This window comes from Frieseomelitta varia, unplaced genomic scaffold (assembly GCF_011392965.1).
Source record: "Frieseomelitta varia isolate USP_RPSP 00005682 unplaced genomic scaffold, Fvar_1.2 scaffold_968, whole genome shotgun sequence".
Classification (NCBI taxonomy): Eukaryota; Metazoa; Arthropoda; class Insecta; order Hymenoptera; family Apidae; genus Frieseomelitta; species Frieseomelitta varia.
The window spans coordinates 3086-75174 of NW_025110776.1; the positions used below are offsets into that span (position 1 = coordinate 3086).

At 32.5% G+C, this 72089-nt stretch overlaps 3 protein-coding genes, 1 long non-coding RNA gene and 2 pseudogenes across 5 annotated transcripts; 2 read left to right on the plus strand and 4 right to left on the minus strand.

Moving 5' to 3' along the window:
* Nucleotides 1-3318: 3318 nt before the first annotated feature.
* Nucleotides 3319-6528, minus strand: LOC122538170 (annotated as a pseudogene).
* A 5415-nt stretch (nucleotides 6529-11943) lies between these two features.
* Nucleotides 11944-29800, plus strand: LOC122538173. The gene is made up of 3 exons (XR_006308802.1): nucleotides 11944-12006; nucleotides 17820-17825; nucleotides 29584-29800. It is a non-coding gene; the product is annotated as an uncharacterized LOC122538173 (long non-coding RNA).
* On the minus strand, nucleotides 23968-26940 carry LOC122538172. 2 transcript variants are annotated; one of them, XM_043672015.1, is made up of 3 exons: nucleotides 25729-26940; nucleotides 25144-25210; nucleotides 23968-25044 (listed from the first exon to the last, which is right to left on the minus strand). In XM_043672015.1, exons 1-3 carry the CDS (start codon nucleotides 25991-25993, stop codon nucleotides 24747-24749), a joined length of 630 nt encoding a protein of 209 aa, XP_043527950.1. In that variant the 5' UTR covers nucleotides 25994-26940; the 3' UTR covers nucleotides 23968-24746. The 2 variants fall into 2 exon arrangements, with proteins under 2 accessions (XP_043527950.1, XP_043527949.1); XM_043672014.1 differs by having other exon boundaries at nucleotides 23968-25210.
* Nucleotides 29801-32776: 2976 nt separating the features above from the next.
* LOC122538174 (fatty acyl-CoA reductase wat-like) lies at nucleotides 32777-34772 on the minus strand. Its single transcript, XM_043672017.1, has 2 exons — nucleotides 34616-34772; nucleotides 32777-32974 (listed from the first exon to the last, which is right to left on the minus strand). The coding sequence occupies exons 1-2, from the start codon at nucleotides 34634-34636 to the stop codon at nucleotides 32777-32779; spliced, it is 219 nt and encodes a 72-aa protein (XP_043527952.1). The 5' UTR covers nucleotides 34637-34772.
* Nucleotides 34773-43793: 9021 nt separating this feature from the next.
* On the minus strand, nucleotides 43794-44813 carry LOC122538175 (annotated as a pseudogene).
* Nucleotides 44814-58166: 13353 nt separating this feature from the next.
* Nucleotides 58167-61126, plus strand: LOC122538176. The gene is made up of 4 exons (XM_043672018.1): nucleotides 58167-58303; nucleotides 59899-60318; nucleotides 60563-60669; nucleotides 60720-61126. The coding sequence occupies exons 1-4, from the start codon at nucleotides 58167-58169 to the stop codon at nucleotides 61124-61126; spliced, it is 1071 nt and encodes a 356-aa protein (XP_043527953.1).
* The last annotated feature ends 10963 nt before the right edge of the window (nucleotides 61127-72089 follow it).

The following is a 72089-nucleotide window of genomic DNA, read 5'->3' on the forward strand; positions in this document are numbered from 1 at the left end:
CTAAATGCACCGTGGGATTGAAATCACTCTTAAAGTTCGTTGTATAATTCTTTTTCACGGAATTGATGAAATATTGATGATTTTTCATGTTTTGGTGGAGATATTTTATGATTTAGGCGCAGTTGTACGTTTTGAATTTCCTTAAAAAATAAAATTAAAATAAGATTTGAACTTTCTAGAAAAATAAGATTAAGAGAAAAATATTTCTTTCATGGTTGATCTTTTCCAAATGTAGTATTTTGCAAGTCCACATTTAATTGAGCTATTGACCGAGATATCCTAGTGATATCCAAGTTCTTGTGAGTACATGTAGGTATTACACATACAAGTAAATATGAAAAAATTAAGTATCGCGATTCTATCAGAATTTTGTAATTGTTAATTTCTATGTGCATATTTGAACAAGAATTAAATTGCTGTCATAGAAATAAAATAAATAAGAGATGAAAGATACATAAAATATCTGCAGTTCAATCATAATCGATTAATCATTTAATTTAAATTCATCAGTTTCTACCGTTTAGAAGTGAATACGATAAAGTGCGTTATTTTTAATTTATATTTTGCATTTTATTCGATAAGGACAGTTGTTCATTTCTACTGAGTAAGATGCAAAGCACAAAGTAAGCTAATTATGTATTATACCTTACAGTTTCATCCTCAAACGTTTTTTTTATAAGGTGACTATTTTAAGGTAACTGTTTATTTAAAGTAACTATTGAGGTACTATTCCAGCTAAGAAATCGAACAAAATTAAAATCAAATACAATAGAATTCAACAGCTTACTTTAATTTATATTTGCTATTGTAATTCCAATCATATTAACTGACAGTTAATTAAAATCACAACTATACATACAATGCCAAAAAGTCCATGATCTTCATTTTTCTGTTGTTATTTCCACACAATGTCTTTTAACAAAAGAAAAACAAAGAAGTAAGATGCAATTTCAAGACAACAGGTTCTTTACTGTAATATATTTCTTCGAATACTGAAGTGTTACCTAATACTGTGCCTTGACGTATTTACATGCTTTAACATCATTTCACTATGACTATTAAGGATAATCCACACTATACATTTTTTCCTTCCAACTGCTTTAATTGTTAGCCAAAAATCGAAAGTCAGGATTCTTAACGTCATTAGAAATGCATTTTTTTTTTAAATAAAAATTGTTTATATTTTCTGTATCCTTCTGGGGATTTTTCTTTTAATAACCTAATATAGCATTCAATAGAAAACTGTATCCATTAAAATAAATAAAATTCGACAAGGTCATTTATATAATTACTTAAAATTAAGACTGAATGTATGAGAATTCAAGAACTAATTTTAAGCTATTGTAGCTTCAATCACTAGAGAGTTAATTGAAGACACAACTAAACATACAATGCACAGAAATCCACAATCTTCACTTACTCGTAATTATTTTCAGACAATGTCCAAAGAATGATTCTTAGTAGTGTGTTCTATAGTTTATTTCTTTAAGAACTGAAGTAATATTACCTATAGTATACTGCATCTTGAAGCATTTATATGCTTTATGACATCGTCTCACCATCGCTACTAAAGATTATCTAATCATCTATGCTAGTAATAAATATAATGAATTATATAATGAATTATTATCAAATGCATATTTTCTACAAGTATACAAGTAATATCAGTTTTTAATGATTTATCTATGCGATAATTTTATCGACAAAATATTTCATTTTTCTTGTATGTAAATGCATAGATTTGAAAGTGAAAAAATTAAATTGGTTTATCAAGATGTTACAATTGTGTCATGTTTTGGCATTAGACGTTAGATATCTCTAACTATAGCTATAGTTAAAGGAATAATATGGATTAATAATAGTTAGTAGAGAATTGATTGAATTTTGTTTTTTTTTTTTTTTTTAGATAAAAGTACTAATTTATATATTATGACTTGACATATATTTACATATTGTTGTAAGTCAATAAATTAATTATCTCTAGACTAAAGCTATTTCTGGACTGACTATTTCTTCTCTTCATGAAGCTTCGTTTCTTCTCCTAGACATTTTCAATTGGCTATGTCGTTTCTGGATCTTAGACAGTTCAGTTGTCCCAAAATTGCATGGCCTACTCCTCGCTTTCGTAACGCACTTTTTGAAGAGCGGATTTTTCACGGAAGTAGTTTCGTTTGAGAAAACATCCTCTTAATTGTTGGTGACGCAGGGTTTCTTCCGGGCCTCACTCTTATACTTTCAAGTATTGTCTCATACCTCTCGACCTACTTATAATATATAATTACCTTATAATAGGGTTATTATATATAACCTTTATAACCTTACTTTATAAATAAATACTATTCTAGCCTTTTACTAAAATTCAAGTGTGGACAATATAACAGCAGAACATGGACTTCTCAATGGAATAACGTCATCGATGCGTAACTCCTAATTTTTTCGCCCTAGAAAAATAATTTTCGAACATGTGCCAGCCACTACAATATTGTGACATTGGTACATATGATAAACGTTTCTGTCCTTTAACGTCGACAGATAGGTTACATTTCTCACGAGAAATGTTATAATTTTCAAGTGGTGCTGAAACGCTGCAATTTTCATCGAATCAGGATCATTATAATCTTCAACGAAGAAGAATCTCTGTAATTTTAACGAGCAATCAATAGATAAATAGTAAAAATTTGTACTGTTGTTAACAGTCACATTTACAAGTTAATTTTTACTTTCGGTTGGATAATTCACAGTCCAGCGCTGTAAGATTACACGCAAAAGCCAAATTCAACAGTATGGCCGGTACAACCACAAATAAGTGCAATGTTATCATATTCCATAACATCGGGTTTCAATCTTCCAGGCCATCATTCCAGATGTTTCGAGAAAATTGACATGGCTACATATTTGCCAAAATTTGTTTAACGCGTTAGAATCAAAATCTTCACATATGGGAGATACTGATCAGTATCTTGCGTTTTAATATTTGGCCATAAAAATGTGTCTGGATTCCTAATCGAAAAGACAAATTATTGAAAGTGTCGAAGATTTAGGATTTTTGGGTAGAAACTATGGAAGTAGACAAACTCTCTGTGTATGAGAAGGTTTGTCTACCGGGTAGACTCGAGCTTGGTGGTTGTGTCGTGAATTGAACTCTGCTCGTAGATCCATTCAGTATGGCTTCCTAGCCAACCTATCCCTCGCCTTGTTTTTCCTCACATATAAATGGCACGTTTCTTATGTATTTCGTATTATAAATACATAAAGGTTTGCTGCCGACTTGTAAAATTTTATTTACTTTAGTTTTAATTTTAGCAAGGAAGATATTTTTCAGGCAGTCAGTATACAACATATAACATGATCGCTAAAAGGAGAGCTACACCAAACACCCGAGTTATCTGATGTATCCAATACAAACTGAAATAGACAAAAAGTCACTAGTCAAATACTTGAGTGCCAGAAAAATATTGTAATTATATTTTTATAGTTATTTAGATTACGGAAGGCTGACTTTAATATGTTGTAGAAGTCAATATTTTAAATAACATTTGAATTCTTTTGCCGATAGATAAAATTTTGAAGAGATGAATTAGGGAAGACAAAAAACCTCGAATATAAAGTTTCAGCAATGTTCACTTTTATTTTTTTATCGAATAATGCATAAAAATAAAAAAAAGTGGTATTCGAAAACGAAGTTTAATCTGGGGCCAATACTGCCATTGTGTTTTCGAATACTTGACACACGGTGACCGCGATTGATGAACGAAATATCTACTGAATCTAATGAAAACAATTAATATAGTAACCTCTGCACAGGCAGAATTTAATTTACCATGCACCAAAAATTTCTCATCGATATCTCGGACACTAATAAAATTTCAGAAATTAAGATTTTATTTTCAGTGTCCAGTTCACATCCCGTCCATCAATTCCCTTACAACTTCGTGTCGATCAAGTCGAACTGGTGATCTCGGGAATAATAGCCCAATTTCTCTTTATATTATATGTATTACACCAGACTCTCTTAGTTTCCGAGATATTTGCAAAAATCTATCAGTAATAATAAATAAATTCTCCTCATGTAAACTGAAGAAATTGTCCAAATTGTCAACATTCTTAACATATTTAAAATTTATCGAAGTCGGTGAAAAAATCGGTGGTTGATCTAAAGATTCAACAAAATTTGTTCAAAATGTTGAATTTTACATATCAAAAAAAATCATCGAAATCGAAGTAATGCAAGTAATTACTATACTTCTTTCTATACGAATATACATTTTGACGTACAATAATAATCGTTTTTGGGCTGCCTCGATAGATTTAGAATCCTCTCTTAGAATAAATTTTTCAATTCTCACCATATAAGTTATCATGTATGTATTTCTTCCAGTTCTTATCCCATATATCCAGTTTAACGATATCTCTGTCTTTCAGTAGATTCACTTTCTTTATCATATCGGTGACATAGTCCTGGTGGAAAATCTATTCGGGCTGGTCAAAGAATTTTACAGCTCTAACATGATTGAACAACCTATTAGTTTTCATTATCCTGGAACGTGTGCTTTAATAAATAATAACTATTACATATTTATCTTTTTTAACTATATTAAATGTATTAGACTGGATTAAAATATGTTATTAATTATTTATAATTGTATTTGTAAATACAAAGGTATTGTTCACCCAACCAGGACATGGTTCCTTTAATGAAACACCAATTACACTTGATCGTACTATCGCAACTGGCAAACTAACGGTATTGTTGGATGTAACTTGCTAGATTTTTGCTGAACGTATACGTGTTGGAATAAATTCTTAGAATTTCGTCTTCCAATAGATCGATTTTTGGTCTCCTGTTTCATATATATTGATCACTGTAGAAGGTTTGAAACTCGTGCTACAAAATCATTAATGACAAGTGAACGTAATTGATGCACAGTAATGGATTTTTATACATCATTGAAGAAGTAATGGATTTTTATACATCATTATATTCTTACGTGTAAACTTTTTCCTCGATCTCAAGTATATTAGCATTACGGTAAGCTATACTAATGTAGACGACGTTAATTGAATGCTTCAGTTCCATGCATAATTCCATAATACGAGCAATACCTTTTGTATTTGTGTTAACAGCAACATTTAAACAATTGTTGAATCTCACCGTGGCCGCAACATGGAATACTATATTCACATTTTCAACATAATTCTGTTTTATTGGGAAAGACCTAAATCTAGCAGGCTAACGTCATCCTGTATAGGATGAATCCTGCTTAAATCCGAAAGATTTACTTTGATGCTGTCATAAATCTGAAAATGAGAACATATAAAATCAATTCTCTGACAGTGTATTGTTTGTAATGTTCTATGTTCCACAAGTTGTTTTTATTTCTCTAACGTTTCATATTCACATTTTATATATGGTATACAATAAAAAATTGTATTGAATTCATTTCCTCTTATTCATTTTTTTATTTCATTCATATTCACTTCATTTACACATATTTCATTTATTTTATTTATATTCACTTCATTTCCTCGAAATGAACTTCTCGAAATATTCCTATTTCCAAATATTTCTTTCCACATTGGTATGAGAATGATTGGATAAATAATATTTTAACATCTGCAATATGAAACAAAATTATAATTTTGGCATCACAAGATTAGTTGATAATCTTAGTGGAGATTGTATTTTGAAACTATCATCTTGCGAAAAATCTTTATTTAATAAAATGAAAACGGAATAATTGAGCGAGTCGTTAAAAGTTAAATTGAACAGTGGTGAAGCTGATGTTGTCCTAAGCACTTTTAAATTTAACATAAACTTAATTATTAATCTACTTCATATAGAACTGTTTCACGACTAGGAACAAGTGGAGTGCGGAATACGTTCGTCCAAGAGATATGTACATTTTAATATTAATTTACTTTTTTACGTTTTTAACATGTATTTAATATCTAGGAAAAATGTGTCTTAAAGAAAAGAAAAAAATCGAAAGAAAGAAATAGTATTGCAACTATGATTCGCATTAATTAATAATTGTATTACGTTTAGTATGTATTTGATGTCTGCTGAGTTTAATCGATGCTCGTAACAAAAGCGTTAATCATTATTCTGTGGTAAATATCCTTATGGAAATACGATTGTTTCTTGAAATTTCATTAGTAAATATATTGTATATAACCTATGTGATGAAAGTAAAAAAAGAAGTAATGACACGAAAAATAAAATTCATCAATTTGACTGCTGAAAGGCTAAGATGTCAAAAGCAGTTACAATATTATTTACATACTGGATTATCAATGAGCTCCTTAAATCGTTGTTTTATCGTTTGGTCCTTCTTCGAACGAATGAGGATATAAATGGCTGTGATGCTTGGACATACACGCATTAGTTTCTCCAAGATGCCTTTCCCTACAAAACCTACCGCCAAGATCGCAGTATCATCATAGAATGCTTCGATAGAATTCGCTTTATTCAGTTTTACACTAATATTATTTTCTTTAACTTTTATTTTCATTCTATCCATGTTGCAGGCACTTCAGTTGCAATATTGCGAATATTTGCAACTGATCAATGAAAAAAATGAACAATACGACAATAAGAGACTTGTCACTTTGATTAGATCTCTGTATAGAGTAAACAATGTAACTTTAATCACTTTTATCGAAGTCGGCGAAGTTTGGAAAGTTGAGAAAAAAAATTATGTAATACAAAAGGGCTACAATGTAACAGCAATAATTTTTTTTGTAGAGTTCATGAATAGTGGAGCGCATAACAACATTTATGACACAGTGGATGTTCATAGTTGTGCACTACATCACAATTCTGCTTAACACGTTGAATGCCATGGGGGCCACCGGTGACCGGCGAATCGAAGATTAGTAAAAACATGTGAGTAAATGTTAATACTGGTCAATTTTTCAATATTAGCTTCGTTTCTACAATAGTATGCAGAAATTAATGCAGTACAAAGTATACAAAAATTATTTTATTTATATGTATGCGTAAATATTATTCGCGCATATTGTATTATATACCGCAAACGAAGAAATACAAATCAATACAGTTTTCACAATATAACGACTTGATTGGTACAATTTTTCGCTTTTGTTCTACTTCTAATTATTTTGAATTTTTTTCATAACATTTTCTACAATATCGTCACACAATCGATCGCGGTGACTGAGTGATTCGTTAAAACGATTACCACTAGAAAACGATTAACGTCACTATCTGCCTCTCCGGCCATCAGCAAAATCGACAGTAGAGGAGGTATGGATATCTTAAATCAGGCCATACAAATTATGAACAGATATATCATTTTGCTGAATGTCTTATTAACGTACAAGAGTCCCCAAAGTACTAAGATATTTTTACACAAACGTAAACGTCGAAATTAATCCAAATCCTTCTGCCAAAAAAACTCTAAAATACCAAACTTTCTCCAACGTAAATTCATGGAAAAATAAATCATCTTAAACTCTTTGATTCATTCGAATCCAAATATCAGAATACCGTCCAAGCCAAATTCACTTCCGACAAACTCAAAATGATATTGCAAACCTTAGAATCTTTGCTGAGTTCAGGCCGTCTGTATTAAGGATAATATCGAATTTCACACTTACACGGTAACCTGGAAAAAAGTTTCAGTGCGCAAACGATCCTGATTTGAGTTCCAGAATTCTGAATATGCAAAAGCCAGTATTTCAATCCCATACATTTCGATGAAATTCCGGCACTAAGTATTCTACATACAGAGTCACTTTTGCGTTCGAAACCATACTTGCCCAACTCAATCACATTAGATTCGTTGAGAACATCAAGATATGTTGGGAAAAATATGAATCACGTAAACCAACCAGTTTTTCCGTTATCAAACGCACGATCACGCGTTACACAATTGTAGAAAGCAATGTGCTTCAAATGCACAGAACAGCATGATATACCAGTTACTGCAGCAAAACCCCAGAAACTCTCTCAACTATAAAGGCGCCCACCCGGTCAGCTTGTCCCTGCTTTGCTAGCTTTTTTGACCAAAACGATCGCCAATAAAGAAAGAGCACGGTAACTTTTCCCATACACACCTCTAAGCCCAACACGCTTTCCGCACCTTATTCTTAACGAAATCCCCACTACCTACCCCTTCACTCAGACAAATCACAGAATAAAACAAATTAAACACCCGATCAACACTAATCATTTCGACCAAATAGAGAATATTGAATTAGCAGATTTGGACCAGTTCCTAAGTGTCATAGCGCTCGTGCAAAAACATTACACGAAATGCACCAATAACCCAGAAAGAGTCCGAGCAACTATTTTAATAGTGAAAGAACTAGACAATGAACAGCCACAGAAACCTCATTAATGTTATTTTATAGAACGCCACCAGCATAAAATGTTGATCAAGTCATAACGTTGAACTTTACAAGTTTCTAGTACACCACAGCACAGACATTGCAATCATCATCGAATCCTGATTTATTGATAAAAGACATCTTCAAAATTCCTAACTACAAAATATACAGACAAGACGGAACACGAACCATCAGCAATAAACCAAGAGACGAGTACTAGTAGAAGTTCCTACAAAAGATACACTACAATCTGCAACCTGCAACATAGAAATACTGTAGTCCCCTAAATGTGGTAGTGTTTCTTGAATTGGCATCGAAAGAACGAATAGGTGCAAGTGTCAACTATTACAGGATACCAGACACGTGCGGCGAATACCAGTACATTACTCGATTAAAGAGAAATTTAACATTTCAACATTTTCTTTAAAATTAAATACGTTTAAACTATTTTAAACTTAATACGTACATAAACTAAATAAAACAATAAATTATAATGAAGCAATAATTATCATATAATTGTAGTTAATCTGAACTTCTCGAAAATTTATTGAAATTTCTATAAAAATAAAAATACATTACATTTTTAAAGTCTGCCTTAAACTTTTCTATTTTCCCACGGCGTGGAAAACCGCGAAGGTAATTCCAGTCCTTAAGCAAGGGACATCCGCAGCAGCCGTCAATTGCTATAGAGTCAGCCTCCTAAGTACCATCAATAAATTATTTGAAAAAATTATCCTCATCCACATATAAACCCATGTTAATAACAGTAACATAATCATCTCGCAGCAGTTTGGTTATAAATCATTCATGCATTCAGCAGCTAGAACATATCACCTTACAGATAAACAAAAACAGGTTAACTCATTTTATCCTCCTAGACCTAGAAAAAGCCTTCAATTCAGTTTGGCACAATGCCCTCATTGTTAAAGTGCAAAGAATAACTACTCTACGCCCGCTGCTCGGATTGATAGCCAGTTACCTGTAAAATAGGATTTTGTACGTTTCAGTAAACGGCACTCCCTCAACTGCCAAAAGCGTCACTGCTAGAGTACTGCGAGGTTCCTCACCCCGCTGCGCTTCATTATTTATATACAGAAACGACATTCCCAACACCCTAAAATTCTCACTTAGTTGTATACAGAGACGACACCGCCGTTTTCGCCTCAACATGGAGTCACAGAAACGCAACAACGTATATTCGAGCACACCTTGACGAACTCCAAGACTTCTCAAACTGAAAACTTAAAAACTAAATTACTCTATTGTAGCTCATCTAAAATTGGTGAAATAAATCATCGATTAAACGATCGATGCCAACCGTTTTCTAGAGGACAATAAATATGACAAACAGGCGACTCTCTTAACCTACGCGATGCTTCTGATCTCTGATCTGATAAACATTCAAAAAAATGTCCAACAGAAATATAAACTAGGCCATGATTCAGAGCTCAATATTCTTACGCTAACATTCATGTGTATATTTGCTTATATAAAGCACATATATATGTAAGTTTATCACCTAAAAGATAGAGGAACCATTAACATAGCAGTACGCATATATTTTCCCTATCCTTGATAAGTTCCAGAAAATTATAAAGAAAATATTACAAAAATCGATGACATTTGATATTTTTGACAGATAAATCGGTACTCTCTTATTGAGAATACACAGATGAATCAGTGAATTCGAAATTATGTAATATAATTAGAAAGATCAAATTCAAATCTTTACTATTTAGAAAAGTATCACCAACATCGCATAATACGCCCTCTGTATTAAAAAATTTGTATTAAAATCCTAATTTTTTTCCATTTTAAGAAATATTTCCATTTCGAAAATGATACATCCTGTATGTACTCTGGTATTATTCTTATACTAAAAAACAACGAATTAAATAACAATCAATTATCGTTTACCAGGACAATAATGGATTAAAAATATACAAAATATGGCTGCTTTAAGTCTACACGTTATTAATTCTGTAAGTATGAAAAATACGAAAGATTTTAATTCACAATTGTTTGACTTTGACGAGTTCTTAATGAAGGTCTAGTTTATATTTTGAAATAATATCTTTTTTATCACGTCAAGACGTATTTTTCATGTCAAATTCATTTTATTAAATTATTAAATCTAAAAGTCAATATCATACTTAATGTACATTACCAATATTTCTTACTTGATTGAATTTTGTACAATATCGTGACTCTGAAGTGAACCAACTTTGAACATACGTGTGTGTATTTCAAATTAATGTAACAGAAAGTGATTATCCTTTTACACATCATCTAGCATCGTGAACGTTCTGTAATGGAAATCATTCGTTTTTGCTGCTTTATTCATTCCAGGTTATATAATTATTTGTAATTAATATTCTTTGACGTCACTAATGACTGATGTCTGTTGAAGTTCTACATCGTATAGAATATGATGCAAGGATAAAAAGTTGGACATCGATATTCGTGATCTAAGTCATTTTTGTTTCATGGTAGTATCAGAATGTAAGAGGTGTGACGTATTTTCTTTTCATACATACAGAACTTGCACATAGAAGTATACACACATACGTCCTTGACTTGAACTTGCACGCATGGAAATATAGTATAAAAATCTATAATACGTTAATACTGCAGTACTATAAATACCAGCATATTTACTTATGTGACATACGTCATTGCCCATTTATACTTCCATGACTTTGAATCACATGCACATCTTTCATTTTTCTTGTGACTGTAATCAGTCAAAACAAATGCTCCATCCTATTCCATATGCATAAGAAATCGCAAGAAGTCTTCATTAATAAAATTTAAAATACGAACGTTGTGGAAACTTGGAAAATTAAAAATTTTAGATCTAAAATGCTATTTAGAATGAAGGGTTTGAAAGTGAGTTGATGCGAGGATGAAGGAATGCGAAAGTATGAGTGAAGGTAATGCAGGAAGTGAGGAAGGTAAGGAAAGGTGGTGCGCGCGTTTCGTCTCTGAGTCGCTGCTTAGACTCATCAGTGGGGCTGATGGCAGCGACCTTTACCTCAAACGTTTGTTGTTGTTATAACTACTCGCTAGGCTGGACGGGCCACCCATCCTAGCGGGTTGTTCCGCACTCTGTTTGCTTAACATCGAATATCGCTAAACTTCAGCGCTAGACGCACAGCCACTTGGGGCTTGTACAAGTCGGTGTTCGAAACTCGTACTCGAGGGACTCTAGGCCACTACAAGAATTTCAGTTTATCTACCTGTATCGCATGAAGTAGCCGGAAAAATGTGCACTCTAACTACTTTCGAGAGACTTTGAGAACCACGGTATAAGTTTAATCACACTCCATCTTCGGGCTTATATCTTTGTTCTTCATTCCAGAATACATGACATCCTTAACACCATCAAACGCGACACTAAACTCTGTTTTCGCAACAGTCTAACACCTGCCGCATTAGTTTCCAAATTGATTACTTGCATGTTAAAGTCAGATATGAATTGAATGAAATAAATTCAAGTAGGCCAGAAGAAGCTATTACCTATTCAAATTGTTTCCAATTATCGAAAAAACGATGTACTCGATGTAGCAGTAACTAGGATGAAAATGGTAACAATGACACATTGACATAGTTAATATTGGTCTATATATCACAATATATATGTCATTTTATGGGGTATGAATTAATTTTGAAACTTGCCTAAATAAATCCTGCGACGAATAATTTTTGATCTGTTTCATTTCATCAGAACTGTCCGTATTTGCAATTTTGTAGTTTACATACATAAATATGCTGATTTCACTTTGGTAATGTCAGTAGTAGCGGTGTTAATTATACCGGTTATGGTAATGATAGTGAGAACGTGCAGTCAATATGAATGTGCAAAGGAGTAGCGTAGAGAACATGGTTTTATAATTCAGAGGAAACACGTTGCACTTACCGCCCATAACATTTCCGAAGCATATCTATTATTTTTCTTCGTTCTTTGGATACACTGGAAATAATCTTCAAAAATTTTATTAAAAATGATGCTTATTTAATGAACGTGTTTTGAAATGTTATATGTTTTTTTTTGCTTTAATTCTCTCGAAAGTGTCCAGAATTGGAGAAAGATAGAAAGAAAACAAATCCGTACGTTAAATATTAACTATCATTTAGGTAGATTCACGTTTTTTACGGACACAACAGATATTAAGCAAAGATTCCTTCCACCTGCTACATGCTGTAAAATTTAATTTACTTCAATATTTTTCTTGCAAATTATCTTTCGGAAGTGCGCAGTTTATAACATGTTACTGGCTGAATGATAATGTTTCGTTGAGTGGTACGGACTAAGATTGTAAGAAACTAAAATAACTAAGAAACTACAATTCTAAATAATATATTTATATTACTGACTTTAAAATTTTTTAATTCTTAATTCTTCTTAATTCTTAAAATTCTTTAATTCTTTTATGTGTTCTGAAAGAAACGTAATATTCGCCTTGAGCAGTTACGATCACAAGAAAAACAAAAAATTGTGAATACGATCAAAAATCAGGAAAATATAAATATGCAATGAAGTATGTTTTAATTGTATATATGCTTGTATATATTTATTGTTATCCTTGAATCTGTATTGGGTGTGCAAGTGAAACTGCAATGTCATACACATACACATTACTATGTCGAAGTATAGAGTGTATAATAAAAAAAGAAGTGTCATGACTATCATAGCGTAATCCCACATCTTTGAATCAGTGGAGATTTGCTAAAAGAAATGATCTTGATCATGAATTTGAAGAACAAATTTTTTTCCTGCAGTTCTGTATTCTATTCGTCAGGTGGAATGAAAATCTCACAGAAACCATGATTCAAAAATTAATCATTCTCTGACAAAATGGTATTAATTTTCCAACAATTTGTGAAGTTATTTTATTCATAACATTCTCTTTTATTATACGTCTCATTTAGTTGTCGTTATCAACTGTCGTTGTCGATTTAGAATTTAGTGCTGTTCATGGATAGTTCACACAACTGATTAGGTTGTCATCTTGTTAAGTCGTTGATACCTACTACATACAAATCAAACATCTGCTGTTGTATTATATAATGTTTACTTTCTGAAGTTAATTTTCACGTTTAAATTTTATTTTCCGTGAACAAATATGAATACTATTACATGAACAACTGAATTTAGATTATTGTCTAAAATTTTACCAGTTACACTCGGCGCGGTATGTTTCAAACAATGTATTTTCATTATTCTATCATTAACCACGATCCAACAATAAGACATTTTACTTCATTTATTTGATCTTGTTAATTATTTAGTTTAAAATGGATGTGCAGTGATGAACACTCATTAACGGTTAACTGAAGTATAAAATTATATTCTCGGAATGTACTTACAATTAGTATTTTTTTGAACTTTGCACGACACAGAAATAGTTTGCAAAAAATAATATGTATTATAAGATTTTATGAAATCTTATAGGTATTTTTATATATTTGCCAAGTTAAATAAGCGACTGTGCAAAATTCGTTTACAAAAATATAACTTAATTTAATTTATTATATTTTTTGTATTATTACTGGATTTCCTATTTCATTTTTCCTTCAGCGACACGTGCAAACAAATTCAAATTATTAATTATTTATTAATAAAATTTATTAATAAAAATTGATTTGAATGTGACGACGAGCATACTAAATGTCTTCGGAACAGAATTTATTTTTAAGATCAACTGCTTTTTTTAACAAAAAAATAAGAAGAAAATGGATTCTATTAACTTTCGAAAAGTATCTGTTTATTCTTTACTCTATCTTCTATTAACAATGATCTTCACATATTTAATTAATCAGTTACGACCTTATATTCGCGTTCAGTTATATTTATAGTGTTTCTTTTTCGTATGCGAAATATAACTTGGGAGATAGGTATTGTATAGCAATTCACTCGTCTGCTATTCATTCGACGAAAGATTATCGAATAAATGAGATCTGTGTGTACAGAGGCTAATACGAATAGTTATTCTACTTCATCAGAATTAACTAAATTCTACGCGAATGTTATTAAATTCGAGTTTTACTCTAGCAAAGTTATAATTTTGCTTGCAGTAGATGATATGACTGTCAAAAACTATCGATTTGCAGCATAAAACATAGTAATACCTAAAGCAATGGGATATACTTTTAGAATTCTAAATACAAATCAATAACATTTAACAATGTTTAAGTAGATGGAAAATTCATGTCTGCTAACTTAAAATATCGTCTTTCAATACCTCTCCAAGAATTCCGAATATAACGAAGATATAATTAAAGGAAGTGACGTGTGACTTTGGTCCAAAGTATCATTTCTGAAAACTGCAATTCTCAACAGTCTCATATTTTAGAAAGCTATGTATTAGGAAGACAACAAAGAATATCTGAGTCATTTGCTATTAGTTTTAAAGTCTTTATCATCGCAGTCAAGAAGGATCATATTGCTGCGCACCAACACTTACTCCCAAATTACTCCTAAATATGTGAAAGTGATACAACAGAAGACTACGCCATTACAGTCATTAATGAAAAATTAATGTTTCGCACACGTCAGCATGAAAATGCGTTTTAGATGTAACATCAATTATAATTCAGGTGACAATCATTTGGAGATCAACGTTAAGACAGCGAAAAGATAAAAATCTTGAAAATGTAGTGTACTATGGCATGACATTATTCAAATGTTAATTAATCGATTTTATTATTTTTCCCTCTCATCTTGCCGACCAAAATACGAGAGATCGATTTCAGTACAAAGAAATTTGTTGGATGACCAACCCGGACAGTATTGAATCTATGCAAATACTGACAATAAGCTAGCAACATTCCACATAAAAGTGGACTGTGAATAGTTAGTCATAAGGGCAAGATCCAATAGTTGGTCATCTATGCTCCTTCCCCATCCACTTCACGATGATAACTAAATATATATAAGGACATGCTTTAAAGACATTCCTACTCATAAAACATTCTAAATCATCATAGAGACATTCTATATCGCTAACAACATTAAACATTCTAAATCATTATAGAGAAATTCTATGTCGTTAAAAGCATTAGACATTCATCATATTCTAAGACATTCTAAATCATTGTATATCATTCTATTTCATACACGACCACGACTGTAAGGGAATAAACTTTTCTAAATTGTAAGCGTGTTGAGTCCATTACACGGAATCCAACAAATTCTTCTTCAAAGATATTTAGTGGTCTCTGATCTGTTCATCGTTTAAAAAACGAAATAGGTGTACAATGCGTTCTTATATCTTTGAAAAAAAGCGTTTAACTTCGATGAAAATAAATCAGTAGCTATAGGAATTGCCTGCCAAGTGAAAAAGTAGACTCGACTCAACTGTCTAACAGACAACAGCATGAATATTCTTTTACGTAAAAATGTTTTCAGATTTCTTCATATGTGTATTTTGTGTGAATGTTTCTTATATGTATTATCATAATGAAATAATTAATTTTCTATTTGCATTTATGAGGAAAAAGGAAAAGGAATATTCGGTCGTTCAGACCGTACACTGCACTGTAATATAAACAGCAGAGATTTTACCTGCCAAGCGATTTTTCTAATTATTGAGGTATCTTGTCATCAGACAAGGCAGTCTTCTTCTAAAGCAACAAGAATATACTATATATTTTAGTTTAAAAAGTTATAAAAATAAATTACTCTGTCAATGTCTTTCGATTGATTTCGCATTTTATTGAAGCGTTTAAGACAAAAATTGTATCATGAAACTAGACAAAATTCGAAAAAGTATTTAAAAAGTATATTAGTATCCAAGTACAAATTGTAATAAATTTATAAAATCTTTCACGAAGTGTTACTACTTGGAATGAGTACGAAACAGAGCATTTTAAATCACTATGTCCAAACGAGTATCCAACGAGTATCCAACTATTGATTCGGATTTAAGATTACGTTGAATGTTTGGATCGACGTACAAATATGAAAATTTTTTTTAAATAATGGACAGCATAAAATTGAAATATAGATCAAAACTGATGGAAAGTTTATTGCCTTTGCTGCTCAGAGTAACAAAGAGTGAATGTGCTATCACTGATTGACAAAATACTTTTAAAGATAATGTTTATACTAGCGATATGGACCGTTGCAGATGCTGGAAACCAGTCACTCATGATGAGGAAATCGATTGATTGAAAAGCTAATATGGCTCTCCTCCACGACGGAGGAAAAATTTATCAGCGGGATATAATTTTCTTATTTAGGATATACTTCTCGGACTAACATTAGATGACATGGGACATTTTATTTCTTTTCCCTTGTTTCTCTTTTAGTCTAACTTATATCTTTTAGTCTAACAGCTAAACAATCACAGTTATTCAAATTGTGAGCGAACGTTAACCAGGCGTGGGAACACTTCCTCGCCTATTTCGTAGAAGAGGCCACCCGAAGTTAAGGACCATGGGCCGATTCCGATGTCTGATGTTTATAACCGATGCATATAAACCGAGCTAGGGTATCCGGACGAGGGTTGGACCGAGAAGAGTTCTCGAACTAGAGCATGAAGCTAGGTGGCATTCCTTCTGCAGAACATCGCCGATATCGCACGTCCGAGCCAGTCGTCAATTTAACAATAAAATATACGTTGTCGAATTATCGGGAATTACCTTGTAAAATTATTGCCTACAAAATTTAATTCCTTCGAAGTACATTGAACTGCTCTTAGGAATCTCTGAAAGCGGAGATCTTTACTATGAATTATGATTAATATTACATCTGTTTCGGTATCATTTTTCTATTTACTTATTCTGTGTCCTGAGGATGTATGCAAAACGTTAATGTTTAATTAGTCATAGCAGCAGCATCGCCTGCTAATACGTTACTGTCATTTATTTCGAAGTTACGTGAGCATTTCTAAGTTCTGTGACCTCTCTTCCTTACTTAGGGAGCAGTTCAATTTGGTTCAAGCTGTTCAAGCGGTTCAACTGCTTAACAATAATAAACAGTAACAATAATAAATGAGTCAGATAGTCGATGTTATCTTTTAAACTGTATTTACATTTAAAGCTTAAAATATGAACCTCTATCGTTCGAGGATTTGACATAATAGTTATTCTCAATTTTTTTTTGTTCTATTCGAAATTGTTGGAGAGAGATGAGAAAGGATGATGCATTTAGTTTGCAAAATCATGAGCCTTGTATCTGTTTCACCATTATTATCGTTACCAATTTTTATTCTAAATTCTAGAAATGTATTTTTTTGTCTCAGATCTTACTATTTTTTTACGGCACAAGCATATACTTTAGCAGTGATATCGTTTACTGCAAACATGATTATGTCTTGATCTTTAACTAGATAAAATTCGGCTTTAATAGCATCCACGTAGGATTTAGTTTATTCAATTGTAGTCTCCGTCACAAACTGAGACAAAACACTTTAAACATAATTAAGCACCTTGACGTAACGGCACGAATTAATCGTGTAAAGATCAATGTTACAAGCGAGATAGAGGAGAGGAAAAAGCAGACACGTGTCAAATGTCATTAGAATTCATTTTTTCCTTATATTCTCTTTAGAAAATGCCGTTTCCATGCAAATATAATTCCGTTTCGAGATGATATTCCGAAATTTTTAATTTGCTCATCGTTACTTTCAAATTAATAATGTTACGACGTGATCTGCGTGAATTCAATGTTGCTTTCCACTCAGTCCGTTCAGTTCCTTACGAATATATATGAGAGTAAGGATAGTAGGTTGAATTTCGCATTTAAACTGGATTTCGACGATGCTATTGTGATCGAGTGATATATTTGGATGATAGTGGCGACAGTTGACGGATTGCGAGATTGAAAGGAATGCTGTGTTACGACGATTGATTGTCGGCGAGATTGTAGAAAAAGAACTGGCTTGGGCTACGTCGATCGGTTACTTGTTATAATGGTTGAAGCTGATTGGTAATTCTGAACAATGAATTCGTATCGATAAACTCTCATTTTTCGGTCATTTGTAGACCGAAAAATTTACCCAGGTAAATACGTCAACATGATCTTCGCAAGATCCCGAGACATTCGTAGAGATCCGAGAGATTCTTGACCTTCAATCGTAACCGTAATAAAATTCATGAAGTACGGTAATCATTTCTGACGGGTGTTAAGTGTCGATATTGTTTCTGTTTGAGACGTCTTCTGTACAAAGAAACCAAAAATTTTAATTGTTAGTGAAGATTGTCCGTCAAGGACTTCATAAGTTTATTATACTATTACGGCTTATTTAGTTAGAACTTCTTAGAAGTTGGGAAAAACGTTCCTGACGAAGATAAAGAAATTCCATTTTATTTCACGGGTGGGAAAACTTTTCCAAAGATTCCTTACAACGGAATATTTTACAGGGGCAACTTTTATACCGCGTAACAAATTAATCTGTTTATTTGTGAACAAATTATTTGAATTTGTTTACATACAAACAAATAAATAAATAATACAAATTTTCTTATTTTAAAATTGCTTCTCTCCGATTTTGATTGTTCATCAAGTATTTGAAGACAGTCTTTTATTAATTAAAAAGTAACTCACTTTCCACCATTGATAAAGCAAAATTTTCGTGAATTATAACTAATTTTTCTGAAATTAGAATTCTAGTAACCAACTTGGTATTCTATTCTGCTGCCACTATGGAAAGAAAAAGGTAATATAAAAAACATAACTCTGCTTGAAATTTCACATCTGACAGTTATTTTTCTGAATTTTTCGTATAAATGAGAAATGTCTACATTTCGGAAAATAAGAGTTTTCGCATCTACGTGACTATATGATCTTTTTTTTTCCCCCTTTAAAAGTAGTAGAATACGGAATTAAATTTTTACCACAGACAAATTCTACTTACTTATTATTTTCACTTGTTATTTTCATTCCGAACAATGAAGAATGAAATAAGATGTGATCATACGAAAGCAATTCTCATAAAGCACTTTCTTCACTAGTAAATTCTCTATACGGATGCTATGAATATGCATCGATTTGGTTGCATTACCCGACTTGCATTATCGCTACCACTACCACTTGAAATTCAAGATCAAGGTCAATTTTGCGACAGGTTCTTTACATGTTTTTCCATCAAAACGGAAATATAGAATTCATCTGATGGACAAATTTTTCTTTCCATCTTGTATATTACTTGTTCTAGCACTTGCATTTGTACGTTACAAATCCAGGCATAGTAATGAACATCGTAGCATATTTACTTACGTAACATATTTCATTAGATATTTATAATTCCGCTGTCTCAAACGATATGTATATATTTCATATACTTCCTTTAACGTTGGTCAAAGCAAATGTCAGTTTCTATTCAGGATGCATAGAAAAATGCATTTCATGTTCGTCGGTCAAATTTGTAATACAATGTAAAGGTAAGTTAGGATTTTTAGAATGTTAAAGAGTGAAAATGTGCCATTTTCTTTATTTTGCACGCAATAGCCAGAAATATGTTATAAATCCTGCATTTCCGAAAGACAATTTGGGAACCACGGTATATAACCTCAATCGTTCCACATCTGGATCCCATTTTACACAGCACATTTTTTACACGATCTACAGTTGCATACTTTCTTTTTACCAATTCTATTTATAGTTGTATGGTTCTGTCCATGTTCTTTCGTAATTGCTGAATAAAATGATACGAGTTAATTTTCAGTAAAATACAGTCGGAGATATGTGTCAATTAAAGCAAGTCGCACAAAATAACAAGACAGATGCTTTGAGTGATGATAATGTTACTCTTACAGAACCAAGAAAACGAATACATATGTCCATATGTAATAGACAACAACGATGAATGAAATACCTATGATGAATGAAATTCCTCCAAAATTATTAATTTTTTCATTTTCGCAAACATAAATCACTTTGTATGATTTCCATTTACATGGAAAGCATCACGTGTGAAACGTAGCGAACGAGTACCTCTTACTAACAATAAAATATAACGTTAGTTTTATTAGTAATATGTAGTGTTACGAACAATAAAAAGTAACCGATTTCCTTCTTTAATGTGAACTAATTTTTACATCGAGCTATGTTTTCAATTTTAAATAATATTGCGAATAGGAAATTCTATTATTTCCGTAATTTTATTCCATAAGTTTATGATTAATTATAAAATCTCAAAACAACGACCGCACTTCCAAGTTTCTTTAACATATAATGCTAATGCTAATAAACCTTTGGCACACATCAAATGCGTTGTATACTATTGATCGTTAACGTCGACAATCACAGATGAAATAATATCATTTTTTTGCTTTTGATTGGGATTTAAAACATTTCTTTCTTAGGTACAAAAATGTATACATACATATATGTTATATACATCGATTACATTTTATTAGGAAACGATTTCGCTAAACATTTTTTATCCTAGATATTTCTTGGCCTAGAACCCGCTATATGTACCAAAGAGTTTAATAGTAAGCTTTATGTTGACTTCAGTATACACATATACATATATCAACATTAACTTTCTTCAACTTTCAATTTACAGAATTAACCAATGTAGCTTCTGAACGATTAATTCATTATTGTTTACTGGTATACAGTAAAGGTATACCTATTACATGGCAGTAATTTTAAATTATGGTAATTACCAATTAATCTCAAGATATCAAAGTTTTATTTTGTTCCATATTAAAGATGCTAAGTATTATTTATCGTAACAATTAAGCTACTTAAGCAGAATCCATTTTTGGAAAATAAAATAAAGAATCCATTTTTGGAAAATGAATTAAATGGAAAAAAATAAATGAAAGGAAAAGATTTGAATAAAATGAATATATTATTATAATAAAGTTGATATGAAATGTGAAGATGAAACACTTAAAATGTACTTAGGAATATCTTTTACTTTTCTGTATTTACTTCTGTTTCAGATTATGTATATTTATGTCTATATGTATATTTCTGTGTGTGGACCTTTATCCAGGAATTAGAAGAATGGAATCACTATAATCCAGAAATTGGAAGAATGGAACAATTGACTAAAGATTATATTTTTATTTAGGAATTAGCAAAGGCTGTACTGTTTGTATGATCGAGTGTTGGTTCTGAATATTCAAAGATGTGTTTAACTTGACAGCACTATGGACTATAAACTTGTCTTATACAACCAACTGATGAATTTTACTTGTAAATGAGACGGCTTTACCTTGCGATTGATAAAATGTAAAAGTTCCTTAAGTAATGAAAACTTTCGAGATTCTGATTCGATGAAAAACTATAGAGATTCTTCTTCGTTGAAATTTGTAACGTTTCTGTACGACGTGAATGTTGTAACGATCCTGAGACGCATCCGCTCGCGAGCTTTCTTTTGAAACGACTAGTTCGATCTAGCCAACCAGATTTGAAAGACGTGCTGTTTAATTGCTCTATTGTACACCACCTAAAAACGGTGAAATTAAAGCATCGACAAAGTGATTGATACCAACCGTTTCTAGAGGGCACTAAACATAACAGCTTCGCGGATCAGTGACCGTTTTTACTTGCGTGATGCTTCTGAGACTTGATCTAGTAAATGTTAAGAGGAAATATTCAAAAGAATCTCCAACGGAAATATAAATTAGATCATGATTCAAAGCGCAAGAAATTTTAATATTCTCGCGCTAGCACATACATATGTTGAAGGTCAGAACATATATCACAAGCAGCAATGACACAGTATATAATAGAAAATTTGTAAGAAGGAATACGTAAAGAATTTTTAGTATGTTCGATAAAACAATTAAAAATTAATATATTTAATGCGTATTAAAAGCATAAAATATGGGAAAAATTAACTTGCAAATAACTCATTTTTACATAAGAAGTAGTAGTACTCGATGATACATTCGCCGTTTGGTTTAAGCTAATCGGTTTACAGAGAACATTGTTATACAATATGTAAAACTTGATATAAATAAAAGTTATTATACTGTACAGCACCTATAATTGTCCGCCTACTCAAACTTGTAGTATATATGATACGGCATTTAACGTGCTCAATACGAATAAATATTTTTTTGGCAAAAATGACAATCACTTACCGAAAATGCAAAATATTGTTAAAACGGAAAAAACAAATGGTAAGATCTTCAAATGGATCTCTGTTAAATTTTTTGCATTTACAACGCCATAAGTCTCAAATATCCCTACACATTTCTTTTGGCATATTCCTTGATTTAAAAATGTTCTTAGCTGAATGCTATGTTACTTTTATTCTTCACGTCTTATCTTTGGCCACAAAACGATCGTTATGGTTAGTAATTTTATAGACGCGTCAATTCTTTGAAAAAATATTATATGCTTTTCAAATATCAGTATGTATTTCCCTACCCTCAATGTGTGCTATAGCGAATATCAATATTTCATCGCATCAATTGGTGAACTTACCACATTGCAATCATTCATCCCATACACATTCAGCAATCGTTTTATATAATTCTTCTGACTAACGATTAATTTCTTCTTTTTATAATTCAACTCCATACCTAATACTTGCTTACCTGCCCCAAGATTCTTCAATTTCACGTATTCTATTAATTTATTTATACATTTTTCTTCAAAAAAATTTGTACTGCTAACTACCGTCATATCGTTTACATGCATCTCGCAGTATAAAAAATTGTTCTCTTCTCTTATATAGAATGGACAAGGCTCATGGACACATTGTTTCAATCCAATCTGCAAAAAAATATTAGTTACATATTTATTCCAACACCTACTTGCTTGCTTGAGCCCATAAATACTCTTTTTGAGTTTACAAACGTTTGTCCATTTTTTCTTTCGATACCATCAGGTATCTCCATGTACAATTCTTCATTCAATGTACCGTGTAAAAATGCAGTTCTCACAAAATTTTGATTTTCCTTTTATTTTCTGCACATATTTGAACATCAATCGTATCGTTTCCATCCTAATTGTTGGTGAGAATGTCTCCTCGTAATCAAATCCGGTCATTGGACACAATGCTACCCAACCCAATGCAACGAGTCGTGCTTTGTACTTTCGTTCCATTGTTTCAAAATTTTCTTTTACGTTAAAAATCCATTTGCATTTTATTACCTTTTTATTTTTGGGTCGATTCACCAAATCCCATACCTGATGTCTTCGCAACGATTCTAATTCACTCTTCATTGCTTCTCTCCATTTGTCCCATTCAGGTGACTGTTTTGCTTCTGTTATTGTAGTAGGGGTTTTTTCATCGACACTTCTCATTGCCCTCTGGTTTCTTATCCTCGTAGATCTTCTCACGTTTCATTCAAGTTTTCTTGTTCTTGTTTTCTTAGATACTTATTTACCTTATTTATCGCTTCCTTCGTTAGATTTTTTGTCTTCCTACTCTTCTACTTGTCGGTTCTTCTTGCTCTATATTTACTTCTTGATTTTCATTGTTTTCCTCTTCTCTAGTATCTTCATTGTTGAGAAATTCAATCCTCGCATCTTCATAGTCGCTATCTTCTTCTTCACTGATTCATTCGTCGTTGTCCAACTCAATTCTTAATTCTCTCTCTTCTCCAATTTCCTCTCCAGTAACTTCGTTATCGTCTTCATCGACATCCTCGACATCTAAACTTATGGCAATTGGTTATTCATTTTTATCATTATTACCTTCTCCGTAGCGTAGCAAGTCCGATCCATTCTTTTTTTTTTTTTTTTTTTTCATCAAATCTTACATCGCAGTCGCACTTTATGTGTTTTGTTTCTGGTATGTATATCCGATAAGTATTATTTTCGTTATATCCCATAAAGATACCTTTTATTGTTTTTATGTCGTTAAATTTCTTTTTATTCCCTCCTTTCTTTAGTAAATAGGGAATGCAACCAAATCGTCTCATGTGCTTTATGTTAGGTTGTTTCTCGTACCAGATCTCGTATGGTGTTTTTTCATGTACTCGCGATTTTACCTGATTTCGAATGTATATTGCTGTATTCGTTGCTTCTTCCCGAAACTTAAATTTCAATTCAGTTCAATTTAGAATCAGCCAAAATTGTTCTGCTCGTTTCAATGATCGTTTTATTCGCTCCTTCAGCAATTCCATTACATTCAGGAGTCATTGGAAGACTTAGCTCGTGTTTAATTTCTTTCGAATCAAACCAATTTTTCAAGTTTCTTCCGAGATATTCTCCACCGTTGTCTAACCTAATTCTCTTCAATCGTTGCTCCGTCTGATTATCTTTTAATATTATTATTCTTTTTAATTCTTCAGCTGCGTTACTTTTATCCTCTAGTAGCTGTATAAACATCATTCTCGAAAAAACATCGATTATACTTAGTATGTACTTTTTCTTACCATACGATGAGGGTTTGATTGGACCTATCAAGTCCGTATGCCACAGTTCCATAATACGCATTGTTCTCTTCGCATCATGTCGCGGATGTGACTTCTTAGATGCTTCCTTCCACGCATGATTCACATACCCTTTTCCACCTACTTTCCATACCTAAAGCCAGATTTTTTTTTCTCATTTCTTCTATGATGTCTTTATTTGCATGTTCTAATCGTTTGTGCCATATATCATCATTCGTTGACATTGCCGCAGTCTTCTCGTGATTTATGAATGTCCTTACATAATATGCATCTTGCTCTCTACCACTGTCATGAATTCCGTTCGACTTACTATACACTATCGCTCCGTACTTACTGAAATTTACATTATACCCATGATCAGTTATCTTCGCAACTGAAAGTAAATTCGAATTTAGCTCTGGCACACACAATACATTCTTCAATTTTACATTATTATTTCTAGAAGCTTGTCTCACAATGACATTACCAATTCCCTTCGAGGTTAATACCTTTCCTTTCTTGTCTGCCATACTAATTCGCCTTTTTTCTTGAACAAAATTATCACATATTAATTCATCGTAAGTCATGTGACTCGTAGACCCTGAATCTAACAGCCATACACGGTAATTATCACTGCATATGCATCACATACATGCATATCATTTTCATCCATTTCACGTATCTCATATAATTTGTCCCTTTTTGGAATTTCGCTTACTCTCAGCACCGCTTCTTCACGCGTGTTCAACGTGGATTCAATCCTTCCACAATGTTGTCTCGCATTTCGCCCGCGTGATCTACCCTGAAAATTTTCTCCTGGTCCTCTTCTCATTGGTGGAGCGTTTCTATTCCATTCACGACAATTCCCCGCAATGTGATTAAATCCCTGACAGTTTAAGCATTTTTTTCTTCCGTTACAATCAGCTGCCAAGTGCCCTTTGATGCCATAGTTGTAGCAATTACCATCAGTTCTAGCTCCCTCTTTTACTTTCCTCACTGCTTCGTATTTTTTGCTCGTTTTTTCTTTCTTCCTCTTTATTTTTCTGAATTCCTCCTGTTTTAACGCGAATCTTATATCACTCACTGATATATTCCTCTGTGATTCGAATACTCTCACGTTAGGATCATATTCTGATCGAATCCCTCGTAATATATACATTTTTAATTCATATTCCTCAACGTCTCTTCCAAGTTGCATACATTGGTTCTTTAAGGCTTCTGCCTTGTTTATAAAAGCATCAATTGTTTCGTCTTTCGCCATCTTGATATTCGAAGAAAGTTCATAAAGTGATCTTGTTTCAATTCTTCTGTTTCGGCAACCATATCTTGCATGATTTTTGACCATAATTTATCGGCACTATTTATGCTATTATACCTTAGTAATTGTGCCTTATTCATTGTATTAATCATAATGGTCCTAGTTGCGTAATTGTTATCATCCCACTCATCCCAATTTTTTAGCTTTTCTTCATAATTTGCCTCTTCTACAATTGGTTTTTCCAACGGTTTTACTCCAATCACTTTTTCCACAATCGTTTCGATCGTAGGATTCCTTCTATTTTTTCTTTCATACAAAGTAGTTTGAATCATCAAGCGGTTCAACGCTCGCGATATTCCACGCATCGACTATCTTTGTACCTTTTTCTTCATTTTCACGAATATTTTTTGAAAACGTTATTAGTAACCACGCTCTGCTACCATTTCTTAGTGGATCGATTAACAAACACACTGATTATTGATAGATTTAATATAAATTATGAAACACGTACAATGTTTAATTCTCATTGATTCATTCTCTATCTATTCACTCTTGTCTTCTCGTCTTTCATGCTTCGAGTTTTGGGATCTTTTCCATCACGACTGTTTCTCGTCACCATGCTCGCTCTCAATTGTTTACGCATACAACTCTCTCATTCGTTCTTTTTTCTACCATGAAATATATCAAACACTCAGATCACACCACACCACAATCATATGCACACTCGTCACACTCATCCCTCCATACAAACATTATGTATATTCACTCCACAATATATAACTATCTATGGTAACCACTATCACAAACATATGCATTAGAGTGATATTTTCTGTTCTACATGCGAAGACTGCTGGGACTAAAGCAGAAAGAGCAATAACTTTCTCTTGATACTTTGGCCGTTCGCTAGTCATCACAAAAAATACGCTACCGCTCTGGCTGTGTTACAATAAAGATCTTCTTCTGCCCTGTTTGCTCGATAATGCGATCGATCATCGTAGGGAGATTGTATATTCCGATTTCATGCCAACTGTACAAACGGATTAGTTACTGTCAAAATAAATTTGGGGATAAATCTTGATAAAGAACTATTCCGACCGTACATCCAAAATTCTGGGTCTGAAGTGGTCAGGTTCAAATGCTTCCGCTAGTATCTGTTGCCGCGTACATTGCCCAGCCATACGTCGTATCCCTGGTCTGCTAATATATAGCCTAAAATTTGAGAGAAATAATTGATCAATTATTCTGCGGCTTTTTTTTTATCGAAATCAGCAGTGTCAATTTAAAAAGAAAAGTAGCGGAGGAATTTAACAAAATGAGATTATATTTAACAAGAGCAATGAAGGGATATAACATATATTCCAGAATAAAAAATTGATAAGAAAGCACCAAATTAATAATTAATGTTAATAATTAATATTATGCAGAGACGAATACCAATTTTAAACATTCTTTTGTCCAACATCTTTCAAGAAAGAAAATGGACACGTCGTTTATTTTGGCAATATCTAAATCAACTTCCGGACCTCCCGCCACGTAACAGAGCATTCTGGAAGTCCATGAAGAAGTAATACAGGCGTTTTATTCACAGACACAGGCCATTTCTTTTATCCTGCGGTTCTATCCAGTTGCAAGATGTACATCTTGTGTGACAACTTTGTAAGTTTCGGCTATGTATCCCGCTCTTACTAAAAAAATGCTTCCATTCATTTCAGTATGCATTCATCTCGCATTCATTTCGTATTAACTTCAACTACGAATTATATGAATACTTCCATGTCACGTGACATATGTATACGTATGCGTGGCTTCAGTTAGTCCAAGAATAAAAATAAATACATAGAAATATATAAAATTAATTAAATTAATTAAAATTTTAAAATAACTATTATGTCATAAAAGATTTCTATAATAATAGTTTCAATAATTTCTATGTAAATAATGTTTTTTATAACTATCGTTTCAAAAATTAAAAATAAAATCTGACTAGGGATAGCGAAAAAGTGAACATAATTACCAATAAAATTTACTTACAGAGATTAAAACTTCATTTGTTTCACTTTGCCTTAAATTTGTATGATGACTATTAACAACACGCAACACAAAATAAATTTTTTGATCATTATCTCGTGGGTGATTCGCGTTTAACTAACTACAAGTTATTTCGTATTCTTTTCGTTGCGTCTTACTCGTGGATGTACAAGCCATCGAGTGTGGCATCTGAGTATTCAAAAATGTGTTTATCTGCGCAATAATGAACAGCGAAGCTGTCTTATCTAACCGATAATGATGAATTTTACTTGTAAACGAGACTACATTACTTCGCGAAAAACTACGTAAATTTTCTACGTGTTAATTACTCGTTGAAATTATAGAAAATTTTTCTTCGTTGAAAATTGTAACGTTTTTTTTCGTCGCGAAAATTGTAAAGATTCCGATTCATTGAAGATATTATAATGTTTGTTCGAGAAAAATTGCAGCGTTTCTGCTGCAGCCGCCCGCGAGCCTGTTATATTATAACAAACTAGTTCGCTCGAATCAGTCAGATTCAAAGGATGACACGTTTAATTGCTCTACTGCAGTTCATGATAAAATAAAAATAATTAAATAAATCATCGATAAAACGGTCGATACCAGCCGTTTCTAGAGGACAAGAAATATGACAGACAAGCGACCGCCTTGACCTACGCAATGCCACTGAGCTCTGATATAAAATGTCCAACGGAAATGTAAATTATGTCATGATTCAGAGCGCAAGAACGTTCAACATTCTCATGCCGACACTTATATAAGCTTATCGCGTAGGACAGAGAAAACATTAACATAGCAGTATGCATATATTTTTGCTTCTTCTTGATATGATCCACAAAATTAAAAAGAAAATCGATGTATTTTCGACATATAAGTCGGTATTATTTTATAGAGAATAATCAGATAAATCCGTGAATTCGAAATTATATAATATCAATTTGCACAAAATAGTGACATCGGAGATGCCTTGAACGAATCAAGTAGTGGCACAGTAATGTTGTTCCGAACCAAGAAGAATTCTTTGTATAAAGGACAGAAATTATTAGCTTATCGTTCATTTCTCTAAAGAATATTAATTTCTTTTACTTCCATGAACATGAACATTTTTGTACGAATTCTTTTGCAAAAAGAGCTTCTATTGTAAAATGTAGGTATTTGGCATACGTACAATAATAAAAAATTCAAATAATAACAATGTTAGTAAGAAGTTACTCAATATTTCCATTAGTATTCCAAAAGATCTTTCTAATAGAGAACATTGAGTAATTTTATGAACAAGTTATCATAGAAATGAATTTCTCATTTAATGAATAAGGAGATTTGTTTCTTTTGTTTGGGGACCTTCAACACAATTCAATAAAAGTATAAGCGCCCAAAGTTGAAATCGAATGTTTCAATGTTGCAGGAATGCACTACTAAGTTATGTTATTCGATTCTGTATTTATATTCCAATGATATTGCAGAAAAATTATTGCTGTCTATTATTTCATAGTCTATTCTGTACAAAAAAATTTTGTCTATAATGTTTCAACAACAATGATATTCAACACCATCAAAATTATGTCGTTTACCACAAAAATAAAAAGTAAAAGACTCGTATTCTTCACTTTCCAATATTCCGATTCAAGATTTTATTTACAAGATTAAAGTTACTGCGGCTGAAGATCTTACAACATAAATACAATGAACATAAAAATTGAGGAAAGCAATGTCAGTGAAAAACTGAATAAGGCGAATTCCATAGAAAAATTCTACGCCAATACTGAAATCTTGGTGAGACGGGTTTCATAGGCAAAAGAATTTGGAGAAACTGAGGCGTGTGTGTTCAAGCATCGTCGCCATCTTTATCCTTATTCGAAGAAAAACCAAATGATAGAACAACGATTTCAGAGGCTCATAGATGATCCCATAAATAGTGCAGTTCCTTGCACAATTGGATTATGAGTGCAATACTTGTTGTATTTATATTAGTAGCCACGTTCAACGGTTCGTTCAATTTCACAGTGGCCGCGATATGAAACACTAGGTTCACATTCTCCATCAACTAATTTCTCCTGAAGAAGGATGTAAGTCTGGCAGGCTCACGTCATTCACGGGATGAACTTTGCTCAAAACCGAAAGATACTCCGATGCTGTCATAAATCTGAAGATGAAAGGAAAGAATAAGATTTACATATTTTGAAAAGGTACTGTTATAATATTGCACATGTATGTATATAGTGTTCGCATTTTTCATATTCACGTATTATGTCAAATGTAATACAAATTAGAAAAATCTTATTCAATTCAGTTCCTTCTATTTATCTTAATTAATTTATTTTGCCATTCTATTTATTTCTACTTCATTTTTCAAGGATGAAGTTTAAAGCTAATTTTACTCTCACCTCTGAAATATTATTTTTCTATTCTGGTTTAAAATAAATTATATTTCTATTTCTGTTAAAGTAAATAATATTTTAAAATCTCTAATAAGAAATAAAAATATAACTTTAAAATTGCAAGATTGGTTAGCATGGTATTAAATTGTAACTTTAGGTACTACTACTAATTTATACAATATCATCCTATATACTCTATACTAATAACGAAATAAAACAATGAGTCTCTCAAAAAGTACATTAATTATCTCCATAAGTTGAAAAGTGTTAAAAACTGATGTTGCACTATCACCTTTGAAATTAATGTGTAGTTATTAATGTCTTTGGTGTACGGCTGCATAGTGCTATCCTGTAACCAAAATCAAATGAAATGTAAAATACCTTGGTCTGATACATGTTTATAATAGAGTTAATGTACATAACATGTTCGTAATTTGAGAAAAATATAAAGTTTAAAGTTTTATAGCTCAAATCAATATTATACTATTAATTCAACTATGATAGTCGATGATTATTATTATTATATATCGTACCAAAATAATTATACACTACATGAGCCCATAAAAGACTGTTTTTTTTTAGATTTAAATGGATTTTGGAATAAAATCATGAAATTAAAGGAAAACGAAGTTGTACAATTTGTTTTCTAAAAGATTCAAATAAAAAAAACAGGGACAATATTATTTACGAACTGGATCATCTATAAGCATTCTAATGGTTCTTCTATTATTTGGTTTTTCTACGGATGAAGTAGGACAAAAATGGTTGCGATGCGTGGACATACACGTAACAATTTCTTCAGGACGTCTTTTCCTGCAAAACTCGTTGGTCACCAAGATCTCAGTATTGGCATAAAACCCCTCAATGAAATTCGTGTTATTCAATACTTTATTAACATTATTTTCGTTAATTTTTACTTTCATTATATCCATTGTGTAGGATCCTTAATCGCAGTAACTGTAAATGAATAAAGAATGTGTAATACAAGCTTGTTTACTGTAGATTATAATATAAACGACGTAACTTTGTCCACTTTGAAACTTTGTCCAAAATAAAGTTATGTTTTGTTGAAAGCAAAAATTATTTAAAAGAGGCTATAATATTACAGCAACAATTTTTGTATAAGATTATTCATAAATAGATGAACGCATGTCACAATGGATGCTCAAAGTAGTTATTGAATTACTGAAATATTGAAATGTTCGAATCAAGCTTATGCCCTTATTGAATTCTGTTGTATCTCGCCAAATAAAGGAAATGAACCTACTTTCTTATTAAATGAAATTTGAAATTCACAATAATTTATTCCAAAAATGTTGATATAGTTCAATTCCTTCCATTGGAGAAAAATTTGTTGATATTAATAGAAAGAGATAAGATAAATAATTTTTTACTAGCATTGTTATTTAATAATATTTTGCTATATTTTACATCGTATGATAAATGCCTATTTCACAATGTATACTGTCCGTGTACTTGCCGACGATTCTCTCCATGATGTACAAATTAAACTCGAACAAGCATCATAAATATCCAGGAATCGACATCTCGTATTTATGGCTTATTAAACGGTTATTTCAGTCTTTTAACTGAACAATCCAATCTCGCAATCATGCCATTTTTTAGCAAAAAATTAACGACAAGGACTAATAACGAAAAGGCTTTGGAAACCAGCAAACGCCGATAGTTAAAATTTTATATTTGAAATTCTCTCGTCCTAACATTCATATTTTATACCGAACGACCATTGGTTACGAAATTACCAAACAACCAATCATTTGGATATTGTTGAATAAATAAAATGTGGTGAATTCTAAAACATATCAAAATATATTAAATGAGTTAATCAATCTCTTGAAAGAAATCATCAGTTTAAACATATTAAATAAATTTGGGATATTATATTATAAGAAACAATTAATTATTCTTGTTCGAATTAATATATTAATATATAGTTATCTAGTAAAATACCTGTAACTCCATAAGTATTGTCCAGCCATCTAGGGCACGGATTTTCTATCGAGACACTAATTCTGCTTGGCCGCACTATACCAATAGGCAAACTATGTACTAATGCTGGACACAATTTGCTTTGCCATTTTGTAAAATGTGTACGTGTTTGCATAAATTTTTAAAATTTTTTCTACAAATAGATCGATCTATGTTTTATCTCCCTTTTCACATATATCAATCATTACAAAAAGTTTTGAACTTGAACTGCAATAATCGTTAGTAACAAGTGAACGTATCAGTCGCGCTGCAATCATTACTAATTTTATGTTACAGACTTTTATGCATAAACGAAAGATTTGAAGAATAATTTGTAATATATTCTTACGTGCAAACTTCTTCCTCGATCTCTGGCAAATGTGCATTACATAAGCTGTGCTAACGTGGATAATGCTGATTACATGCTTTAGTTCCTTGCACAATTGGATTATGCGTGTAATACCTGCTGTATTTATTATACTATGTTAACAGCCAGGTTTAATGATTCGTTGATTTTCACAGTGGCCGCGATATGAATCACTATGTTCACATTTTCTATCAACATAATTCTCTCTTCTGGGGAAAGTCTTAAATCTGGCATGCTCATCTGTCCCTTTACGGGATGAATCCTATTCAAAACTGAGGGATGCTTTACTCTGACGCTGTCACAAATCTAAATATAAAAGGAGAGATTAAGATATATTTTCAAAAGCTTGTTACAAATACATATATGTGCACATATAAAATTCGCATGTTTCATATTCACGTATCACATCAAATATAATATAAACTAGAGAAATCTTATTCAATTCAGTTCCTTCTATTTATGTTAATTAATTTATTTTGTCATTCTATTTATTTTTACTTCATTTATCATAGAAGAATGTTTCAAGCTAATTTTTTTTAACTCTCACCTTTGAAATATTATTTTTCTATTCTGGTTTAAAGTAAAATATATTTTAGCTTCAGTTAAAATAAATAATATTTCAAAATTTTTAGTATGAAATAAAAATATAATTTTTCTATCACGAAATAAGTGTGATACTAAATTTTAACTTTAAATACTATTACCACTTTGTATAATATTTTTCTATATGTTGAGCAACAACGAAATTAAACAGTGATCTCCTCAGGAACTATTATACATCGGTTAACTCTCTAAGTTGAAAAGTGGAAAAAATTGATGTTGCATTATCACTTTTGAAGTTAATGTATAGTTAATGTATATAATTATTAATATCTTTGTTACACGGATGTATAGTGCTATTCTCCAACCAAAATCAAATTAAATGTAAAATATCATGGCCTAATATATGTTTATAATAAAGTTATCGTACATAACATGTTCTTAGTTTAAGATAAATATAAAGTTTAAAGTTTTAAAGCTCAATCAAAATTATATTATTCAACTATGGATTGTTGATGGTTGGTTATAAATATCCATTTAATGTCTGTGTATATTATTCGACGATCGTACCAAAATCATTATTACACACTAAATGAACCCATGAAAATACGATTGTTTTTTGAGATTTAAATGGACTTGGAAATGAAATTATGACATTAATGAAAAATGAAGTTGTTCAATTTGTTTTCTGAAAGATTAAAGTACAAAAAGCAGTGACAATATTATTTACGAATTGGATCATGAATCGTTCTTCTATCGTTTGGTTTTCCTTCGGACGGAATAGAACAAAAATGATTGCAATGCTTGTACACACACGCAATAATTTCTTCAAGACGCATTTTCCTACAAAACCCCTTGTTCCGGTCACCAAGATTCCCGTGTTGGCGTATTCCATTCCCTCAATGGAATTCGCCTTATTCAACATTTTATTAAAATTATTTTCGTTAATTCTTATATTCATTATATCCAAGTTATAGGATCTTTAATCGCAATAATTGTAATTGAATAAAAAATGTGTAATATAAACTAGATTACTTTAGATTTTTGTATAATGTGAACAACGTAACTTCGTGCACTTTGAAACTTTGTCCAAAATAAAGATATGTTTTGTTGAAAACAAAAATTATTCAAAAGAGACAATCATATTACAACAATAATTTTTTTGTTAGGTTGTTCATAAATAAATGAGGGCATGTCACAATTGAAATGTTCGATTCAAGGTTATGTCCTGAAGAGTTTGGTGATGATAGTGAAATGATGAATGAATCTAGGAACGGAAGGATTTGGGTAAGTGAGAAAGGTGAAAATAGTGCGTTTTGTCTCAGGATCGCTGCCAGACTCACAGTGAGGCTGATGGCAGCGACCTCTTACCCCTTACCCCAGACACATATTGTTGTAACTACTCACTAGGCTGGACCGCCAACCCATCCTAGCAGGTTTACCGCACTCTGCTTAAAACATCAAAGATCGTTGGGACTTTAGGCGACGTTAGGCGCACAGCCACTTGCGGCTTATGCTAGTCGTTGTTCGACTCTCGTATTTGACGGATCATAGGCCGCTACATGTCCTTATTGAATTCCGCTGTATCTTGCCATTCAAAAAAAGAGAATTTACTTTCTCATTAAATGAAATTTCATGTTCACAATAATTTATTTCTAAAATTGTTAACGTAGTTCATTTCTCTCCATTCGAGAAAAATTTGTTGATATTAATAGAAAGAGATAAGACAAATAATTTTTTACTAACATTGTTATTTAATAATATTTTCCTATATTTTGTATCGTACGATAAATGCCTGTTTTATAACCTATGCTTTCTGTGTAAAAAGAAATCGTGCAAAGAAATGTTCGTATATGTAGAAATGAAAAAAGAAAAATTCATACTTTTGTAAGAAATCAACATTTTATCTAGCGTTGCTTTCCATTACATAACGAAATCGTTTTGTTACTGGAATAATACAATTATCATTAATCGAAGAACTTTTATATTATTATTCTGTTCGAATTGCGTTACCTGGTACATATTTCCAACCCTGTTTTAATATATTTTACTTTTTAACTATATCACCTTACCGTGCATTTATAGAAAAATGGATAAAGGAGTAACTGTGAAAAAAATCGGTGTATCTGTGAGTCATATAACAAAAATATCGTGTCAAATGAGACGGAGGTCTATATTTCATACAAAAAATACGAAATACAAGCAACATACAATTCTTAAAATTTACACGAGACAATTGTTAACAATCAATCTCATATACATCAATCATTACGTAATTCAATCTATTCATCTGTATTAATAAACTGTAAATATTTATGCATTTATGATACATTTGAAAATTGCACAAAATACACGAAAATATATACAAAGTATTCAAGTACTAGTTGTAACATTTAATGACAGAAGATTATAGTCTAAACTTCTGGCTAGATTTTATTATTTTTAATTATCGTTGCAAAGATATGAATTTACTTAAAAATTCGCAGCCTAATGATTAAAGTTGAAGATGCTTAAATTCAGCTCCTCTCTACACACCTCGTAATTAAATAACAATTACTTAGCCCTGCTTATTTATGTCTAAATTTAGGGAAAGTTAGGAACAGGCGTATTTGTACACTACAGCAACAACGTTTGTTATCACAAGAAAAGGAGCGCACTTTCGCATTTGTCGTTTCGTATTCACAAATTTCATAGTATTGACATCATTGTGAACATAGAAGTTGAGTCGAATGTGCTAACAAAGCTTTTCCATATTGTTTCATACAACGTTGTTCATTCTATATTATCAAAGAGAAAAGTGACCATACTTTGACACAGCATTCTACTGCTAGTAAGGAAAAAAAAAAAAAAAAGAAAATACAAAAATCTCAGTTCTGCTTAAAATTCTGCATTTGACAATTATTTTATATACTAAATTCTTCATGTAAACAAAAAGTATCTGTATCTTAGGAAGGAAGAATTTTCGTACCTATGTGACATTTCTTAGGAACATGATTTCTTAGAAATACGATATCAAAGAATCTATGATTTTTGCTTACCTGCTATTTCTACTATATTCAAAAAACCAAGAAAAAAGACATGCTCTCACGATAAGTTCTTCTAACGCGTTTCCTCGACTACTGTTCATATTCTCTATGCTGCTCTTTTAAACATTTATATTGACATTAAGATTACCATTACCAATATCTACTATACTACAGTATCATTATCACCACCATTTGGTAGTTAACATTACCAAGATAGTAATCAGCATATATACATATGTTACAGGTACAGATATAAATATCATTTTACTGAGACGAAACAGATAAAGAATTGCTGAATCATAGGATTCATTTAGGCAAATTTAAGAATACCTCGTATTCCATATATTTATATATATAGTGGTATCGTATTTATATATATAGTGGTATCGTATTTATATATATAGTGGTATGGTATGATAACGTCATTGGTAGATAGGTTATTCGATCTTTGTACTTAGAAACAATATGCCCTTGAACTTGTCTGATTTATTTCATATTTGATTTTAATATACAAATAAATTTCGTTTGACAATTAAAGTTGCGAACACCGAATGTAATTGCGTTCAACGGTGTGAAGTTGTATTGGGAACAATCATGTACTGCTAAGTCCGAAGATGTAAATAAGTGGTGAAAGATAAATTTCACAACTGACTAGTGGTCAGTTACTAATTCTAAACGATGTTGCGGAGAAAGAATAACTTGGACTCCATATGTTATTTGACTGTAACAAGCAGGTATACGTAAATTGCATGAGATGATATAAAATTATTTGATCTTGAAATCGATTTATCGACTCTTTCGTGTTCTCTGATTGATTTTGATCTGCACAGAACGGGCGTTGGTTAATTATTCAATCACAATCTGTATTTCAATATGCTCATTTTTACTTTTACTGCACGAATAAGACGATAACAGACGTTTAGTTTTTTCACAACAATCATATTCTTCTAGGTATGGAACGATTGAACGTATTCCATGTTTCCACATGATTCCAAGTTTTCAGTTTTCATTGTGTTCGTGTTTCAAGTTTTACCGATGATGACTTCATACGTTATTTTATGTATTCCAAATGAAACGTTGTATAAGCCTTGATCAATTACGATCACAAGAAAAATAAAAAATCGATCAAAAATTACGGAATTATAAACATGCAATGAAATATGTTACACAAGTATATATGCTGTGATAGTCATTATTATCGTTGAGTCTGTATTGGATGTGCAAGTAAAAGTATAAGGACATATACATCTACATTACTATGTGCAAGTTTAAAGTGTATAAAAAAAAAAGTGTCATTACTGTCATGACGTAATCCCACATCTTTGAATCAGTGGAGATTTCTCTTTAAAAAAATGACTTTGATCATGAATTTGGAGAACAAATTATTTTGCTGCAGCATCATATACTATTCGTCACGTGGAATAAAAATCTCACAGATACCATGAATCAAGAGTTAACAAAGTTCCTAGCAAGATGCTGTTAAATTTCCAATAATTTGTGTAATTATTCTATTTATAGCTTTCCATTCTTTTATACGCTGTGTTATCAATTGTCGTTGACGATCTAGTTTTGCTCATGAACAGTTCATACAACTCACTTGAAACGTCTTAGTTAATCATTGATGTCAGTTTATAAATCAAGCATCTGCTGTTGTATTATAGAATGTTTTCCTATTGAAGTTAATTTTTCTGTTAAATTTTATTTCCCGCAAATAAATATGAATACTATTTCATGAACAATCGAATTTAGATTTCTGTTTACAATTTTACCAGTTACATTACACTGGGCGCGGTATGTTTTACACAATATCTTTTCAATATCCATTAACAACCTTTATTCATTAGATATTTATTTAAATGAACTTTAAGGTGTGAAACATGTACATATACAAGAAAAAACAATTGTATCGTATTAACCAATTGTTTTCTCGTTCTTCAAATGTCTACAAACGACCACTCAATAATCAGACTGAAATAAAATAATCAGAATGAAACAAAATTATTGGTGGCTAAGAGAGCTGTGACTGCCAGGAGACACGAATTTCTTCCGTGATCTGAACAAGTCCTGAAACTATTTCGGGGATAAAAGTATCGGGATTTCCGAAAATTTTGGAAAGTCAAAAGTTGACACTCGTTCAGAATTGGTTTAGGACTCGTATTCAACGACACTGTTTACTTTTGACTACAGTTTCGAATTTCTATTGTGAAATAACTTTATCTTCTTTAGATTTTAAACCACTAATTGTAAGTATAATACTAGACAAATACTATTCAGATTTCGTATACTAATTCAACTGAATATACAGTAACACGCGTGGAAGTGTTTTCTTTAATAAATTGTTAGTGATGCATAACTACTTTCAATTCTGAAAGTACATTGGTAGGTTGGAAGGTTATTATATTCGTCCCATTGTAGGGATATAATATAAATAATAATGTTTTTTTAATAGGAGTAATGATAATAGAACGACAAATAATTAATACAGTAATTACACAAGATAAATAACATTCAATCAACACGAATTAACACAAAAAAACTCTTTTAACAACTCTTTTAACGACACTTTTAACAGTTCTCTTTCTCTCACGACTCTCACGACTCGGTTCTACAACTCGCTCGACTATGGTCGAAATAAAACGCAATTTCACTACAAATAACTAATAATTAATATTTTGTAAATATGTTTTTTATGTATTTCTCACAGTTTGCGTATATGTTGCCTGTTCAATTATACTATATAATTATTTCTCGATTACACTTTATCTATGTACATAAACATCCACAATCTTACAATAGGACACTTAATTACCAACATTTGTTTGAAATGGATCTGCAGTGATGAACTTCCAGAACAGTCGAAAACGATTAATTGGAGTATAAAATTGTTTTCGGAATGTAGTTGATTGTATACTTTTGTACTTTGTATGATATAAAAAAAGGTTTAGAGAATAACATGTATTAAACGATTTTCTGAAATTTTAAAGATATTTTCGTAGATTTGCCACATTGAATAAACCAATGCGTAAAGTTCTTTTGTTTACTAAAAATATTACTGATTTGTTATACTTTTTGCATTACTGAAGATATTCTCTTCTTCTGCGAACACAAGCAAACAAATTCAAATAATTGAATAATAAAAAATTAATTTGAACGTAACGACGAGCGTATTAAAAATCACGGAATATCTTCAGAACAGAATTTATTTGCAAGATAAATTGCGTTTTTTAACAGAAAAGTAAGGAGGAAATGGATTTATTCTATTAATATTCAAAAAATATCTGTTTATTCTTTACTCTATCTTCTATTAACATTGATCTTCACATGTTTAATTAATCAGTCACAACTTTATATTTGTGTTTAATTATATTTATAGTCTTTCGCTTTCGTATGCGAAATACAACTTGGGGGATAGGTATCGTATTGCAACCCACTCGTCTGCTATGCATTCGACGTAAGATTGTCGAATAGATGAGATCTGTGACTACAGAGACTAATACAAATAGTTATGAAATTAGCAACACTTCATCTGATTAACAAAATCCTACGTGAACGTTATTAAATCCGAATTTTACTCTAGCAAAGCTATAATTTTGCTTGCAGTAGATGATATAACTGTCAAAATATATCGTTTTGCAGCATAAAACCTAAATCAATAGGATATACTTTTAGAATTTTAAATACAAATCAATAACAATTAACAATGTTGAAGTAGATGGAAGATTCGTGAATATGCTAACTCAAAGTATCCTTCAATCTCTCCAACTATTCGAAGAATATAACTCAAGATATAATTCAAGAGAGTAACGCGTAACTTTGTTCATTTTTTAAATCATTTTTTTTATCATTCTAAAAACTGAAATGAAAAATTTTCGATACTCTCATATTTTAAGCTTTGTATCAAGCAATGTATCAAGAAGACAACATAAAATATCTGAGTCATTTATTATTAGTTATAAAGTCTTTATCATCACAGTCAAGAAGGGTCATGTAACTACACACCAACATGCAATACTTATCTAACCAAATAATTCCCAAATATATGAATGTCATACAACAGAAGACTACGCCACTACAGTTATTAATAGAACATTAACGTTTCGCACATATCAAGATGAAAACGCAGCTATTAGATGTAACATTAGCCATAATTCAGGTGACGATCATTTGGAGGTCAACGTTAAGACAGGGAAAAGACAAAAATCCTGTAAATGTAGACTACAGCATGACAATGTTAATTAATCGATTTTGCGATCCGAAATACGAAAGATCAATTTCAGTAGAAGTAAATTCTTCTTCAAAGATATTTAGTAGTCACTGATTTGTTCATCGTACCATTTCAATTACCATTTTTTGAAAACAAATTATTAGAATGTATTTACATAAGTCGCAGAACAAAATATAAATATTAAAAGAATTCAATTTTGACGAATAATTTTTAGACGTGTTAATAGTATGTTATTGCTATTCAATATCGGATAAAAAGTTGGTTAAGAAGAGTTATTATTTGCAATAATTTTCCCTCTCTTAACACAATTACGTTGGCATTGTTACAGACCAGTAATATATTAAAAATATATTCGTACGTGATTTTTCATCTATAACAATCTATAAGCGTCAATAACTATTTAGGCAGAATCATGCTTTTCATGGCTACGAAGAAAGCGGAAATTTAGCAATCATGAATGCATAGTACCTTTCTCCGTTGCCAACAGCTGTTACTGAATCAATAACAGTCAATAACATCTTGGTATATGTGATTTGCGTAATGATTTATTATATTTTATTACAATGATTACTTATTTATATGTGATGGGTTTATCTTACATATCAAATTTGACACACAGAGAGAAAAGGACGTCTTTCGATGAATGACTAACTTTTTATAATATTAGATACTTCTGCAAATGCCAGTTATTGGGCTCCAAAAATATTCTCAGCGTTCTCGAAATTGTTATTACACACAATGTCCTACGAACGAAATATGGAAACGTCTTAGGAAGGATGACGGCAGTTTTTGTGAGCAAGATACACTCAACTACTGATATTACAATTAACAAATATAAACTTTAGCTAGAATATGTCTACTGAATGTGTTATAAATATTTATCTTCCAACTTAATTCCGTATAAAAGGAAATACATACACATTATAATTTACAATAATAGAGTCAAATGAAACGATGCATAACAGTGTTGATTTTAATGTAGTAGATAATTATAGTTATCGTATGAAATTTTTGTTTCGTAATTTGAATGTGGCAGTCTGTATTTGAAATTCAAACGATGCTTTGCAATAGTGAATGATATAATGCACTACATGTATAACATGGTATACATACAGCATATAATATAATATAGTAACATAATACATAATATAATATAAAATAATAACATTATAATGTTTCTTAATTGTAACAGGTTTTCTACGCGAGCAAGGGCCCGTGTAGTCATTTGCGGTTAAATGTCCATTAAAAGGCATAAGCTATTGAGTAAATTTGCATTCAAACTTCTAAAAGTGTGTTAATGAATTTACATTGTGAAAAATATAATTAAGGAAGAGCAAACTTTAGTTACTAATATTTAAAAAGATTTTGTTCATTTATATTAATGTATTCTAAGTCGACAATATTCTTCCATAGAAGATGTTGAGGGCAGTGGGATACCGAATATATATACAGCTGTATGTTTATTCCCTCGCGTTTATTGCCTACAAGTATGCAAGAAGAAAATTGATACTTGAATCTCAGATACATAAATCCAGAAAATAGCTGCTCGGAAACTAAAATTCGCTTGTGTTTTATTAGTTTTTCACGATATAGTTGCTGTATTTGTGAATGATCGACAACTTGAAACGATTTCAACAATTACCGTAAATCCTCTGATCAATCAACGATTCCATTTGAAACGACTAGCATTGAGAAGCAAATTAATGTGAAACATGCTCGCAACCAGAGAGACAAAGCAATATTAAATGAATATCGTAGAAGAAAGGAAACCTACTTCATCAGGAGAGGTGAGTGTGTTAATAGAAGTAATCAAATTCTTCTGAGCTAGTTAAACAGTCGAAATAGTTTTTGGTGCCTCTAAAATCATAGTTTTATTGTTGCTTCAAATAAATTTGTTCTCCAAACGAAGTGGTTTTTCTTTCAATTGTATCAGGCCATATTGGACCATGCTTTCCGTGGCCGCAAATCTGTCCATTATGTTTAATTCTGTGATAGATTCATGTTTCATTTATAACTAACAAAGATATCGTAGACGTAATTTCTATAAATTGAAGCAATAAATGAAATACATAACGAGAATATGTCTCCTTATAATACTAATGAAGCATTTAAAAAAGAGTGTAAATTCTGTGGTGTTCAAACATTAGTCCCTTGAGTATTTAGTCCGCACTAGAATATTGCACAGTTAATTGTATAATAAAATAATTGGGTTATAAGCAGTGTAATATACTAAACTATATTGAATAAATATACTAAAAAAAGTATATGTCTAAAACTAAATTAATTTATTTTATTTATTATATGCTTCCCATTCAGCACCTATTAAATTTTTAGGTTCTGGTAATTTTAAGCACTGAAAAGATTAAATTTATTAATCTGTTGTTGTAGCAAATTCTTCTATGTCATTATTTGACAACTTTTACATCTTTTTTCTACGTTTCAAAATTCAATCGGTGAAGATTTCTCTTATAGAATTTTAGGCCCTAAATATATAATAAATGCCTTTTCTATTACTTTCAGCTTTTGAGGAAAAAATACAAATAAAATTACATTTAGTATTTGAATAAAATAGAAATGAATTCAATGAAATCGAATTTCAATTATACAATTCAATATCAAATAATAACAGTCAGTAATTATGTTCTCTTTCATTCCAACAGACTTGCAGCAGCGAAATATTTCAAAATGGACGTACCACTGTATCTTATGGGTCACCTGCAGGCCACATTAACTGTCAATTATGTATTTATATATAAAATTTATTTATTAATTTGTACATTTATCTATTTATATTTTCAACTGTATTTTTCATATATTATTTTCTCGATCACTTTAAGTTACACCAATTTATTATTATACAGACTGTATTTGTCGATTTGTTATTTCATGAGCTTGTTATAATTTTTCAACTTACAGTAATATGACTAGTATTGTCTATTTACATATACACCATATAACAAGTTGTCCATTACATTTATAAATACGATTCTAAACAACATAATGAAAAGATTTGATAGCTCACGAAGTTATATGTTATTCGAGTCATAAGTAATTTCATTTAATTATAGATTATGTTTATTAATATTACCTCAAAAATGAAGAAGCTAGTAAACATAAACCTGCGTATGAAGGTAATATATGACTCTAACAATACATCGAGGCGATAGATTAAAATAGAAAATATTTTTCAATATTTAGTTACTACATTCTACGAAATTTTACGAGCGAATATAATAAAAAAGTAAGGACAGCAGTTAATAGTTACATTGTTGTCTGCGGTGGATATTGCATATTTCATCCATTTTTGATTTGATTTTTTTTTTTTCGACATTATTTACATATTGTCAGACAAGTAAGGCTGTCTGGGAAAATAGATAAAAAAGATGAAGTAGATGAGGTATATGAACGCATAAAGTTTGAGATTGATAATAACATTGCACTCAACCTGAAAAATCTGTACACAGTAATATGCAGAAATGTTTATAATGATATCCTGAAAAATTTGTACTATCTGCAGTATTGTTAGCATTATTGCGATCTATACTGGCAGATAGAATCTCTTTCTTTCAAGAATTATAGAAATACATTCAAGAATGTATAAAAACGTTTACTAAATTAAACCAACTGTTAGATTTTGAGGTTTTTATACCAGAGATTCATCTATAAAAAAAAATCCGTTATGGGATGGTACCAATGTAAAAATATTAGTGGTTATTTTCGTAACTATAAAAACAGTATCACCGAATTCAAATAATTTCATCAGTGTAAATAATAATGACCAAACATCGATTACGGGACTGTATGTAAGACATTTGCAAAATATGTCATCATTTGTATTGTAAATTAATATTTTCGAAATACTATTATATATTATCGTTATAGTATGTAAGTTAATACTAGAAGTAGTATAGATTCGTTCTCCGATATTCCTTATTTTTAAATGAAATACTAGAAAAAATACTAGTCTTTCTAACGGCAAAAATCTAAAATTATTAATAAAATTTTTTGATTAACAATTTGTTAACAAAAAACTTTTTATAAACAATTCCAAATTTTTGCCTTCAGAAAGACATGTTCCTTCTAGTGTTCCATGTGAATGCAAACAGTATGAGAAAATAAATCTACTACTTTTAATGTTAATGAAATATACAATATAATGAAAATATACAATATATTGAAAATATACAATTATAATGAAAATATACAATAATATATTAATTCATAGTACAAATAATTACACTCTCTGCAAGTACCTTACATATAGTCCCGTAATCGGTTTTTGGTCATTAATGAATATACTGATGGAATTAGAATTTGGCGATACAGTTTTTTTTGTGATAACAACCATCGACATTTTTACATTGGTACCATTACATAAGAGATTTTCTTTATACACGACATTTTTATATAGAAATCTCAGGATCAAACAGGTTGGTTTAGTTTAGTAAATGTTTTTATACTTTCTTGCACTCTCCTATTATACTTTGAAAGCAATAAAATTCTATCTATTAAAATGGATCGCAATAATTGCAACTACATTGTAAATAGCACAAATGTTCTAGGGTATCATCATAACCATTTCTGCATATTACTACATACGAACTGCTCAAGTTCGATGCAATGTTATGACATTCAGTATTAAAATTTTTGTACTCATATAATTCAGCTACGTCATCTTATGTATTATCAAACAGACATATCAGTCTGATATACATATGAATAATGTAGAAAAAATCAAATCAAGACTGAATAGAATACGCAAAATCTACCGCAGAAGCAAATATAAACTATTTTCCTCCGTACTTTTTCATTATATTCGATATCGTAAAATTATATTGGAATAATATGTAATATGGAATTATATATAATAAACAAATTTTTAAAAATTCTGGTTTTATAACAAGGTTTTAACCAGCAATACTTTGACACTAGCTCGCGCTCTCTAATCAGATGATCAGCATATCTATGAACCTTTCTCAACCTTAAAGAGATCCTCCGTCTTTGTACGTAAAAACATTCAAACTCATTTCTGAAATAACACCTTAAATACTTTCTTTGGAGCTGGCTACTTTCTCAACATTCCTTGGAACAGTCAAACCAGAAAATGTATCATGATATATAAAAGTAGAAGGCTGTTCACGTGACCTGCCATAATATTTCTGATTAATTCGCTGACATAACATATCTTATCCGATTTCGATAATTCTTGAATACGATGTAAAAATTGACATTCTGAGCAACTTTTTCCTGCATATATATATATATATATATTTTTTTTTTGTGTTGATGTAAAAGACTTACCTCAAGCATTAGTTTTGGTTAAAGTGGCTGTACAACCAATATTGACTTGTACTGTTATGGACGTAGAATTACGAGCAGCATTTATTGCAATAATAAAGACGCTTTTTTGAATATGTCTCAAGAATTAAACGACTTCGGCTTTTTTGAATATGTCTCAGGAATTAAACGACTTATATATATATATATAAAACTTCAGCATATTTGAAAAAGAGAGAAAGTATTGATTACACAGTGCAAAAACGGACTGGGAAAAATCCAGGTAACTAATAGATGGAAATACATTTCTGGCAGCCATTTGTTTAAACATACTTCCGCATTGTTATGTACATGTCAAGGATGCTAATACTACCAAAGTTGCGTGGGACAAACTATCCAAAGCCTACGAAGACACCGGGTTACTGCGTATTTTAGTTTTAATGAGAGCACTGTTTAAACTAGATATACAAATTTCGAGAATATGAACGAATACGTGTCGGGAGTCCTTAATTTATCTCAAAAACTTGCAGGAATTGGCAGCCCTGTAGGAGACTAATTACTCGCCGTTATCCTTCTAGCCGGTTTACCACCGGAGTATAAACCGACGGTAATGATCCTTGATAATGGATCTTGTTACGAATAAATTATTACAATAGGACGTAAAAGCACAACTTGAAAACAAGTCGGTTGACGTAGCGTTCACGACAAACGAACAATAAAAACACTATAATAGCAAAAAATTTAAGTTTTAGGACAGGTAGGACATACCAAACCAAATTGCAAAAATTGACATCCAGAACAGTCAGAACAGAACTCAAAATATTCGAAAAGTCAGAATAATCATAATTGGAGCCTATTAATTGCTTTAATGGCAAATACAAATAAAAACAATTGGTACATTTACTCAGGTGTTACCAATCATATGTTTCCTAATAAAGATTGAATGGAAAATTATATTGCAGGAGAGAATCAATCTGTAACGGTCGCAGGCAATAAAGTTCTTTCGACAGGCAGCGGAAATGTGGTAAATATTGACAGTTATCAAAGTTTTGCACGTATCTGGTTTAAATGCTAATTAACTATCAGTAAATAAACTAACGAGCAAGGATTTTGTACTAGTTTTCGACGCATACGGCTGCAAATTATATAAAAAATTCGACTTCCAAATAAAGGACGAAGTGTTGGTAACAGGAACCAATAAAAACGGTCTATGTAAATTAGATAGCGAATCACTACCATGCAACGCATACAGTATCGTAAGCTGCAAATAGACTCAAGAACTTTGGCATAAAAGGCTTTAGTTAATCGGTATGATCTTGTTAAGAAAAGGTTTGGCGACCGGGATTGAATATGATGAATCCGGTAAGAAACCCTGCGTAGCTTGCATCAACGGTAAGCAGACTGAACTACCATTAGATACTAAAGGTCGAGAAAGAGAAGAGGATTTTCTGGAAATTTTGCACGCCGATATTTGAGCTGCTATTCCAACATTAAGCTGGTCAGGTGCCCGATGCGTATTTATCCTGATAGACGATTTCTTGTGCATGCATTTTTGCTACATTCTTAAGAACAAGAGCGATGTTACAACGGCCTTCAAGGAATTCAACGCTTGGTTGACGAATGAGAAAGATAAAGCATTAAAATATTCAGAACATATAATGAAACCAAGTACACAATAAAGCAGATGGAAGATTGTTTCAAAGTCAATGGCATCCGGCATCAAACCACCATTCCGCATACTCCTCAGCAGAATGGAGTAGCTGAACGTGCTAATAGAACAATAATGGAAAAAGCTACATGTATACTGCAACAATCGGATTTGAATAAAAGATTCTGGGAAGAAGCAGTGAGGACAGCTGTGTATTTGAAAAATCGCTCGCCTTCAAAACCAGTAAAAGGTAAAACACCATACGAAATTTGGACTAATCAGAAAGTCGATTTAAAACACTTAAGAGTTTTCGACTGCAAAGCTTACACAACAACGAAAAACAACAGCGCACAAAATTCGATAAAAAGGCGAGAGAATGCATAGTTATGGGATATTGCTTAGACTCGAAAGGATATAGATTAATAAATTTACAAAATCCAAAACGAGTATTAGAAGCAAGAAATATAGCATTTACAGAAGACGAGTTCTGAGAACAAAAGGACGAAGAGAAATTTGAGAAGGGAACAATTGATTTTGGACAGGAAAATCTGTTTTACGATATCACTGCTGATAGAACAGAGGAAAAAATATCGCATCGGAGATAGATGTATCCATAAAGGAATTCAATGAGTCAACGTCAAATTCCAATGGAGATAGTAGCTTCCAGTCCACATTCGATGTCGACAACACAGAAGAATTCGAAAGGAATAACCTTTCAACAAACCCACAGAAACGAAGATACCCAAAAAGAATACGGACATCAAGAGAATTTCAGGGTAAGACATCATGCGTTTTTTGTGGAAAATTCGGATCCAAGATTAGTAGCAGAAGCGTTATCCAATCAAGAGAGCAGAAGATGGAAGGACTCGATGAAAAACGAATTCAGTGCTCTCAAAAACAACGAGATGTGGGACCTAGTTATTCTTCTATAGAGGAAAGAAAGCTATAAAGTCCATGTGGATTTTTAAGTCAAAAGCAAACGAAAGCGGTGTAATTGACAACAAACGAAAGTATTGAAATATAAAGCTCGTCTCGTAGCAAAGGGCTACTCACAGTCCTTTGGTTCAGATTTTAACGAAACGTTCTCGTCTGTTAATAGATATTCGACTATTAGAATCCTATTCTTGCTCGAATTACAATTACATATGAAGATAGACTATTGGGATGTATCGACAGCTTTCCTCAATGGAAAATTAGACGAGGAAATTTACATGGAGCAGCTCGAGGGTTTCATCACTGACAAAAACAGGGTCTGTCGACTAAAACGTGCAACATACGGATTAAAACAATCTGCACGAGTCTGGTAGGAAAGGATTCATAACATTTTAATAAATTTAGGCAAGCGTGTGTACATCGTGCGTGTATTACAAAACCATAAATAATTCAAAAATAATTATTTGTTTATGTGTCGACGACATATTAGTATTCACCAACGACGAAAAGGAAATAATCAAATTGAAAAATCAGTTAAGTTCGGAATTTTCGATTAAAGATTTAGGTGATGCAAAGCTGATTTTAGGAATTAGAGTAAGGGGAAGAGAATTGTATTATTTATCTAGATCAATGATAACATACGATATTCTACATAAACAATATTCTATGTGAATTTAATATGGAAAATTGAGACCCGACCAAAACTCCTTATGTGGTGGGAGTGAAATTAGAAAAGGCACCGTAATAGACGATATCAATAGCCCATACCAGAAGATGATCGGTTGTTTAAATTATTTGGTATTGTGTACGCGACCTGACGTCGCTCAAGACCTGACATAGCTTTGTAAGTTACATGAGCAAATTTAATAATTGCCATAATGAAGAACACTGAAATAAATAACTGGCATACGGCGAAGCGTGTATTACGTTATTTAAAAGGAATCGTTGATCTTTGCCTAGCATACACGAAATCTGATATTGAGGTTACAGATTCTGTAGATGCAGATTACGCTAACGACATCAAGGATCGAAAATCATATACCGGATTCACCTTCTTAATAGGCGGAGGAGCAGTAACATGGCAAAACAAAAAACAAGCAACAATAGCAATATCAACAAGCGAAAGCGAGTACGTTGCACTGTCTGAAGCCTGTAAAGAAGGAAAATTTTGAAGTAATCTGCTATATGAGATTACAAACAGAAAAACTCCGATAACGGTGTTCAATGTCAAACAATTAGCCTTAGCATGGGCAAGTGAACAACTGCCATACAATCGGACAAAGCACATTGACATTAAAAACAATTTTGTACGCGAAGCGGTAAAGTCAAAAATTGTAAAGTTGTATTATGTAAACACGAAGGAAATAATCGGGGATGTCCTAACGAAAGCATTAACGACAGAAAAACACATCAAATTTGCAAAATTGTTAGGATTGAAAATTAATAAGATTAGTAGGTGGGCGTTTTGGATATCGGTAGGTTCCTAAATTGCCAACAATATTTATGTAGCCTAGGAGTCGTCGTCGTTTATAATTTCTGAATTAGTGCGAGTAAAGTATTGTGAAAAGTGTATTAAGAAAATATATGTGTACTTATAATTAGATTATTTAATATAAAAAATACCACCCCGCTGCTATTAATAAATCCAACACACCGAAATCATACAAAGACTACAAAATAAAGCACTCAGAACTATCAGCCCATAGTATGTTAGCAATGAAACGTTACACAAGGATCTCTGAGTGAAATATGTACGCGAACTTATGTACAACTTATGTACAAGTATATCCCATAAACAGAAGCTAGTCAATCATCCCAATGAGCTAGTTATTTGTCTCATCAATAATAAAGGGGAAATCAGAAAACTTAAAGGAACGAAACCATTACGCCTTCCTAATTGTTAATTGTTAATTGTTAATCATTATACATGCAAAACTGAAGGAATATCACTGGATGTTTCTTCACGCACGACATATCAGATTATATAAAATCTGCAGGTTGGCCTAAAAAAAAGGCCAGTTGTAGATGCATTATTTGTTGGTGGAACTGGGACCCTTCCGATTTACCGATGGTGTGAATTGGTTTAAGAATTAAAAGATAGTGGCGTAGAAGAATATGTATGAATCAAAAGAAGATCTTAGGAGAAGATGATAGAACGCCTTAGAGAATAGAAAGAAAAGTGAACGATGAGCGTTGTGCGGTATGCGATCAGCGATGAGCTGATGTATAGGGGAAGTGTCTTGAATTTTATCTTATTATTTTACATATTTAGTTGTAATCACTCATAGATAATAAATGTATAGATCACTATAAACCATAACCGTGGATCTATAAAATTATCATTATTATTAAATTAAAAAAAGTATAGAGATTAGATATGTAACTTAGCCATCTAAAACAATTTAATTTTTTTTTCTATTTACGCTACAGATCCCCCTACAGGGTTATTACCAGCATGCACATTGATGTGTATACTAACAGTACAGTACAGAAACAATTTCGCAGACATTTGTACAAGGATTACACTGATATACAACTAAGATACATGTTTGCTGTTTACATACTTATAACTAGAGCTTACAACTAAAACTAAGAGAATTGTTAAGTCACTAAGAAACACAGCTAAGCAATTGACACAGATCCGTTACAGATGCCAACCATGGATCGATTTCTTCTAAACGTTTTCTCTCTGCGACTGCAAATTCTGCAGTTCCAGTATAGCAGTTTAGGGATGGGCTGATAGATTGATCGGAACGTCGTCCTCTGATGAAATGGAGAAGTCGGTGTCCGAGTCTGGATCCTGAGATAAGATGGACCTATCTCCATAGTCCTTTTCTTCGGTACAGTTGCCATGAAGTTCAAGTTCTTTAATTATTCGTGAAATTCTATTTTTAATCGATTTGTTTGACAAGCTGGGGTAGGTTTCACACAGCATTTTGATTAGCGAAGTAAGGTCATTTGTGTAGGATTGTGCCAATTGAACAATGTCCGGATTGCCTTTGGCTTTAGTTAGCAGATTTTTATACTGTTCAAATTTTATAATATGTATGTCCGGATTTTTAACAAAAAATTGTTTCACAGGTTCAAGTGCCAAATCTATAGATTTCGGGTTAGCCTGATCAGCCTTAGTTCCTTCTTTCTTCTGCATCTTGAGCGGATGGATAGTTCGCCTTGCAGGGGCCACAAAAGGAGAAGCCTCCCTGTTTGAGGGGGAGCTTGCATCATGGTGAGGGTTACATTTTTCTCTATTGTCGTGCGGCCAGTAAGCTGAGAACTACTGTCAGAGCTTGCAGAGAGTGGACTGTTGCTTTTCAGTACTTAAAGAAGGAAATGAAACCTCGTTGTTTGTATCTCTCACTTGGATCGGTAGTGAAGAGCTCTTAATTTATTGCTGCGAGTCGTTAGTAGAGTTGTGGCAATGCTTCGCCAGATGTCCTTACGTTGTCCGTTGAAAAGAAAATCCAGTAGGAAGTTTCATCATAGTTTACTTGTAGACTTTCTGGAAGTTTGTTTGGTGAATGTAAACCTGTCTACGGAAGCTGAGTATATCTGTGAATCCTGTTTCTGTGAATCCTACTCTTATGAAGGAGATAGATGAGACAGTTCTAATTCCTTGAATGCATCCAATATGACATTATGAGAAATGATAGGACAGACGTTGGAGAGAATAACTCGCTCGGTTTTCATAATTAGGGGTCTTACAGAAATCAATCGGTCTTTGATGAGTATGTTTGAATTACCGGACGTGTGTTTGTCAACAAAAGTTTTGCATGTGAAGTACATACATATTTTATTATTCGCAATTCTTGAGGCAAATCGAATATTTGTTGGGTTCAGAGCCTTCCCAACTCCCAAAATATAATTTTTTATGGTAATATCCTCGTATGCATCGAGAACAATAGCATGTTCTTTCATGGGGTAATTTTCTTTTTGAGTTACACTAGCAAATGAACATGCTGGAGAAGACATGTCTTGAGGTGCGTTAACTTTATCCATTGTATTAAGAAAGAGATTCCTGTACACGGGAATTTATTTTTCAAGTAAAAATTGTGTAGAAATATACGGTTGCCGCACCCAATCGAGATGGGATGCGACGGAGACGACACGAAATCACAACCGTTAGCACTACATATAATCAGCAGAATTCGCGGAACTAAATACGTCTTACTTTCACGCGTGTCAACACAGGCTGACCTAGTTAGAAGTTATTAGTTATTATTTAATGGGCAAACCATAATTTTTACTTCATTTCTGTTCTTTTTAGTATTTACAAAGAATATAAATCTATTTACATTAAGCCTTAGTACAAATTTAACATATAGATAGAAATTCTGATGCCAATTTCTTCTTAATGTTATTGTTTCTATATACTTTATTACCATCGTAATAATTTCTATCGTAACTGTATTATTTATACCTTAGTAATTACTCTAAATAATAGCATTATTCGGTACTGAATAATAATGGATGCAGTGGAACTGTTTATACATACATATTTTTATAGGAGGACGACAAAGACGTGAGGATTTTACTTAAATTTGTTAATATTTAAAAAATATGTCTATATATATCAAAAGTATATATTTTAATTTGCATACTTTGCATAAATTTGCATGCGTTACCTGAAAAGTTATGAAGCGAGAATAAGAAAGATAAGTCTGCCTAGTAGATCAGAGAGTCGAAAGCATATTCAAATATTATACTAAATTAACATATAATAAGAGATAAAAACGTGACTGTACAACATATACTATTGATAAATGACAGTATTATTGTTATTATGATTTCGCATGAGTTGTATCTTTAATCGTTAAACATACTGCTACAAGCAGTAAAATATTTATAACAAAAATTAAAGATGTCTAAATCATAAAACAGTAAACAGTGGTGATAAAATGTATCAGTGATGATAAAATATATTGTATCGGTACAAACTATAATTATATTGCCATAAAGGGAAAAATTATACATTGTAAAGCATGCGACAGAGAAATTAATTTTTTTTTTTTATTTGTTTCGTGTCTATGAGTCTAATTGTTCAGTTACAATTATTTTCATTTTTTATATGTTATTCTTGTTTGAGATCGTGTGGATTTCGATACAGTTATCGGCAATCGCTAGTTTTTTTTTTTTATGGAATTAGTTCCGTTTTATACATGTTTGGCTGTATTGTATTTGTTAGTTAGTAAGGTCTAGCGAGTGTTTCCTTTTCAGTCTTCTGGGTAGTAGGGAGTAACAGTCTTTTGCCAGGGGTGAGTTTTGATTTTTTGTTGATGTGTTCTTGTGATTTTTGATTTTTTGTTAATGTGTTCTTACGCGCTTTAGTATTTCCTCTTCGATGGTATTCCTAGGGTTTTTCTTATGTCATCGCTTCTGACATATCATTGAGCGTCTAGTATTGTACGTAGGATGATGGATTGTAGGTTTTTTATCTTTTTTATGTTCGACTTGGCTGCTATGCCCCAGATTTATAGCCCGTATGTTCAAGTAGGTTTAATTATAATTTTGTAGATTAGTAGCTTATTTTTTACGCTTACTTAGAGTTCTTTGATGTGAGCCAGTACATGGATTTTCTAATTGTTTTTATTTGTTTGATCTTTTCTTGGATGTGCTTTTTCCAGTTCAATTTGTTGTCTAGATGTAAGCCGAGATATTTGACGGAAAGTGCTTGACGTAGTTCTTGGTTGTTGAATTTGATTTTTGGAATTAGCCCTTTGTTGAGTGTGACTGTGATATGTACACATTTGGTTGTGTTAATTTTGATTTTGTTGTTCTTTGTCCATTTTTCGATTTTGTTTAAGTAATTTTGTAAGGTTTTTTGGCTTTTCTTATGCTTTTTTGCGCAGATAGTATTGCTGTGTCATCGGCAAATGTGTATATTTTTGTTGCTGGTGCTGCGGGTAGGTCCGCGATGAGAAAAATTAAATGTAGCAGAATATTTCAACTATGCATGTACATTGATGCACAGAGATACACACTAGAAATGTTGAAGATTACTTTTGTTGCAATTATCCACAGACTGAAACCAAATTTTCCTTTTTCAAGGAGAAATAATTTTTTAAATTGTTGCAGATGTTTCAAGCAGTCAACACGTTTCAAATATGTTTTATTAATAAATTATGGAGAGATTTATTGAATGAATATATCAAATGTAATATCCTAGATGAATCCACTTTGTGAAAAAATTATTTAAAAGATCATTACAATTTGGCTGTATTTGATATTCAAGAGAACACTGGTTTGAATTTTATTGATAAGAATACGGGTGCCATTACTTGCTGTATTGCAAATTAAAATGTTAGAAAGATTTGTGAAATTGAAAGAATTCAGTCTTATTTATTAGTCAATAAGCAATTGTCTGAAATAAAACACGCAACTATATATGTATAGATACGCCAATACAGTAATAAGAGTATCATGGTCAAATGAATTCGAAAATAATATGTATTGCTCGTCAAAGATGTAATAAGATATATTAGAGTCGGAAAACATTTTACTTTTTAGAAATGTCCTGATATATATTTTACATGTATTTTATAATTTTCACGTATCTTACATATCATTTATATTCTTTCACGTATTATATTGTCGTAAACATCTACAATCTAATAATATGATGTTTAAATTTAAACACTTGTTTAATTTTGTTAACCTTGTAGTTTAGTAGCAGCCATTGAGGATTTATAAAAATACAATAATGATATGCCTTTGGAATGCATTTCATGTCTTTCTCAGTTTCGTGTGACATGAAAAATGATTTGAAAATGAGTAATACATTATTATACGATTTCATGAAATATCATATGTTTATAGATTTAGCAAGCTAAATGAATAAATTTGTGGAATTCTCTTTTTTACGAAGTGCACTACTTATAATCGTATCTTTTTATTATTATTTAATTTTTTGTGCTTATATTTTTATAATATTCACGATTTTCTGTCCTGCAACATAAATTTGTAAATAAATCCAAATAATGTATTAATAAAAAATTAATTTGAATGTGACGATGAGCAAATCAAAGTTCACCGAATATCTTTGGAATTGAATTTGTTTTGCAAAATTGCCATTTGACACGTTCTTGTTTTTTCTTTCTTCTGCTTCGCCTTAACATTGATTTGCTTTTGGTTAACTGATCAGTCGCGACTTTATCGTGGCAACAAGATGTTTAGTATGTATGGTATAACGTTTCATCTTCGTGTGCGAGATATAAAGTATAAGTGTCAGTTGAATATAATCTACTTGTATGCTGTACAATTGATGAAAGAATCGGCTTAAATAGGTAGCAGAAGAAAATATCGTGGACATTAAGGAAATTCTATCTTGAAGTATAGATATTAAACATATCAATAATAAGTTATTACTATTCATTGCCAGTTAAAAAGTTGATTAAAAACAAAGTTGTTATTTGCAATAACTACAAATAATACATTTGCGATACTGCTACAAGTTGATAATATTAAAAAAATGTTCGCAGGAAATTTTACTCCTACAGAAATTTATGAACTCGAACACCGACTTGTACAAGCCGCAAGTGACTGTGCGCCTAGCGGCGAAGTCTAGTGATCTTCGATGTTAAGCAAGCAGAATGCGCACAACAACGCTAGGAGGTAACCTTGTCCGTCCAGCCTAGCGAGTAGTTATAACAACAAGCGTCTGAGGTAAGGGATCGCTTCCATCAGCCCCACTGATGTGTTTAAGCAGCGACTCTGAGACGAAACGCACAACTTTTCTTCACCTTACCAAAATCCTATCGTTCCTTCAGCCTTACATCCTTCAATTCATTCATGCGCATAAGTCTAAATAGGCGTAGGTAATATATTTACTTCGTCGTTATTATACTCCCTTCAAGTTGTTATTTATCATTTAGGCAGATTCGCAATTTTTTATGGACATAAAGAAAACGGAAATTAAACAAAGATTCGTTTCACCTATTATATGCTGTGAAAGATGATTTACTTTAATATTTTTCACAGAATGAGTTTCGAAAAATAACGACTTCAAATAAATTTATAAAATAAACGCTATTTAAACAAATTTTCCAAAGAGAAATTGCACGGTTTCCAGTAGAGCAGTTAACTTTGTTGAGTTTGTTAGGTTGTGGTTTAAAAGCCAGAATTACATTCTGATGTGCTCATATCGAATGAGAAAATGAGATTATGCTCATGCGAGAGATAGGATCAAAATTGATGTTTAAAACAAATATCCTAAATGTTATGCCCAAAATGAAAATAGTTGTCTTTTTTGCTTGAAACGAAAATTGGTTACAAATGACAACCATAGGTGTTTTTTTCGTTATCAGCAACCACTATTGAATCAATACCGTACCTACTAATATTTTGGAAGATGGTAGGTAGCGGTGATAAATTTCAGTTGCATATTTAGCACGTATTACACTATGCTAATATTTCTTATTTATAGCAAGTTTTATATATTGTGGTATAATGTTCACAAATTGAATGTCATAAAATGAAGTAAATTGTGTATTGGCAAATAAAAGCACTATAGGCATACAATGAAAATTTCGGGTACCCGATATCAAAGTCAGGTCAGGTAGTGCTCAGATCAAGCCCGGAACCCTAAAATCTATAATATTTGGGTACCCGAATATTACGTCGTGGGTCCGGGCGATTCTTTAATCGAATTTTACATTTATTATTTCTTCAATCTTGATTGGATTCAATTGCATTTACAATATTGCTGCCATTGTCAATGATAAAAAAAGCAGGTGTAGTGAGAATATTCCGCATTTACTCACGACGTAATTAATGCAGCTTGTATGCCGTGCTAACCGAACATTACTAGATTTGACGATCAATGTTACACTCAGAAATTACCAGAAAGATTTTAGGCAGAGGCAGTGAACACAGCTGCTTATGTAAGAAACAGAATAATCAACAACAAAATAAAAGACGACAGGAATTTGAACAGGTAACATACCAAGGAATTTGAACAGGTAACATACCAAGCACCATGCACTTAAATATACGGTTGCCTAGCTTATGCAAAGCTTCCTACGCAAAAGAAAATTAGATGACAGAGCTGTACCGTGCATACTGGTTGGATACGCTACAAAAACGAGAGGTTATAGATTAGTGGTTTAGTGTCCTGAAAAGAATGGTGTTATTGCGACAAAACATATAAGGTTTTGCGAAACAATTATAGGACGTGAACACTTTGATGAAGGAAATGTACAGAGGTGTGTTCTTGGAAACGTCTGGTCAGATAATGAACATATTGAAGGAATTGACAAGAGTGTCGATAGTAACAGTGCGTTAGAGTCACAAACAAAAAACAATGAAACTGAGCGAGAATGTGATAAAATAGTGGGGGTAATTGACTCAACGCCAAAAAGGCTACGTATACGCAGACCCAAAAAGGTTATAAGAAATCCATATGGAAGAAAGGGCAAACCAGAGCTGAAGAAATGTAATGAAGGAATAATAGAGCCAGAAAGCCAATTGACAAGAAGTTGATGCAAATTTTTTAGAAATAAATGAGCCTAAAACCATAGACGAGGCATTATCATCGCCACAAACTCATTATTGTTTTCATTGTTTTCGCTGTTTGTTTTATGATGGATACAATGTCTGTATTATCAAACAACGAGTCTTCCTATGCCGAATTTGTGGAAGATGTCCGCGAAGAGTCTTCTAATGGCAAAAGTACATCAAACAGCGATGTTGAGCCAGAGGTGTCAGATTATGATTCCAATGAAACAGATACGCTAGATACATACTCCTAAGAGCGTAATTATTCAACATCCTTCTCGTAAGTGTTCACTAACTAAAAATAGTGAACATGTGCAAACGATGGAAGAATGTTTTCATTTATTCATCAATGAAAAAACCATGGACATCATCATCCAACGCACTAATGAGAAGGTAAAGCAGAATATGCCACCAAATAAACAATGGAAACCGGTAGACCATACAGAACTAAACGCATTTTTTGGACTTGTATTATTGATTGGACGATTCAGAGAATGGTAAGCGTAAACAAGCCAAGGAACTATGGAAAGTAGACGAAGGACTATCTCGGCACTTTTATGCAGCAATAATGTCGCGTAACCGTTTTACAGATGTATTACGGTATATTCGGTTTGATGATTGCGCCACTCGCAAAGAAAGAAAAGCAAAAAACATGTTAGCACCGTTGAGAGAAATAACGAATATTTTTTCACAAATTGTAAGGATTGTTACGATGCAACAGAGGTAAATTGTGTTGATTAACAATTGGTTACATTTCACGGCAGATGTTCTTTCAAAGCATACATATATGCCAAGCAAGCCCGGAAAATATGGGATAAAAATATGGATTCAAACACTTTGCGATTCAAACACTCATTACGGTTGCAATATGGATATTTATCTGGGAAAACGCGGAAACGCTCTTGAAAAGCAACAAGGACAACGTGTTGTCAAACAGTTGACAAATTTTTGGAATAATTCAGGACGCTGTGTGACAACAGATAATTTCTTAACATGGACCTTAGTTTGGGGGAGGAATTATTGGAATGTAACATTCTTTGGTTGGTACAATGAGGAAAAACAGATGAAATTTACCAAAATCATTTATAGAAATAAAATATCGCAAATAATACTCTACAGAATTTTTATTCACAGAAAATTTAACTTTGATTTTCTACGTTTCAAAGCCGCGAAAGTGTGTTATATTATTATCAACATTACATCATGAACACGATACATCCACAGCAGCCGAAAATTGTAAACCCACTATAATAAAGTATTATAATTCCACTAAAAGTGCAGAACGAACAGAAGCAAATAAAATAAATAAAGAATGGTCTGACAAAGTCTGTAGAGAAAGCAGGAAAGAATTCAAAATATAAACCCGAATTTACAGAAAGACTCAAGATGAAAAATCAAAGGCAAAATATATAGAATTTAGAAACAGATACAAGAACCTAATAAAAATTAGGAAAACATCACGAAACTTCGGAAGAACATGGAAGGAGGGACGCAAGAAATTTTTAGAAATCAGTAAGAATACTTAGAAACAAACCATCGAATGGAAGTGCGGTAAAGCCGGAGGAGTGGGAACGCTATCTCAGAAAAATCCATAAAACCAGTAAACCATCAAAAACAATCTATAAAGATGCGAAGCACCTTTTCCTTGACAAGCCAATTGAAACTACTAAGCTAAGGAAAGTGCTAAGAAGACTAAAGACAAACAAGTCGCCAGTGCCAGACGGAATACCAAATGAGTTTTACAAACACCTCCCACAAAACGCAAAGTTATTCCCCTCCGAATAATGAACGAAGCGATGGAGAAAGGGACGATTCCAGACAGCTGGAGTAATACGCAACTTACTATGCTGCATAAAAAAGGAGACCTAAAAGATCCAAATGCTCAAGCAATTACAATTCTGATAATTTTCACCTCAATTCTGACCAACAGATTGAATACATGGAGTGAGAGCAACGACATCCTCCCGGAAGGGCAATCAAGAATCAGGAGTGAGAGAGGATGAGAAGGCAACATTTTCACACTACAAAGTAAAATAGCAGAAACACTCCAGACGTCTAAAACGAAACTATACATCTTGTTTGTTAATTTCAGGTCTTTCGACTCAGTACAGCATATCCTTTTATGGCACAATATGTACAGTGGAGGTGTCAGCTCTCATATGGTAAATACAATCAAAAAGATTTATAAAAAAGCTAATACCAGGATAAAATCTGGAACCATACTAACAAATGAAATTGACATCACAAGAAGAGTATTACCAGGAAATACACTGAGTTCCACCCTATTATCAACAATGTTATATGACATCGATAAATATTTTATACAACATGATCACACTGGAGTGATCAAAAACATGGAACTTCTTCTTTTTTCCGATGATTTAGTAATTAAAGCTAATAACCTCATTGACCTACAAGACAAACTGAAAACATTAGAAACATACTGTAGGGAAAACAAGATCGAAGTTAATATCGAGAAAACAAAAATATTGACATGCAATAGATCAGGAAAGTAAGCCAAGAATAAATACTACAATGGAAAAGCAATAGAATATGTGAAGAACTACCTCTACTTGGGAACAATTTTTACATCCACAGAAACCTTTTCAACTGAGGTAAAACATGCCATATCAAAGGCAAGAATAACAATTGGTGCTATGTGAAAACCTTGGTCTCAAAATGCACTAGTTGGGAAGAGGCAATCAAACTCTTTGACACAGTAACCTTATCAACACTATTTTATGGAATTAGCATAGGGAGACTAGATATCTGAAAGAAGTGGAAAAAGTACAAACAAAATTCTTTAAAAGACTTCTAGACGTGCCAAAAAACACTCCAAACTACATCATCAGAGTAGAAGTAGGTAGAATAAGCCAGGAATATGAAATTATTAAAAGAATTTTCAATTATTAGGCCAGAATAATAAATATGAGGAACAAGAGATTCCGCAAAAGATGCTTGGAAAAACTTATAAACATGGATGCAAGAAACAGGGACTCGAAAAGAAATTGGTTTTCCCAGTAAAATCAATACTAGAAGGTTATGGATGTGGCGATGAAATCATCGACACCGTAAATCTAAAATACGTCAACGAAGAAGAAATAATCTTAAATAAAATCAAAGAAAGGCTTTTCCAGAATGACAAAACTAGAGGGGAGAACTCTGCATACAGCTCTATCTATCAAAATAAAGGATCTCTCAGAAATAAAACCGGAAGTATACCTGAAAATATCTATCCCAATAAAATACAAGAGAACACTCGCCCAATTAAGATTATCAGGGTGTATGGAGAACAAGAAGCAGTTACGGACTTGCGTTAACGATCAGCGTCGTGCATAAAAATTGAAGAAATGAATGAGATAATATATTTGATGAGATGATTCTTGAAAATGTATATTTAGTAGATTAATACAGTGAACAAATGGTCATAGAAAAATATCATAATATTTTACAATTAAGGAAAGGAGAAACAAAATGCAATGTGACTACAATGATAGGGTCGGAAAGTTAACGCATCTTACCTTTTCTAGTATTTTACAATAAAATATATCTCAATATTTTGTATGACAACCTTTTGCTGCTATAACGTTTTGTAGACGGTTTCGTATACTCTGAATTAATTTTTTAATTATATCTGGACTAATATTGGTCTATTCCTTATATAATGCGTTAATAATAATTGTTTTTCGTTTACGGCCACATTTTTTTTAAATTATTGCAAAAGGGCTCGATGGGATTTATGGGGGTCAGTCCAGCACGGTTATTTCATTATCTTCCAAAAATTTCGTTGTTATTTTTGCCTTGTGTTTGGAATCATTGTCATGTTGAAAAGCGTATTCCCTCTCTAGTTCCATTTTTTGTGCTGAATCAATAAAATTTTTTTGTAGAATTTCAATGTATCTGTCTGCCGTCAATTTTCCGTCAATAATGACTAGATTTTCCATGCCGGCGAAAGCCGGGCCTAAAACTCAAACACAAGATCCAGAGTTTAAAAACACCTAAAATACTACTTAAGCTAACAAAAGAAAAATTAAACGTGTCAGAAAGTGAAGAAACTATCAACAGTGACGACTACGAGATGGACACCTCGTACATGGAAACAGACGCAAACAGCAAAGCTAAAGACCAATGGAAAATACAAAAGCAAACTAAAAAAAAAAAAAAAAAAAAAAAAAAAAAAAAAAAAAAAAAAAAACACTGATTGCCAAAAACGCAACTACAGCCCCAACTCTAAGACTAATTAAAATACATCCGAAAGAAAATTGGCTTGGAGAAATACCAATAATGAATAAATTCCAGGCACTCCAAAATCTAACAGAAGAAAAAGAAACGATCACCACCTCACAACCCAAACTACCTCCCATATACATTGAAGCTCCTAATATTAATCCATTAATAGAAAAACTAAACGAAATAATAGGTCCTACAGAATACACTCTGAAGCAATTGAAATGCAAACAAGTCAAACTACAAGTACAAACCCCCAACGTCTATAGAGCCATGATATGAACACTAAAAGAGAAGAATGCAGAATATTATACATTCCAACCAAAAACGGAAAGAAAGTTTAAATTCGTGATAAAAGAATTACACCCAAAATTAGACACAGAATACATGAAAACAGACGTACAAGAGAAAGAACACAAGGTAAGTAATATCATTAATCTCACAAAAAGAGGTACGACAATCCCACTTCCAATGTTTCTGGTAGTAATAGAACAAGCCAATAATAACACATATACAACACATCAATCGTATGCAATACCAAAGTCAAAATAGAACCGCCAAGAGCTAACAGAGAAATACCACAGTGCGCTAGATGCCAGAGGTATGGACATATTAAGACCTATTGCAATAAACAAGCTAAATGTGTGAAATGTGCCAGGTACCCATCCCACCGAAAACTGCCCACTGGGCAAAAGAATAGACAAAGTAGTCTGTGTTAACTGTGGAAACAATCATCCAGCAAATTATAAAGCCTGCATAGTAAGAAGAGCTGCAAATAAAATTATTTCCCCCAATAAGAGACAGAGGAATACAAAAATTAGCACCGTCACAAACCAACACTGCAAACATCAACACAAATCTTAACACAAATATCAATCGAAAATTTAGGAACTATCCAGAAGTACCAAAACCGAACAACAGACGCGATACTAACGAACACGAGAGCAAACAACCAATTCAGATGCAAAGACTGGAAAAACTTGAAACATTAGAAAACCTAACACAACAAATGACTGTAATGCTAAACTTACTATCGAAACTAATCACGCTACAGGAACAAAACCAAGCAAAAAATTAAATTAATGCAGTAACGGGCTACAGAATCGGATACCCGAACTAAAACAACTCCTAAAACAGCTTGAGATAGACATTATAGCAATCTCAGAAACACACGAAATGAATAAATTAAAACTTCAAAACTTCATAATACACCTATTACGGTACACCACACCCCAGCGGCAAAGCACGCGGCGGATCGGGAATTTGCATAAAAAATGATATCAAACAAACTCATACGAAACTGAAAAAATGCAAGCAACAACAGTCAATGTTACACTACATAACCGAGATGTCAATATCTCAGCAATGTACTGTTCGCCAAAACACGCAATGTCAACAGAAAAATTCAACAAATTCTTTAAGAGCTATAAAACAAAATTTATAGCTTTAGGGGATCTGAACGCAAAGCACAACTATTAGGGTTCTAAAACAAACTACCTTAAAGAAAAAATTCTTCTTCTACCAGTGAATAAAAATTAATACCCTAAAAATCTACTCATCAGGGAGGCCAACCTACTGGCCAGACACAAACAAAATACCGGACATCCTAGACATAGCAGTCATGAATATAAATTTGAACATCAAAACTAAGGAGCTGCTAGATTTAGGTTCACAATCAATTCGATCGATCAAAAAGTGACAAAAAACGAAAAAACGAAATTGACAAACGCCACTACGGACTGGATAGCACACGCAGAATACATTAATAAAAATCTGAACTGCAATATACTTCTAAAAAATGCACTAGACGTAGAGAAGGCAGCTGAAATACTAATAAGTCCACTCGAAACGGCAGCATTCCATTCCAGAAAATACGAGGCGGAAACTCCCAAGCGTACGCAAATCCCGACACACATACTAGAACTAATCAAAACCAGGAAAAAAGCAAGGAAACAATGGCAAAACACAAGATGGCCCCAAATCAAGACCATGATAAACAGACTTACAAACAAAATTAAGCGAGAACAAAACAAATAACTACGAATTCACAAATTTCATCATGAATCTAGACAATACAAATAGCAAGCAATACAAACTATTCCTTATGGAAAAGTGCAAAAAAACTCAAAAGACCACTCACTCAAATTCCCCCTATTCAAAACCGGACAGAAATTGGACCACAACGATAGAAGACCAAGCTGAAACCATGGCAGATTACCTGAGCGAAACATTACAATTAACAAACCCCACATACCTCCAAACAATAGCAACAACGAAACACTAAAATACAAAGCAAGGAAAAAAGAAATCTCCACAATAATTAAAAAACTAGAAAAAATAAAATTCCACGATATGACCTAATAACAGCAAAAATGCTCAAAAAAATCTCAAGCGGTAAGATTCCTAAGCTAACAATCCTAATAAATGCGATATACAAGGTAGGCCACTTTTTCCGGCTATTGAAGTGTGCAGAAATCATACCACTACAAAAACCAAGCAAAAATCCCAAATTCCCATCATCCTATAGACCCATATCTCTTTTTCCTATGATTCCTAAAGTAATGGAAAAAACCATCTAAAAAAGTTAATAGAGGAAATCACCAACAAAAACTTGATCCCTGATCACCAATTCGGATTTAGACAAAACCACAACACAATAGAACAGATACATAGGATGATAAACAGCATAATCCGTGTCATGGAAGAAAAAAAATACTGTACAGCAGCATTCCTAGACGTAGAAAGAGCATTCAATAAAGCATGGCACGAAAGTTTGCTTTAAAAACTCCAAGAAATAGTGTCAAAAGACCTATATCCAATACTAGCACCATACATAACAAATAGATACTTCTACGTCAGAATCAAAAATGAAAAATCATCACTCAAAAAGATACACTCCTCAATGCAATGTTTTAAGACGCATCCTGTATGCTTTGTTGACTGCGGACCTACCCGCAGCACCAGGAACAATAATATACACTATTGCCGACAATACGGCAATACTATCTACGCAAAAAAACATGAGAAAAAGAACTAAAACCTTACAAAATCATTTAAATAAAATAGAGAAATGTACGGAGAACAACAAAATCAAGATTAAAACAATCAAATACGTAAAATGTATCACATTCACACTCAACAATAAGCCAATTACAAAAATCAAATTCAACAACCAAGAACTACCTCAAGCACTTTCCGTCAAATATCTCGGCTTACATCTAGACAACAAACTGAACTGGAAAAAACACATCCAAGAAAAAATCAAACAAATAACACCAATTAGAAAATCCATGTATTGGCTAATATCAAGAAATTCTAAGTTACTAATCTACAAAATTATAATTAAACCTATTTGGACATACGGGCCACAAATCTGGGGCATGGCAGACAAGTCCATAAAAAACATAAAAAAGGTAGAAAACATACAATCCATCATCCTACTTATAATGCTAGACGCTCAATGTTATGTCAAAAATAATGAACATAAGAAAAAATTTAGGAATACCAACCATCAAATAGGAAATAATAAAGCGCGCAAGAACACATTAACACAAAATAAATCTCAGGAACCCTCTGCCAAAGACTGTTACTCCCTACTACTCAGAAGACTGAAAAGGAAACACCGCTAGATCTCACTAACTAACAAATGGAAAACATGTATAAAACGGAACTAATTCCATAAGAAGAACTAGTGATTGCCGGTAACTCTATCGAAATCCACACGGTCTCAAACAAGAATAATATAAAAAAAATGAAAATAATTGTAACTGAACAATCAGACTCATACACACGGAACAAATAGGAAAAAAATTTGAATGCCTCTCAACTCAAAGAAGTAGCAAATGAAATTTGACATAAATATTTATGAGAAATATTCAATGATATAAAATATGATAGATTTCTTGTTCGTTTAATCGTTGTCTCATTAATTTTAGAAACCAATTCGACAAATTGTGTATTTCCTTTCTATTTAGTATATTATGAACTGATTAAATTTTGAACAGTCATATATTGGTAAAATTTTTATTTGAAATTATAAACAAAATCGACTAGTATTGACAGTTTCGGTTTAGCAGTCGTACCGTACGGACGTCCGATACAGTCTCGCTTACGAGTTCCAATCCATATTATTATAGTGTTAGTGAAAACGAACGCCAACATATCTGCATAAAACAATAACGGTCAACAACAACATGCTAAACCTAAGACCAATGTTAACTCCGGCCTAACCCAAAGTAATTCTATCAAACGTCGCCCCGGTCATACCCAAGTCAGAATTTGAAAAAATTTTCAAAAGAAACAACGTCAAGCTATGCTTCAGAATAACATTGAAAGCAGGAATGACCGACCCGGAATACACCCACATCCTCAGTTTCAGAAGACAGGCATACATAGACCCCGATGACATTGGAAAAATCCCATCCACATTCCTAATAACTTTTAAAGATACATCTTACCGTCTACATCTTTTCACCTCGATTGATAGCCTTCTCTGCTTCCTATGTAAACAAGAAGGTCACTTAGCGAAAGATTGCCCGCTAACCCAAAATTCAAACATAAGCGATACGACAATCCCAAATATAAATACAACGATTCCTACACCAACTCAATCCTCCAAACTGTCGGTAAAAAAGATTCCCATCACTACCGAGACAAACATCGATAATCCTATACAAACAACGAATAAATTACCTACAGAGCAACCACCAATCTTTTTCAGTTCCAAAATACCACTGTCACAAACATCAGCTGACGACAAACCGGACAATGTTAGATTAAACGACATAGACTCCATGCCCTCACGAATCAATCCACATAAAAAAAAAAAAAAAACGCAATATCCAAACTAAAATCACTTTCTCCCCAATCTCCAGTTTTCGATTCCGCCAAACTAAAGAAAATGATAGCCCCAGCAAAAGAAATAATAAATAAAAAAAATCCTTCACACTCTTAGCTAAATTATTCCCAGATCAAGAGCCCCCTCCAAGACACCTTTGGATCAGTACACCCATTGGAAATCGTAAGAAACTACATCGATAACATTCCGATTCTTGTTCAAACTCTTGAAGAAATCTACCCCCATCTAAACGAAAGAAGCATAAAAAACAGACTACATCGATTCTGCAAAAAGGTCACCAAACTGAGACACCTGAATTGTCATTTAGCTGTTCATCTGAATCCGACATCGAAATTTCATAAGAGCCATAATCGCAGCAAAATCCAAATCCAAAGTCCCTCCAAATATATTATGAATACAGTAATACAGTGGAACATAAACGTTTACTATACACATTACGAACAATTCCAAATTGTCATAAATAATTTCAGCCCAAATATTATTTGCCTTCAAGAAACCAATTTCAAAAAAAATCACCAGCCTACACTAAAACTGGGTAAACGAAAACCACGCGGAGGAATGGCCATGGTAATTTTGGATACGATTCTACTGAAATCCCATTAAATTCAAACTTAGAAGCCGTTGCAATATCTATTTCATTTCCAAAAAGAATTCACATCTGCAATATCTACATTCCTAATAGTCTCCCCCTTCATTTACAAGACCTTGAAGATTCAATAGCTCAACTCCTAGCTCCACTGATCCTGTCCAGAGACTTTAACAGCCACCACGCTATCTGGGGATCGACCAAAACTGACAGAAGAGGAAAGACTATTGAAAATCTACTTAATAACCAGGATTTATTCTTGCTGAACACAACGCACTTCCCCAACGCACTTCAGCACTAGGAACGGCAAATCAAGTGTAATAGATCTAACATTTTCCACTCCAGATAGCTCAAAATACTTAAAATGGGACACTTTAAAAGAACTATACGACAGCGATCACTTTCCCATAAAAATCACCTATAGAGAGAATAGCACAACAACTCCAAATTACCTCTAACCAAAATGGCATATAAAAAAAAACAAACTGGCCAGTATACCAGGAAAACATAATGCTTCAACTCACCGAGAAAGAAACAGAACCTGAACTCGACCCAGCCCGGATTAACGAAACAATAAACAATTTTCAAGAAATCCTCAGCCGCAGACAAATCCTTTGGAATTCCCAGACTGCAAAACATCAGGAAATGACCGGTACCATGATGGAGCGAAGAATGCAAAATCGCCATGCAAGAGAGACATCACGCATTCAATAGAGCAAAAAAACATCCCACAAACGAAAACCTAACTGGGATTAAAAAGAAACGCGCCGACTTTCGTAGAATAATTAAAGAAAATAAAAAACAATTATGCAGAAACTACATATCATCAGTAAATCCACAAACACCAACATCTGCAGTATGGAAAAAAGTCAAATGCATAAATGGATCTAAATCCTGTACGAATATCCAATTCCTGGAATCTGATAATGGTAGAACCGTAACTCAAGCCCACGATATTGCTAACATATTAGCTAAAAAATTCAAATAACATAAACTCACCACATCCTACAATAATCTACAATAATCTAATATACCATGATTCATAACGATAACAACTCATTATTAAACTCACCTTTAACATGCAAAGAAATAAGCTCCATTCTTACATTAACAAAAAAACTCCGCCCCAGGACCAGATAACGTCCCCAACTCACTACTAAAAATGCTTCCAAAAATTGGAATAAACTACCTGTTAAAAATCTACAACTGTTTATAGAATCCATAAAGTTTTCCCCGAAAATTGGCAAAAAGCAATAGTAATTCCAATTCCTAAGCCAAACAAATGCAAACTAAACCCTAACAGCTATCGCTCAATTGCATTAACTAATACCATGTGCAAACTACTAGAAAAAATCGTAAACCGTAGACTTAGATGGTACCTCGAAGTAAAAAAACTTCTTAACCCAAACCAATACGTTTTCTGACCGCACCGTTCAACCATAGACGTCCTGACGAACTTGGAAACAAATATCTGCGACGCCTTCCTCAACGAAGAATACATAGCTGCTGTATGCCTCGATATTGAAAAAGCCTTCGACACAATCTCGAGAACCAAAATTATTAATTCCCTCATCGAGTTAAAAGTAAATGGCAATATGCTATCTTTCATAACCAACTTGGTTCTTATCCAATAGATCAATCCAAAAGCAAATGAATCTCTGTCACAACCAGTTACAATAAAGAAATGGAGTCCCATAAGGATCACCATGAGCACTACACTATTTTTAACAGGAATCAACGATATCACCATCAACCTCAAGCCACGAATAAAAACTCAGCTGCGGATGACATAACCATTACATGTAGCGAAAAAACTATAAGCTCCATCAACGAACATTTACAAACAGCCATCAATACCCTTCAGGACTGGTCAAAAACAACGGGCTTAAAATTTTCTCCCCAAAAAAACCCAAGGCATCCTATTCACCAGGAAAACCAAACTTAACCCCCCACCTAAACTATATCTAAGTAATCTTGAAATTAAGTTCACAGACACCATCAAAATATTAGGCCTTATTTTCGACAAAAAATTATCTTGGGCGCCATACCTAAAAACCTTAAAAGAATCCTGTATAAAAAGAGTTAACGTTATAAAAACCCTTTCCAATAATAACTGGGGAGCGGTTAAAGACACCCTTCTAGATTCATACTTCTAGATACAGAGCGTTAATCAGATTCTAACTAGATTACGGCCCTACCGTTTATAACTCAGCCAAAAGCTCCACCAAAATAATAGTAGATCCAATTTTCCACACAGCTCTTAGACTAGCCACAGGTGCATACCGAACATGCTCCATAAACAGCCTACTATTCGAAGTCAAAGAAATGGTATTTGAATCCAGAAGAAAGTTCCTAACACTTAAATACGCACTAAAAGTCTCATCAACTCCAAATAATCCTTCCTACAACAACATCTTCTCCAATAGATACGAAGCTTTCTACATCAATAAATCCAAAATTCCTTCCCCTTTCCATATCAGACTTACCAAAATCCTTCAATCCACCACTTTCAAAATCCATCCCACCATTGAAACACCACAAATCTCTCCATGGACAGTAAAAGCATTCTCAACAAACACCAGTCTTGCCGAACTCCCCAAAAAAATCCTCAGTCCAAATGACCACAGAACTCGATTCCTAGAACTGAATAATAACTAATTCCATTACAGCAATATTTACACTGATGGATCAAAAACGTACACTGGAGCTGAATACGCTATTATCACAGAAAAAGCTAAAAGAACACAAAATCTCCCTTCTTCATCTTCACAGCCTAAACTTATGTCATCCTGGAAGCAATTAAATATGCACACTCAAATAATCAAATAATCATCATATATACTGACTCCATGAGCGTTACAAAATCCCTAACGAAATCATATGATCAAGAAAACCAACTAATATCCACCATCCAAGAACTAAACCACAACCAACCTAACACAAACGCCATAGTCATCTGGATTCCAGCTCATCAAGGAATAGAAGGAAATGGAAAAGCCGATGCAGCAGCAAAAGAAGCCACAGTACCCTCATTAACAATCGCAACCATCTTCCAATCCCTGCGACGACTAAACAATAATTTGCAAAAAAGTAGCAAAAAATGAGTGGAACAATACGTGAAAACAACTAAAAACACCCAAATGTGCTGACACGTAAACATAAAATCAAAAAAACCACGCCACCCACATGCACTCAGTGCAATAAGTGCATCCATTAACAATAACCCACGTACTGCACGAATGCCACACTACAGAATCCCAAAGACAGCAATATGGAATCAACGCAAACATAAATCTGAATTTTCAAAATGACATGCAAAGAGTATTAAAATATCTCAAAAAATAAACTACTACACACATATTTAATGGCACTGTCGTCAATGACCTCGCTGTCGATGCGACATTAAAGAAAAATAGAAGAAGAAGAAGAAGAATAGTATAGAATACATAAAAATTATTCTTATAATTTAAATTGATAAAGCGAATGGAAAGTAATGCTGTAAATGAAAAGTAACAAAATTAAAATTAATATGTATAGCATATTTAGTTATTCTATTAAACATAACAGTTTATTTCATATTAAACATAGAAGAATAAAGTGTTAAAACTTACGTTACTATTATACTTCTTTTATTTATATAGATATAAACTCCCTCTATATCTATTTCTAGTTTTTTACTTGTTGTCTTATTCTTAAAATAGAATGGAGTCTATTAATAATATAATTGAATAATATAATTAAATAAATTTTTTGTTATCATATAAAATTTCTATTACAACAAGAATTTATTTATAATTAATTAATAAAATTAAAATAAAATTAATTTAAAGAATTGAATTAATAGATATTATAAAATTTTATTTAAAACATATTTTTACTAGAAATAAAATGTAATGTTATGTGATATCCTTAGAATCTTTTATATCAAGGTCTAAGTCCTTATCCAAAGGATTAAAGAGTTGTGGAGAGAGAGATATGTGAAGACCAATCAGGAAATATGGGGGAGGTTTCTAAAATATCTCATTGCCACTTATGAGATAATTCGGATGGAATGGTAATTTCAGGTAATGGTCTCAGCCTCTCCTAGAAATTGTATTATTGCTCGTACAATTGTCCCGAGCTTACACATGCATTAGATACGCACGTGTTTGTAACGACGCAACTTCTATGATGTGTAAGTCATCACACTTGAGACTCACTAAATTTATGGGACGCCCAGTTTGGAATTCCTTAAAAAAGAAATATCGCCGTTTTTCAAAACGTTGCAAAAATTCTCGATTCGGCCCATTGTGCGTCGCCAATTTGCCATTTGTTTTTGAATTCTATACAATGTGTTGTAAACTGCCTCGCTCTAACGTCGAGCCGCGTCCATTTTGAAGACCTTACCATGTGCAAATCTGAACAGTACCTAAACCCGTATCCAAACAATATCATAATAACGTCTAGTCAGTTCTAAGCAACTTGGAAAAAATCATATTCAATTGGTGGCAGCCAGTTACCAATTCTCCTACGAAAGAACAGCAAAAATATAATTTCGTCCTCTCAGATGACTATAGATACTATTATAAAAATGTTGATTGTAATGAATGTGGTGTGTGTTATGAGACGGGAG

Excerpts from the sequence above, each read along its gene's own strand:
- LOC122538172 (XM_043672014.1), bottom strand. The coding sequence starts at position 25,993 with ATGGTCAAAAATCATGCAAGATATGGTTGCCGAAACAGAAGAATTGAA. Across the intron at positions 25,211-25,728 it reads ACAGAGGAATATATCAGTGA|ATAATTTTGTTCAAGAAAAA; the intron begins GTGATATAAGAT and ends AATTAATATGTG.
- LOC122538174 (XM_043672017.1), bottom strand. The coding sequence starts at position 34,636 with ATGGGTTGGCGGTCCAGCCTA. Across the intron at positions 32,975-34,615 it reads TGGGTTGGCGGTCCAGCCTA|ATTTGTGACAGCGTCAGAGT; the intron begins GTGAGTAGTTAC and ends TTTTATATTTAG.
- LOC122538176 (XM_043672018.1), top strand. The coding sequence starts at position 58,167 with ATGGACATCATCATCCAACGCACTAATGAGAAGGTAAAGCAGAATATG. Across the intron at positions 60,319-60,562 it reads ACATGCAATAGATCAGGAAA|GGAGACTAGATATCTGAAAG; the intron begins GTAAGCCAAGAA and ends GAATTAGCATAG. Across the intron at positions 60,670-60,719 it reads CATCATCAGAGTAGAAGTAG|GCCAGAATAATAAATATGAG; the intron begins GTAGAATAAGCC and ends TTCAATTATTAG.